Source organism: Paracoccidioides brasiliensis (assembly GCF_000150735.1).
Source record: "Paracoccidioides brasiliensis Pb18 unplaced genomic scaffold supercont2.16, whole genome shotgun sequence".
Taxonomy (NCBI): domain Eukaryota; kingdom Fungi; phylum Ascomycota; class Eurotiomycetes; order Onygenales; family Ajellomycetaceae; genus Paracoccidioides; species Paracoccidioides brasiliensis.
Window position 1 is genome coordinate 168,387 of NW_011371373.1, and position 68,486 is coordinate 236,872.

At 44.9% G+C, this 68,486-nt stretch overlaps 20 protein-coding genes across 20 annotated transcripts in view; 15 read left to right on the plus strand and 5 right to left on the minus strand.

Moving 5' to 3' along the window:
- Positions 1-323, minus strand: part of PADG_12432 (uncharacterized protein) — a gene marked incomplete at both ends in the record, with an annotated part of 499 nt that extends 176 nt beyond the window's left edge. The window contains one exon of the mRNA XM_010765367.1: positions 102-323. Within this exon, the coding sequence (XP_010763669.1) occupies positions 102-323 (222 nt within the window). The remainder of the gene's footprint in view (positions 1-101) is intronic.
- A 259-nt stretch (positions 324-582) lies between these two features.
- Positions 583-954, plus strand: PADG_12433 (uncharacterized protein; the record flags this gene model as incomplete). Its single annotated transcript, XM_010765368.1, has 1 exon — positions 583-954. The coding sequence occupies one exon, from the start codon at positions 583-585 to the stop codon at positions 952-954; it is 372 nt and encodes a 123-aa protein (XP_010763670.1).
- Positions 955-3,024: 2,070 nt separating this feature from the next.
- Positions 3,025-7,047, plus strand: PADG_08383 (DNA-directed RNA polymerase III core subunit RET1; the record flags this gene model as incomplete). The annotated part of the gene is made up of 5 exons (XM_010765308.1): positions 3,025-3,065; positions 3,136-3,346; positions 3,426-3,649; positions 3,733-4,137; positions 4,227-7,047. 5 exons carry the CDS (start codon positions 3,025-3,027, stop codon positions 7,045-7,047), a joined length of 3,702 nt encoding a protein of 1,233 aa, XP_010763610.1.
- A 689-nt stretch (positions 7,048-7,736) lies between these two features.
- Positions 7,737-9,753, minus strand: PADG_08384 (uncharacterized protein; the record flags this gene model as incomplete). Its single annotated transcript, XM_010765309.1, has 7 exons — positions 7,737-8,068; positions 8,121-8,292; positions 8,370-8,719; positions 8,795-8,892; positions 9,196-9,226; positions 9,291-9,558; positions 9,619-9,753. The coding sequence occupies 7 exons, from the start codon at positions 9,751-9,753 to the stop codon at positions 7,737-7,739; spliced, it is 1,386 nt and encodes a 461-aa protein (XP_010763611.1).
- Positions 9,754-13,524: 3,771 nt separating this feature from the next.
- Positions 13,525-13,944, plus strand: PADG_08385 (uncharacterized protein; the record flags this gene model as incomplete). Its single annotated transcript, XM_010765333.1, has 1 exon — positions 13,525-13,944. One exon carries the CDS (start codon positions 13,525-13,527, stop codon positions 13,942-13,944), a length of 420 nt encoding a protein of 139 aa, XP_010763635.1.
- Positions 13,945-15,181: 1,237 nt separating this feature from the next.
- PADG_08386 (uncharacterized protein) lies at positions 15,182-17,791 on the minus strand (the record flags this gene model as incomplete). Its single annotated transcript, XM_010765334.1, has 6 exons — positions 15,182-15,882; positions 15,937-16,046; positions 16,133-16,597; positions 16,670-16,945; positions 17,045-17,442; positions 17,576-17,791. The coding sequence occupies 6 exons, from the start codon at positions 17,789-17,791 to the stop codon at positions 15,182-15,184; spliced, it is 2,166 nt and encodes a 721-aa protein (XP_010763636.1).
- A 1,834-nt stretch (positions 17,792-19,625) lies between these two features.
- On the plus strand, positions 19,626-21,556 carry PADG_08387 (citrate synthase, mitochondrial; the record flags this gene model as incomplete). Its single annotated transcript, XM_010765335.1, has 8 exons — positions 19,626-19,745; positions 19,854-19,918; positions 19,982-20,066; positions 20,128-20,175; positions 20,243-20,303; positions 20,356-20,911; positions 20,983-21,253; positions 21,338-21,556. 8 exons carry the CDS (start codon positions 19,626-19,628, stop codon positions 21,554-21,556), a joined length of 1,425 nt encoding a protein of 474 aa, XP_010763637.1.
- Positions 21,557-22,540: 984 nt separating this feature from the next.
- PADG_08388 (Nrd1 complex RNA-binding subunit) lies at positions 22,541-25,879 on the plus strand (the record flags this gene model as incomplete). The annotated part of the gene is made up of 8 exons (XM_010765310.1): positions 22,541-22,660; positions 22,773-23,018; positions 23,353-23,455; positions 23,671-24,726; positions 24,802-24,835; positions 24,898-25,066; positions 25,154-25,358; positions 25,419-25,879. 8 exons carry the CDS (start codon positions 22,541-22,543, stop codon positions 25,877-25,879), a joined length of 2,394 nt encoding a protein of 797 aa, XP_010763612.1.
- Positions 25,880-30,537: 4,658 nt separating this feature from the next.
- PADG_12434 (uncharacterized protein) lies at positions 30,538-31,475 on the plus strand (the record flags this gene model as incomplete). Its single annotated transcript, XM_010765369.1, has 2 exons — positions 30,538-30,589; positions 31,291-31,475. The coding sequence occupies 2 exons, from the start codon at positions 30,538-30,540 to the stop codon at positions 31,473-31,475; spliced, it is 237 nt and encodes a 78-aa protein (XP_010763671.1).
- A 378-nt stretch (positions 31,476-31,853) lies between these two features.
- Positions 31,854-33,662, minus strand: PADG_08389 (uncharacterized protein; the record flags this gene model as incomplete). The annotated part of the gene is made up of 2 exons (XM_010765336.1): positions 31,854-32,730; positions 32,995-33,662. The coding sequence occupies 2 exons, from the start codon at positions 33,660-33,662 to the stop codon at positions 31,854-31,856; spliced, it is 1,545 nt and encodes a 514-aa protein (XP_010763638.1).
- Positions 33,663-34,994: 1,332 nt separating this feature from the next.
- On the plus strand, positions 34,995-36,510 carry PADG_08390 (uncharacterized protein; the record flags this gene model as incomplete). The annotated part of the gene is made up of 4 exons (XM_010765311.1): positions 34,995-35,327; positions 35,378-35,474; positions 35,865-36,049; positions 36,310-36,510. 4 exons carry the CDS (start codon positions 34,995-34,997, stop codon positions 36,508-36,510), a joined length of 816 nt encoding a protein of 271 aa, XP_010763613.1.
- Positions 36,511-41,174: 4,664 nt separating this feature from the next.
- On the plus strand, positions 41,175-44,137 carry PADG_08391 (plasma membrane ATPase; the record flags this gene model as incomplete). Its single annotated transcript, XM_010765337.1, has 3 exons — positions 41,175-41,588; positions 41,675-44,003; positions 44,091-44,137. The coding sequence occupies 3 exons, from the start codon at positions 41,175-41,177 to the stop codon at positions 44,135-44,137; spliced, it is 2,790 nt and encodes a 929-aa protein (XP_010763639.1).
- Positions 44,138-51,926: 7,789 nt separating this feature from the next.
- PADG_08392 (uncharacterized protein) lies at positions 51,927-53,129 on the plus strand (the record flags this gene model as incomplete). Its single annotated transcript, XM_010765338.1, has 2 exons — positions 51,927-52,253; positions 52,908-53,129. 2 exons carry the CDS (start codon positions 51,927-51,929, stop codon positions 53,127-53,129), a joined length of 549 nt encoding a protein of 182 aa, XP_010763640.1.
- Positions 53,130-54,076: 947 nt separating this feature from the next.
- Positions 54,077-55,419, plus strand: PADG_08393 (mitochondrial DNA replication protein YHM2; the record flags this gene model as incomplete). The annotated part of the gene is made up of 6 exons (XM_010765339.1): positions 54,077-54,158; positions 54,257-54,281; positions 54,339-54,357; positions 54,421-54,517; positions 54,600-55,272; positions 55,365-55,419. The coding sequence occupies 6 exons, from the start codon at positions 54,077-54,079 to the stop codon at positions 55,417-55,419; spliced, it is 951 nt and encodes a 316-aa protein (XP_010763641.1).
- Positions 55,420-57,799: 2,380 nt separating this feature from the next.
- On the minus strand, positions 57,800-59,451 carry PADG_08394 (ubiquinol--cytochrome-c reductase subunit 2; the record flags this gene model as incomplete). Its single annotated transcript, XM_010765340.1, has 4 exons — positions 57,800-57,895; positions 57,977-58,836; positions 58,921-59,095; positions 59,191-59,451. 4 exons carry the CDS (start codon positions 59,449-59,451, stop codon positions 57,800-57,802), a joined length of 1,392 nt encoding a protein of 463 aa, XP_010763642.1.
- Positions 59,452-60,005: 554 nt separating this feature from the next.
- On the plus strand, positions 60,006-62,179 carry PADG_08395 (DNA-directed RNA polymerase III subunit rpc3; the record flags this gene model as incomplete). The annotated part of the gene is made up of 3 exons (XM_010765312.1): positions 60,006-60,014; positions 60,224-61,120; positions 61,178-62,179. 3 exons carry the CDS (start codon positions 60,006-60,008, stop codon positions 62,177-62,179), a joined length of 1,908 nt encoding a protein of 635 aa, XP_010763614.1.
- Positions 62,180-63,520: 1,341 nt separating this feature from the next.
- Positions 63,521-63,944, plus strand: PADG_12435 (uncharacterized protein; the record flags this gene model as incomplete). Its single annotated transcript, XM_010765370.1, has 2 exons — positions 63,521-63,655; positions 63,690-63,944. The coding sequence occupies 2 exons, from the start codon at positions 63,521-63,523 to the stop codon at positions 63,942-63,944; spliced, it is 390 nt and encodes a 129-aa protein (XP_010763672.1).
- Positions 63,945-64,247: 303 nt separating this feature from the next.
- On the plus strand, positions 64,248-65,394 carry PADG_12436 (uncharacterized protein; the record flags this gene model as incomplete). The annotated part of the gene is made up of 4 exons (XM_010765371.1): positions 64,248-64,395; positions 64,418-64,510; positions 64,805-65,031; positions 65,257-65,394. 4 exons carry the CDS (start codon positions 64,248-64,250, stop codon positions 65,392-65,394), a joined length of 606 nt encoding a protein of 201 aa, XP_010763673.1.
- Positions 65,395-67,189: 1,795 nt separating this feature from the next.
- Positions 67,190-67,393, plus strand: PADG_08397 (uncharacterized protein; the record flags this gene model as incomplete). The annotated part of the gene is made up of 1 exon (XM_010765313.1): positions 67,190-67,393. One exon carries the CDS (start codon positions 67,190-67,192, stop codon positions 67,391-67,393), a length of 204 nt encoding a protein of 67 aa, XP_010763615.1.
- Positions 67,394-68,219: 826 nt separating this feature from the next.
- Positions 68,220-68,486, plus strand: part of PADG_08398 (uncharacterized protein) — a gene marked incomplete at both ends in the record, with an annotated part of 1,119 nt that continues 852 nt past the window's right edge. Inside the window, one exon of the mRNA XM_010765341.1 lies at positions 68,220-68,486. This exon is cut by the window's right edge and continues 852 nt beyond it. Within this exon, the coding sequence (XP_010763643.1) occupies positions 68,220-68,486 (267 nt within the window).

Genomic DNA, 68,486 nt, shown 5'->3' on the forward strand with positions numbered 1-68,486 from the left:
TCCAGATTTCCTTCCTCCCTGATCCAGCCCCGGATAAAGCCCCATGGCTTCTCGCATGATGCATTCTCGCACGCCCAACACGCTGCAATCCCCACACTTACCGAATCGGCACCTCTACCTACATCGACATATGCGTCTGCAACTACATCTGCATCCGCATCTGACAGCGGAACCTGCCTTGATTCCGATCCCAACCCCACAGTAAGCCACGCCAACCCAACCGCAAATCTCCTTTTCCCCTTCTCTGCCATCGAATTTACCTCTGCCGCTACAGACGGCGCACCCCACACAGCAACAGATGAAGCCAGCAGAGCCGCTGCCATCGCCCTTAATTGTCTTCTTTCTAGAACTCCACCGCCGAAACCGGCAGCATACAGCAGTTCGACAGTGCGCAGCCCTGATCTTTCTCGCTGACGAAGGACCAGCAAATTGCGCGGTTAAATGTGAATTGGATGACAGTTACAGGGAGGAAGGTGTTGAAGCCGAAACAGGTGTCGATGCCAGAGGCCCAAGGGCAGCTGAAATCGCAACCGTAACTGCAACTGCAATCGTTCCAGCCCAGCACTTCAACATCCATCCGCTATGACACGCTGTTTCAATACGGCGTTACTTTCCACGTACATTCTTGGCGAACCTGATGCTCTGCGCTCTCTGCACAGGGTGATATGCCACGTCCGGCTACATGCTAGGGAGGCATTGCTTCTGAAACTGCGGTTTCTATTGGAGCTTTGCCAGCAGCTGCATGAATGGCAGAGTGTATCATTGCATCAGACTGAGACGGATATGGAAAGGGGCACAAGGGAAGGGGTGGCGCTAGATGGGGTTGGTGAGGTTGATCAACGGCGGACTAGCTTCCTGGGTGGTTCTTCTGGCGAAGTGCGAGAGCAAGAGCAGGAGGGGCAGGGTTTGCAGGAGCCAGGGGATGAAGGTGTGCCAGATATTTTCCCCGGATGAGTTGTGGACTGTGTTGCACTGGTTGGGGCATTAACTCTGGCTACCGCGGGTGGGGATGGCGAGTGGATCCGTGTGTATATTTGAGCCAGAATATCGTTCTTTCAACATGGTTATTGCCCAGATAATGGAAATGATGATCAGGTCGATACGCGTTAGTTTGTTTGCTTTGGAAATAAAAATATGATATATCGTGATATGGTGTTTTGAGAGGCCGGGTATGGCATGACATGACATGCATGGGTGGGTATTGGTTAACAATTGGTCAAATGGGCTTTTGTTCGGTGGTGCGTTGTTTTGCTTTTTTCTGGTCGTTCGTGCTGCTCCGCCCAATGGACGTGGGCTGCGCTTGATGGAGGGACGATGGGTCACACTGTTTGTTTTGATTTTCCCTGGATCGTTTCAATTTATTCTGCTTCTTTGTTCGTCGATTTAATATCGGTGCTGTTGTACGGAGTACGAATATATTACTTTCTTTTATGTTCAATGCCCAGATTGTCTGTACTGTTTTTGTTCTTTTTTGTCTTATTTTGTATCTTTCATATTTCTGGGGATATTAACATGATTCGGAATATAAACCTGATGAAACTACCTCTCCACTTCAGGTTCCACGTCTCTCCCGGTCTCGGTGCCGAACCACTCGGGTCTCCCGCTCGCATGGTCTTCTCGCGCCGAGATCGAGGGGGATGCTGCAGGGCTCATACCCCGCCAGACACTGAATGCATGTATTTGCAGACACCATATTTGTCCGTCGATTGTAGACCGGTCTCGATTGGATCATCAACAGTAACAGCACATTAACTGGAACCCTGGCACTACCAGACATTCAGCATATGCAATCGTAAATCGCGCGCGGAGTGCGGAAGAGAAATTAAAAAATATTGCAAGGAGAAAATTTATGATGTCTCTCTCTTTATACATCATCTAACTGTAGATATGCAGAGCTGCATATATTACATATCCATATCGTGTATATTACTGAGCGCTGGTTCCAACCAACCAGGTTGAATTAATTGAGCAATTGAAGACGACAACCCCCTGGCTATCTACGCGTCTGTGATATCCAGCGCAGAAGTAAAATCCAGGATAGTGGGCTAGATCGGGATGGAACTAGACGTTGCTCTAAATAGATTTGAAAGGAGTTAAGGGAGGGACCCAAGTTGGTGAGTTTTGGCGTAAGCAGGATGATGTCAGTGCGGGGTTTTATTATATGTGTATTTGTTTCCCTTCTGCAGAATCTCATTACCCTCCATCCCTTGGACGAATGACATAGAAGAAATTAGACGAAGACATGGTCGTTCCTTCGGGGTTAGGCATGAAGGCATGCAGAAATCAGAAGGACTGACATTAATAATAATAATAATAATGATAATGGATCGTCCACATTGGTGTTTCAAGTGGAAGAAAATGAAGGCCCCAATGTTACAAAGAAAACTGGCTAGATGTTCGCTGTATGTGATAGATACATACATGCGTGATGCGTTGAACTATACGGATGTTCGTCGGGCACCAAAGTGACTTGAAGCTGGGGAAAGGAAGGGAGATTGTATTCGGTGACTGGGGTGACTGAATGACTGAAACTGGAAACAGACAGTGGAGAAGTGAAAGTTTGGTTGATCAGGATATATTTGTCTCTAGATAATTCAGTGCTTCTTCTACATGATTGAACGAATGAAGTAGGATACTCGTTGCGGCTGGACGTTTGGCTGAGATGAGTCAGGAGAAAATGACGTAGGCGGCTGAACCGAAGTATCACATGGTTTAAAAGATCGGCGCTCAAGGACGCTTGGACCACAATTATCAACTTCTTATATAATCATCCGGAGCCTCGGCACTGCCCGTCCCGAAAGCTAAATCTTCTTCCCTAAACGCTGCAGCTGAGGAGAGTCATCGTCGAAAAAAAAAAAAAAAAAAAAAATTATACTTTTACGAGCACGGCGAAAGGAGATGATATGTCTCTGCAGTTATAACAATATCAACAATGTCTCTTTACGATTTATGATCTTATTCCTCCCATCTGTGCATCGACTCTCTTCTTTCCGATTCCCAGACTTATTTCTACCCTCTGAGGGTATGCCACATCGGGTAGAACCAGCTCCAGTGGACCCTCCAAGGTATGTTGGGTATAGACCAAGTTCCGGAACAGCTTCGTTAATAACTTTCATCAACCCGTATATGTAACAGTTGTGTACAGGAATCGGAATCGAATTCTCTCACTCTCCCAGTTATGCCCGGAAGTCCCATAAGACGAAAACGTGCTGCGCATGCGACGCTGTCCAAGACACCTGCAACTGCCGCTACAGCTGCTCCTCCCACCGCCGTCAATGTGCAGATGACGACGGAATCGCACAAGCATGATCACTCACATGCCAACAAGGCGAAGGGAAGGGCTGATGTATGACATTCTACTACTATTACAGTTGGCTAAATGAAATAATATGTAGATTGACTAATCAAACATTGAATCCATACAGGACTTCGATACCCTGCTGAAGCCATTCTACTACACCAAATCTCTTACTGATCCGATAAACACGGCCAAGGATAAATGGAACTTATTACCTGCCTTTCTCAAGGTTAAAGGCTTAGTTAAGCAACATATTGATTCATATAATTACTTTGTCGAGGTCCAATTGAAGAAAATCGTGCAGGCCAGCGCAGAGATTCGTAGCGATGTCGATCCGAATTTCTATATCAGGTAGTTTCACACCTTTAAATATGTTATCACACCTGCGGTAGGTCATCCGCTAAAACTTCGCATTCTGTTTTTCGGGTTTTTAGATTCCACGACATCTACCTGGGCACGCCCCGACGAGCTGACGAAGAACAAGACTCCAACTTCAATGCAGCGTCCACAATCACCCCTAACGAATGCAGACTGCGCGATATGACCTATGCAAGCCCGATCCTGGTGGATTTCGAATATGTTCGTGGCAGGCAACGGGTCAAGCGGAATGGGACAGCCATTGGTCGAATGCCAGTTATGCTCCGCAGCTCCAAGTGCGTGTTGTCGAATAAGTCGGAGGCGGAGATGCAGCTTTTGCAAGAGTGCCCACTTGACCCCGGCGGGTATTTTATTGTCAATGGCACGGAGAAGGTTATTTTGGTTCAGGAGCAGTTGAGTAAGAATCGGGTTATTGTGGAGACGGACTTGAAGAAGGAAATTGTTCAGGCTTCGGTCACTAGGTGTGTGATGCCTCTCATTTCCTCCCTGTTTCTCTATTTACTCCCTCTTCCTTTTTCGTAGACTTGTTGCTCTAACAATTGACTCAAAGCTCTTCAAACGAACGAAAGTCGAAGAGTTACATCATTCTTAAGAAGGAGCGGATCTATGTGAGACATAACGTCCTCAACGAAGATGTTCCAATCGTCATTCTTCTGAAAGCGATGGGGATTCAATCTGACAAAGAGATGTTGCTTCTTGTTGCTGGCATCGACAGCACGTATCAGGAAGACTTTGCCATTAACTTCGAGGAGGCGGTGAAGCTGGGCATATATACCCAGCATCAGGCGCTGGAATATATCGGGAGCAGAATCAAGATCAACCGAAAACCAAATAATTTTGGCGTTATCCGTCGCAACTATGTCCAGGAAGCCATCGAAGCGATTTCTTCGGTTATTATCTCGCATGTTGTTGTGGAGAACCTCAACTTCCGTCCCAAGGCTCTGTACGTCGCGCACATGGCTCGACGTGTCTTGATGGCAAAGCATGATCCAAGTCTTGTAGACGATCGGGATTATGTGGGTAACAAACGGCTGGAACTGGCTGGCCAGCTTCTGTCATTGTTATTTGAGGATCTATTCAAGAAGTTCCAGTTCGACATAAAAATGAATATCGATAAAGTTCTGAAGAAACCCGTGCGGACGGAACAGTTTGACGCATATGGAGTCGTCGCCATACATGGCAATCACATCACCCAAGGGATGAACCGGGCTATCTCAACTGGTAATTGGAGTCTGAAGCGGTTCCGCATGGAACGCGCAGGTGTCACACACGTATTGAGTCGACTAAGTTACATCGCGGCGTTGGGTATGATGACCCGTATATCGAGTCAGTTTGAAAAGACTCGCAAAGTATCCGGGCCACGAGCTCTACAACCGTCGCAGTTTGGCATGCTATGTCCGTCCGATACACCTGAAGGCGAGGCTTGTGGTCTTGTCAAGAATTTAGCCCTCATGACTCATATCACTACTAACGATGAGGAGGAGCCTGTGAGGAAACTGATCTTCGCCCTCGGGGCTGAAGATGTCCAGACTGTCGGTGGGCGTGAGCTGCATGGCCAGGGAGCTTATATTGTATTCCTTAACGGATCCCCCATCGCGTTAACGCGGCGACCCAAATTTTTCCTACATTCCTTCCGACGGTTGCGTCGGACAGGACGGGTTTCGGAATTCATCAGCGTGTTCATCAATCACCACCAAAGAGCAGTGCACATCGCAACGGATGATGGACGCATATGCCGTCCGCTAATCATTGTCGAAGACGGGAAATCCAAAGTCCAAGCCCATCATCTTCGCGCACTAAGGAGTGGATCGATGGAATTCGATGACTTCTTGGCCCACGGGCTCGTAGAGTATCTGGATTGTAATGAAGAGAATGACTCAAATATTGCCGTCTATGAAGATGACATCGTTGACAGCACGACACATTTGGAAATCGAGCCTTTCACGATTCTCGGGGCTGTAGCCGGTCTCATTCCCTACCCCCATCACAACCAATCCCCACGAAATACATACCAATGCGCTATGGGTAAACAAGCCATCGGCGCAATTGCCAACAACCAATTCCTTCGCATCGACTCCCTCCTCTACACCATGGTTTACCCTCAGAAGCCGATGGTAAAAACCCGAACAATAGAGCTGATCAAATATGACAGACTCCCCGCTGGCCAGGCCGCCACTGTGGCTGTTATGAGTTATTCCGGCTATGACATTGAGGATGCCCTCGTACTGAACAAGGGCTCTATAGACCGTGGCTTTGGCCGCTGTCAAGTCTTCCGCAAATACTCCACGAACCTCAAAAGCTACTCAAACGGCACGAAGGACAAACTAAAGGGCCCCGATCGTGAAAATGGCCTTCCAGTCCGCAAACACGCACTTCTCGATAACGACGGCCTGGCCGCTGTTGGCGAAAAGGTAAACCATGGTGAAGTCTACATTAACAAAGTCACACCGGAAAACGCCTTGTCTTCCGGTATCACCGGCTCCGACGCCGGCAGGCCAATCACCTACATTCCCTCCCCGCAGACCTACAAACTCCCCGACCCAAGCTACATCGACAAAGTCATGATCTCCTCCACTGAGGCGGAGAACCAACTGATAAAAGTACAAACGCGCCAAACTCGCCGGCCGGAGGTTGGTGACAAATTCTCCTCACGTCACGGGCAAAAGGGCGTCGTCGGCATCATCGCCGAGCAAGCCGACATGCCCTTTAGCGACTTAGGCATCGTTCCAGACATCATCATGAACCCTCACGGTTTCCCTTCACGTATGACGGTGGGGAAAATGTTGGAACTCGTTGCGGGCAAAGCGGGCATTCTCTCTGGCCAGTTCAGTTATGGCACTGCCTTTGGCGGCAGCCCCGTTGAGGAAATGTCTGCTATCCTTGTCAAGCATGGCTTCTCGTATGGTGGGAAGGATTGCCTCACGTCGGGTATCACGGGTGAATCACTCCCCGCGTACGTCTTCATGGGGCCCATCTACTACCAGAAGCTGAAGCACATGGTGCAGGACAAGATGCATTCGCGCGCTAGGGGGCCGCGGGCGATCTTAACACGTCAGCCGACGGAGGGTCGTTCGCGTGACGGTGGTCTGCGGCTCGGGGAGATGGAGCGCGATTGTCTTATTGCTTATGGCACGAGTCAGTTGTTGTTGGAGCGGTTGATGATTTCGTCTGATCAGTATGAGGTGGATGTTTGTGAGAGTTGTGGGTTCATGGGGTATTCGGGGTGGTGTCAACGGTGTAAGTCTTCACGGGGGGTGGTGAAGATGATTATCCCTTACGCAGCGAAGTTGTTGGTTCAGGAGCTTTTTAGTATGAATGTCGTGGCTAGGTTGAAGCTTGCAGATGAGTTTCCCGAGGACCGGGGGAAGTAGGTGGAGGGTAGAAATGGAGGTGGAGATGGTATAATATGTTAACGAGGTGGTGGAAGGTGGTTGTGAGTTTGATATGATATGACGTGATATGACGGAGGCCCGTGGCATTCCTAGATTCTTGGATGTGGTTGGCTTTTGAGAACAGATGAATTATTCCATTGACATTTTGAGGTTATACTATTGCATAACCTGTTTTGTGAGTGGACTGGCTTCTAGATAACTCTATAGACCTGCTAGATGTTGATCTCCGTACAAGATCTATTTATGGCATTCTTTTTGTATACAGTCCAGCACACACGACCCCCCATCCATTTCATTCGTGTATATGCAACTTATCCATTGGTAATACCACAACTGATGGAACAAAGTGAGTAATGTTACGTTCTCTCCATTAGAATCAACAATCAAATGGTATCATATATTAACATGGGCGCTGAACCTCTCCGTCTCCGGCCCAGGTTGAAATGATGGAGCCACGTTAAAACAGCGACAATTGTTTTGTTATAATCAAATGACCAACCCGAAGTGGAATAATTACACCCAAACCTCTTTTAACTCCTTTTTTTCCTCGACGCAAGTCGAAGCCAAATACGCCATAAATAATTAAAAATCTCCTATTAAAGAATCAAAAACGAAAGCAAACAGAACCAAACAATAATAGTCACCACAAACCTTAAGGAAAGTCTCTATCACATGCGCCACTCCTCAACCGTAGACCCCGCACTAACCAACAAACTTGGCGTCCCTGCGCTGATCCCGCCATTGACGGTTGGAAATGCGTCAAGATTTTCAAAGCGCAAACATCTGATCCGATTCGCGTACTGGATGTGCGTCATCGGCACGTCCTTGCAGGCGGAATTGCCCGATTCTGTAACGCCCTGTGAATGATTTGGGATGGATGACGAAGTGGGTACTTGTTGAGGTGTCGGGATGGATGACAAGGAAGACGGGAAAAGGGGTGGTGGCATAACCAGTTTGCCCGTGCTGAGGGAGAAGAGTTGGATCCTGTTAGATTGGGAACCTAAGGCTGTGTAAGCGGAGCGCAGGTGTTTGGCATGGCGGGAACTTACCACCACATGCGAGAAGACCGAGTTCCGCACTTATATCTAGCTCGTCATGAGAGATAAGGTCATTTGCATAGTCAGGAAAGGAAAGATATGGCTTTGTCCAGGTGTGGGTTGGTTTATTGGGTTGAGGATATTCGGAGATGGTGTTCGGGGTAAAGCGGAGATCGTACATGTGGAGCTATTATAATAGAAAAAGATCGTTGGTGTTGAACTTGGGGTAGACATAATAAGGGAACTTGAACGATTACAACATACATTCTTCTGAGCTCCAGCAACCACGATTCTCCAGTCATCTACCTTCCGAATCTTATATACACCATGTGGATGTTGCAGTCTCGACGCCGTATCCCGGCTCCGCAGATCATAGAGCCGCACCAGGGAGTTTTTCAGCCCTGTCATGACCACTTGAGGCGCCAGCCATTCAACGGCCATGACATCAGCACACGGTGACATTTTGAAGGATCGTATGTTCCAGGATGATTCTATCCCCGTGACTAATAGCAACTCATTGGATTTACCAGCCGCGAAAATGCTCTCTGTGCTGCTAGGGCAAGCAGCAGAGCACCACACAATGGAACCGGGATAGCAAAATGTGGTTGCGGCATCTGAAGCGGAAATGTTGTTAGCATTTAATAAGAGGGTCTATGTAGAAGGTTTTATAACATCAACAGCCATCTTACCGACTACGTATTGGGTGACGGGTTGCGGATCTGAGGGATTGAAGAGCCTAGACATTGAGATATGCACGGTTTCTCCGGTTTGGCCATTTGATGACACGCTGTAGATATAATCTTAGCCCAGTTCAGCCGTGAGAGTATATCTGAAAGTAAGGTAAGTACTCACAGGAGCCAGCCTGTTGGGCCTACGGAGAGTGAAGTGACCTGTAAACCTCATTAAAATTATGATATGAACGAGTGTGGCTCATACATACCCAATCGTATCCGACCATAGCACGGTTACACCATCGCTGGTGCAATTTGTACTGCCAAGGTCGACTCTTGTTTTTGGGAAGATAAGATCTAGCATTAAACTCGTCAACAGAGAGATAACCAGTCGAAGCGGAGGAACTATCTAAACTTACAGAAGATTAAAACACGACGCTGTATTAATAGCTGCGTTCCAAAAGAATCATCAGCATCAACCATTTTAGCGTCCCTTAAAGAGATGCCCACCTACCAACCAAGAGATTCCCACTCCAAGGGTCTCTGGCAAACCTAGACACTGGGTATTTGACATCGGAGCTAGCCAAATCTACTAGGCAGTTCCTAGAAAATAGCCTGGCACACGTCGCTTCACGTTGCTCAAAAACTAGACTCCTTGAGGTGAGTAAAGTTCCAGACTCTTGCTGCAACAATGTGCCGCTGATGGTATGACGCAAAATATTTGATCTTTTAATTTTTTCTGTTGATAAACGCTGATTGTGCTCTTCCCATCGTTTTCGTTTCTATTTCAAGGTCAGCCATGCACTGTAGAGCCAACATAAACAAGGAAGTTTGAAACTCACCAAAGACGTTTCTTTCCTGTTTTTGATGTCATCCTTCGTGTACTTATATCCTAATGGAGCAGTATGATTTGCTTGAACTTTGAAATACTTTTTCTTTTCAGGATCTGGTACGTTTTCATCAGCGGAATTGGCCATTTCCACAAGGCATCAAAGAAAGCGCAGAAGATCGAAGCACGCAAGAACGAAAACGAAGTAGCCAATATCGCAGGCTTTTACTCCCCCTTTCCGGTATGGCTAGAATATGATAAAACAAATGTTTCATTGTACAGATTGCCTGTCCTGCTTGGGTTCAAAAGCTTCCTTCCCTCAGGGGCAAAGGGTGTCTGCAGGTGTATCAAGGCCGAACTCCACCTTTAGGAATACCACATCATAAACAGTGATATGGACACCACATGGACAGATATTAAAAAGTAAACATGGCATTCCATTACAGAACAATCCATTGCATTGCATTGCATTCTTGACAACCTGGAATACATAGAAGAACGTATTCAGACGCACCATAGTAGTAACCCGGGATCTCGCGCGGGAGAGATTCCATGGCGGGTTTGACTTCTTCACTTCACCAGCAAACCCCCAGCTGAACTGCATATGGGCAAGCAAGGGGATTTAGCCCCTGCTCAAAGGCCCCCTCGACGTCCCGCACCAACGCCTTTTTAGAGCTGGCTTGGATGCTTTGCGTCTCTTCTCCTGTTGATCAAAATGAATTCCGCAAATTATGCATAGAGTTGCAAATTATCCCCAAAAAATAAATAAGGGCTTCATTCAGCTTTCAGGTAAATCTCCGAAGTGGACTCAGCTCTTCTCTGCATGACTGAATGAATCTGCTGCAATCGTCATGTCGTTCCCATGAAATCGCCGCAGAATTAGAAAACGGAGTTTGATGAAGACGATTATGTCAGCGTCGCAATACACGTGATTTTATTCATGTGACCTTTAACCTTTCATTGAAATGAGAGGCCTCAATGTGTCCACAAAAATACTCATTCTAGGACAAACACCACTCTGAGCTTTGAAGCATCGCGACAATCTGTGTGGTATAGTACATATGTTTTACCCCCTTGTTACCCCCAAGAGCCCAGCGTTCCTTTGTGTACCCCAAAGTAAGGAACAATCCCCCGGACGTGGACAGCCAGAATCAATATGGTGACAATATAGAAATAATCTAGTGTGCGCATTCGATTACATGCATGGGAAATATGGCCTCAGCCGTTTATTTGATAAAGGCCAACTCCCACTGCCAATCCAATGTGGTCACTAAAATCAGGTCAATCCGTATATTATCTATCCGCGTCGGACAGGAACATACGGTCAGCCCCACACCAGGGAAACGGGTGGTTGATAGGAACATCCAAAAGCATTTGACATGAGAAATACATCAATAATATTGGGTGAGGGTGAGCGCTAGCCTGACTCTTAAAATGATTAAATGAGAAATGAAACATTTGATAGCAGTTGCGCGCTCCTGTTGAAGACCTGTTGCAATGCACCAAACTTTCAGATATTCCCCCCATGCAGGGATGCGAATATATTGTACATACATCAATCACTGCCGATGTAGAGTTTTTAGGTTCATCTGAGACAGCTTGAAGGCAACATCAGAGCCCGAGTTAATCATCTGGCCGCTCAAGTTGACGAGATCACTTCCAGCTAGAGGGCGGTACGTCCAACATCATCTCCATGTGTGTTTCCATGTATCCTCCCGTATGGGAACCCATCAAGTACTTGACCGTCACCCTTCGTAGGTCCACCTGCGGCAGCCATGCATTTTCAGAGCGAAGACCAGGCTGCAGTCCGTAACTTGCCGGATAATATTCGACTAGAACTTGAGAACAGTTGAAGAAGCAACAACATTATCTCTCTTCCGACATCGTCCAAAGCTTACGTTAATCTGGCTATGATCCGATGGTTAGAATAAGCTCAAAAGCCATAACCTGACAGGCAAGAATTCCCACTGGTCAATTCAGGCATGCCCAGACGGAACAAGCCGCATCAGTGCATTCCAAGAGAGGCAGTTTATGTCCTCTCCAGTTCTTGTTCTCGGATAAATCGCATTTTCGTCGGACCCTCTTCACATGAAAAAATATACCCACATATGTGCGGAAGATCGAACAACAGAGAGATGGATGGCAAGGTTGTCTTGGGCAGTCACAAATTCAGATACGGGTCTTTTCTCCTGCTCTGGTAACCATAAGATCATCCCTCTGCATCGGCATTTCCGCCAGTCGTTACGATGGACAACAAATTGTTAGCTTGGCAAATGATACTCTTGCACCAGAAAAAGAGAATGAAGGCTCCCATCATAGAAAAACGCTCGGTCTTGACAATCTGCTTCAGCAGCCGATATAACTTCACCACATGACAGAACTCTGAGGCAGTTCTCAGCCAACTAGACAAGCTCAACAAAAAGCTTGTGAATGAAATGCTTGGTCTCTGCAGATTTAACATTGTAGAGTCAATGCTGCTTCCTCTTTCTCAATCATCCATCATTATGGCAAGATAATAGAGAAACAAGAGCTCACAGGCTCTTCTGCTGGGTTTCGTGTAAATCCACCTATTCCAGAAATCGAAATCACAGATACGATAAATTAACTTTGGTCAAGGAGGCTAAGCATCATGCGGCTCCTTGAAACGCTGCCTATCATAATCTTATAAACCCAGACTACATTCGATAGGCTTTCCGCCTTCGCGAGCCACCGACATGAGCAACAAGGCCTTCAAGGGCTAGCTTGAGAGAAATAAAACGCTGCTTTCTTTTGGACGTCTCTACAAACCCCACTGTTCAGAAATTAGTGGCGACTTTCAAACTGGGATCTGGCTCTGCAACTTCGTATCGCCTCCAGACCCTTGGGAACTTAACTCTATCTTAGATGAATGATTTTACACCGCTTTGTTCCCCCAGAGGTCAGTTTCTTTTGACGTTGCTCTATAGGTGGTAATTAGGGATTTTCACCCTCGTATTCTCCACCAGTTGGCAGGTTCCGACTGTTCGCAAAGCCTCAGAGATAGATTTCTCCATGTGGCGCTAGTTTGGCCGTTTCTTCGTGCCAACGGAGCCTCAGAATCCCCTGTCTCTCATATCCCCAAAATAATCAGCCCTCCAACAAAAATGAGAAGGCAAGGGGTATCCCGAGTTCCCGGAGTTATATGCCCAGTCCTGGTTAAATCCTCGTGCTCGCTACCAATATTCTCTGTCGTACAAATAAAGGGGCAGGCATTTGAGGGCACTGAGCGCTCCAATCAACAAGAATCATCCCTGGGTCAACCAAAGACATTGAAGCATCGACCAGCATGCCCAGGCCTCTTAATCATAAGAAGCAAAGCTTATCATCTTGGCAGCAAGGCGCGGTTTCAACCCTTGTCCGACCGCGGCTCCGCCAGAAATTTTGTTGTCACTAGAATATTGCATCGTGAAGGAAGAGATCCCCAAATGCAGCTAAAATTAGCACAACTAACAACACGATTCTCAATCAGCAGGACAAATAAAAAATCGATTTCTTGGCTGAAATTAACCTTTTTCCTCTGTTGTTTCGCAAGCCGGCGGACACTCGCTCAAGGATTATACAGTATGGATTGTATGGAGGAGCACAACAAACCGCCATTCACCCAAACGACGCCAATGTGCTAGCGGAATCCCGTGTTGCCAGCTGTGAAAAAAGCAAATAATCAGAAAAGAAAAACAAAATCAATTTGGATACGAAAGTCCAGGAATCGGGGCTGAAGAAGACATAAAAACCCCTACTTCCTCCTGCTTTCCATATTTTTCTCCCCTATCCCAAATTAACGCTTAAACACCTTGAAGAAGTTCAAAATTCTAATCTTCCACTACCCCCCTCCTACCCTTCTCATCCAGCAATAGGGAATTATCCAAATCTCCCTTCCGTTACCACTCAAAGAAACATAACAATGTCTCCCGCCATGAAGAGCTGGTCCGTTCTCACCTCACTCCTCATCCTCCTCTTCGGCCTCATGGCCTCAGCAACCCTTCAAAACAACGAGCCTCTCCAAGCATTCACGACCCCCGAGCTGCGCGCCGAGCGTCTCGCCGTCCGTGATCCCAAGGGTGGCAAGGGTGGTGGAGGCGGCAGCAGCAGTCACAGCAGCAGTGACAACGGCCTCACAAGCTGCCCGAACGGCGGTTCCACCTGCAGCGAGTGCTTTGGCACTGGATACATTTCGTGCATCAGCCCACGCAATGTCTGCTACAACCCCTCCACCCAAACACGAAGTCAGGTGTGCGTGTCCTCGTCGACATCAGATGCGTCGCAGCTTGTCGCTGGTCCGTTGGCGCTTGGCGCTCTTGGGTTGGCTATTGCTATGCTGTGAGCCGGACTCTGTTGTTCCGTCTTCGGTCCTTTTGAGCGCGATGGACATTTGTTTGTGTAGATGCGCGTTTTCCGCGACTTGACTTCAAACAAACACAACGAAGGTGAATCAAGGGAGGGAGTTGTGAACGGCTTGCCTGGTCCATTCGACATTTGAACTGTCCGGGCAAAATGTCTCAATATGATATGCAGCAATTGAGCTATTGCAGCATGTTCGATTCACTCAATTCCTCTCACTACGTCCAGTTTTAATACAAACTTTCGTTCTCTTTCCGACAACAACATCTACTCCATTCATTTCACAAACAAGCCCTACATCGATGCCTCCCAATGGGACCCAGCTTCTTATCTTCTGTTTTCTTCGAATAGTCTCGATTTAGCCTAATGTCAGTTTTCCACTTTTGCCGGATTCCCCCTATGTACCAGTGATGATTTACTTTTTTGGTTAACAAATATCGTATTATTTGTATATGTCCTGTTCTTCCTCTTTTCCAGCTTCTTGGTTTAGTTTATCTACTCGCGCTTCACTTTTTGAAAATCTGTGTTTTCTTCTCTATGATAGAAAGAATGAAGGAAGGTGATGGAATAGCTTGATGGATAGTTAATGCGCTGCTAATTATGGAGTATATTTGCTCTGTATCTGCAAGTAATATGTTATATATTGTGCATGGCTGCATGCATACACTTGCTCCACTCCTCTGAGTCTCTGCAGGGTGAGTAGGTTACAATCTACCTTCTACCTTTTTTACAATCCATGACTTGAGCATTTTCTACATGAATCCAAAATCCACGGAGATATCCCCAAATAACAACAAAAACACAACCATGAAAACGCGGAAACGCGGAGCATATCTGATGTATTTATTTACAGTTAACTATCCCTCCATGCAAATGCCCGGAAACGTAACCTTGACCATGCATATGCACGTGCGGATGCGGATGGGAACCCCCTATGCCATGTATTTAATGCAGATATATAGGAACTAATGGATGCGTTTATCTAACAAAGAAATTCAAAAGCGCATCTATTATCAATCAATAGAAATGGTTAAGAAAAAGAAAAGAAAAGAAAAGAAAAAAAAAAAAAAAAACAGACCAGCGATGGTGACTGAACCATGTAAATTCTAGGCATCTCACATCTCGCATCCCAATCTCAACATCTCCTTTTCATATTCTCTCCTCCCATCCTGCCAACTAATCCCTTCAATCCTCTCTCCCTCCTTTTAATTTAACCCTCCCTACCCTAACGACCTCTTCAACTGATTCTCCTTCCGCCCATACGGCTCCTTCGCCTCCTCCCTCGCCATATCATTAATCCACCTACCATTGGGCTTAACAACCTTCCCCTTCGACATCTCACTCGCCAAATAAAGCCATGACAACGCATTGCCCACCGTACTAACTTCATCACTAACACTATCTGCCGCCCACCCGCTCAGCCGATAATACAACTCGTCATTCGTCCACAGCTCAAACAAATGCCGCGACACGGCATCCGTATCCCCCACCTCGACCAGGAAGCCGTTCTTGCCATCTTGAACTTGCAGCGGGATGCCGCCGGCTAGGGTTGCAATGACTGGTTTGCCTTTGTGCAGGGCTTCGGAGACTTTTACTTCGAAACCTTCGCGGGTGGAGAGTTGGAGGGCTATGCGAGCTTTGGAGAGGAGGGCGTTGAGGATCTGATCTTGAGGAGGGATGTGCATGATGCAGATGGACGATTTGAGGTGCGGGAGTTTCCCATCTATGTACTCAATGACGGCGTCGTAGATGATGCTGCCGTCCGGGTCATCGACGGAGCCGTGACCGCAGATTAGCAATTTGGGTGGCTTGTCTTCTGGTCGGGCTTCGGAAAGTAAGGCGCGGAATTTCTCGTAGGAGACGAGGACGTCGAAGATGCCCTTTGATGGGTCGAAGCGGGCGATTTGGACGATGTATTCATCTGATGTCCTAGTTTAGCTTATTGGCTGGTAATTTCTTTGCGGGGATGACATACCGTCCGGATAGTCAATGGTGGTCATGCCGATCTCGCGACATCTCGCATTGAAAAGACGTCCATAATATCCAATATCGAAATCGTCCATAGGCTTGTTCAATCCATCAAGCCTGTATTAGAAAACGATAAGCAAAGACCATTCAACCATAATAAGGGGCAGGCAAAGGGAGAGAAAGCAGGAGAAGTGAAGACTCACCAATCCGTTGTTGCTGGCAAATACCCCACAATCTCCGGGGGCACCATACTCGGCACAAAGCTCTTGACAGGATGGCTGATAAATAAATCCGCATACTTGATACTGTCCCAAAAGTAATTCCATGCCTCAGCCTGTGGGGACGTAGGGTCCTCAATCAGGTCACTGCGGATCTGTATGTGGCTACGGTAGATGACAGGCCGCATGGGCGTGAGTTCTTTGATCAACGGGATTAGGCCGGGCATCTGCGGGTCATCGATGACGATGACGTCCGCCCCGCCCTCGCTGGGAGGACTCAGAGGTCCACCCTTGACGAGCCAGTAGCGCTTTGCGTTACCGACTATCCAGTCTGTGAGGGCGGCTTTGTTTTCTTCCGTGAGGCGTTCGTCCGGCTTAGAGACGCCTTGCATGATGTTGTGGTTCGTTTTTGTGATTCGGAAGACCGCCGGTCGAGGGCGGGGAACGTACCTAAATGCACACCAGCGTGAGAAATCATATCATGATGGTTAAATGTAGAATGGAGGATGTAAGTAAACTCACCATTTGATATTCGCTCCCAATGCCTCTGCAAACCTAACGAGTGCATGCCTCATCAACGCCACACCTCCGCCCTGCGGTGTGCTGCTGAAAAATGCTACTCTAATCTTACGATCCTTCAAGTCATTCGCATATTTCATGACAGAATTCCATGTTCGACCGCCAACAGTCGTCTCGTAATCCGACAGCGTAGCCAGAACGGCATGAAAACCACAATCGACCTCGACGCATCCCCGATACCCCACTTGCAGCAGTGGTGCCTTATTAGGACCGAAGAAGCTACGGTTTCTGTTAGCTCATGGTGGGGCCCGGAAATGCTATGCTCTCGAGAGGGGGAGTAGAAAAGAGCAGAAAAGAATAGAAAAGTACCATACGTACGTAATACATTTCCTGGCCACAGACTCCGCCTGCTCATCCAACGTCTTCGAATTCCAAAACTCCCGATTAATCCAGCCAACACTATGCACGCCCTTGCCATGCAGGACCAGGGGCACGATATCCAGCTCATGCCATAGCCGCGGACACAAGTGCGGGCAACGCTCCGCCAGATCTTTCGGCAGCGCAATGCCTAGAAACTTCTCGAGGTGTTCGTGCTCATACCGGCACAGCTCGAGGATGACAAAGTCGGTGATGACGTCTGCGGTCGGATGGAAGGATTCATCGACGGGAAAGTGGTGTTCGGAGAAATCGAGGAAGTAGGTTGTGTCGCGGATTGCGAGGGAGATTACGACTTCATTTTTGTCGGTGGAAGATACGGAGATGCCGCCGTAGATTGTCTGAATTTCGGTATGGGAGGTTAGCTGGGATAAAGAATAGCGAAGAAAGCTGGGGTACCAAAAAAAAAAAAAAAAACAGCACAACACCTATGTACTGTACTGCACATGGCCATCAAACAACCTATCCACATACCTCCGACGGCGGCCCGACCCACGAGTTCCTCGCAACGCGATCCTGTAGATCCCGCTTCTGATACAGGGACCTCCTCCGCTGAAACCGCCTGTCATGGAACTCGGTCATGATCATGTCGACGTACGGTTTCAAATGCGCGCCGGTGCGAGGACGCCCTGGCCGAGCAGGACGATCTGGCAGCAACTCAGCCTCCGGGGTGTGCTTTTCCAGGGACATGGCGGGGGTGCGGTTGGCGGGAGGCCCATGTAAAATCAAGGCAGAGAGGCAAGAGGAAAGAAAGAGATGGAGAGCGGAATACGATCAGAAGAACAAGCAAGGGATGGGTTTATGGGAGGGAAGTGGCAAGAGGGGCAGAGGGGCGGGCGCTTGTGTGTATAAGGTGTAGTTATATGTATAGGGCGGGGGCAATGCTATATATGACAAGTCTATAGCTAATTAATTCTAATATGCAAGGGAGTTTAACTGTCTTCCCGGTTGCATCCCGAGTAGTTGTAGGTGCTGAGTATCCAGGTAGTATCGAGTCTTATGCGGGAGATGACCGGATGAGAATGGACCCACTAGTTATCCACTGAAATTCAACTAACTGGATTTCAACCAGAAATACAACCCACTAATTAAACTAAATTAAACTCTGATGGGATCAGGGGCAGGGTGTTCTTTACGCTGGCTCAAGAGTGTGTGGAGCTCGTGAGCATAGCATAGGGACAAGGGATTGAAAGACTCGTGTGTTTTTGCTTCTCTCGCACATTCACAGACAATATATCCCTGGTATTCCTCCTTTGTTAAAGGGATATTAATTATTCTGTATTCATAGGCCTCGATAATGTGATCAAGGCTCTGTATTAAGCCTTGAAAAGAACTTTTTAAGACTTGTCTCGTAAATTCTTAGCTTATTTATGACAGACAGACAGAGCTTGCTAGAGAATTGTAAAATTCAGAATAACTGAGGTTGCTAAAATTATTGTATCTCTAAGAGAGTAGAGATTCAAGAGTTATCTAACTACCGAATGATTTAATTAAATTTAAATAAATATTTTATAACTTTTAAATATACTAAAGTACTTGAGGAATTTATAAATTTACCATGTTCATATTTTAAATATTAACTATATCAGGTATGTTCTAGTAGTTAGAAAGAGCCTACAGTTAAATTCATCATAAGATTTAAAAGCAGTGATTGAGAAGTTACAAGTGAAAACATTATTTCTTTCTATAGGGCTTTCGGCCTGCCACATTTGTCTCAAATAGCTGTAACCATCACTTGCTCATATCTCTTGAGAATTGAATGATGCTGGCTTTCAAGTTGATGCAATTTGAAGAAATTGGCTTTTTTGAGAACACGTTATGTTGCTTTGCATTGCACAGATCTACTATCAGACAACAGCCCCTAGCATAATAATAATAATAATAATATGATGTCAACAAGAAGAAGAATATGCAGCCGGGGTGAGGCGAGATAGCCGAGAATCTTCAAGGGAAAGGCGTAACTAGTTAACTAACTGAGCCTTGACATTCCAATCATCTAACCCGGGAAATCAGAAACGAATGTCTAGCAGATGAATGGCTGCTCGGAAGACTTTTAACGGATCTTTCTTTTATAATTCAACAACACGATGTGTCTTTATCTCCCCAATAAATAAATATATATATATATATATATAAATAATAAAAAGAAAAGTTAGGAAACAGCAACAATTTTATGACCCACCAAACCTTACTGATGGGCATAATATGGTATTGTAACGGATGTTCAGCGCGGCAGAAACAACCCGGTTGTTTTTGGCTCACAAGCTGTATCTGGAATACACTAGTTAACGTCCAACTTCGGTATTTTTTTAAGGCAAAATATGCTTATTTTTCTTCTTCTTCTTCTTCTTCTTCTTCTTCTTCTTCACTTCAACCTTTCAACTTTTCTTCCCTTGCTTTCTTAAACTCGCTCCCTCCTCTATCTTCTCCTTTGCTTTCTATTTTCTTTCTACTCTCTTTCTCTTCTCTCAATCCATAGATAGTTATTCTTGTTTTGACTTTTTTCCGGTTTCTTCCCCAAATCATGGTTATCTCTCTCAGATTGGGGAGTCTTGTTCTCCGCTCCTCCTCCTTATCCACCAAACACACTGTCCGGTCCGCTGCGTTGGGCGGCCTGCGGTGCTACTCCTCTTCTAAAACTAAGGTCATTAGTTCTCCCTTGACTTAATTTACTTCTTCCAGTTTCCTCATCCGTGTTGGAATTTATGCGCTGACCTGACCTGACCTGACCTGGTTTGGTTTTGGTTTTTAGTCCCTCAAGGATACATTTGCGGAGAAAATTCCAGCTGAGGCTGAGAAGGTAAAGAAGCTTCGAAAGTATGAATGGTTCAATTATTAGCTGGGTTGGTCCTATAATTCGATCTGACTTGCTGTCGACAGGGACTATGGGAGCAAGGTCATAGGCGAAGTTACCCTCGGCCAAGTCTATGGGGGTGCTCGTGGAATCAAATCGCTTGTTTGGGAGGTATAGATCTATCCGGGGATTTAAGGGATTGTCACATCGAAAATACTGACGAAGTCCAAAGGGATCTGTCCTCGACTCTGAGGAGGGAATTCGCTTCCGGGGCATGACTGTATGTTTACCCCCGCTAAATCCTTCAATATCATTTATCAGAATCCACGAGCTGATACCTCCGCTAGATCCCTGAGTGCCAGAAACTTCTCCCCAAAGCCCCGGGGGGAGAGGAGCCTCTGCCAGAAGGTACTGCATACATGACACCAGGTGCGATGACTCTGCGCTAATGGTCCGATAGGTCTTTTCTGGCTGCTCTTGACCGGTGAGGTCCCAAGTGAGGAGCAAGTCCGCGCACTCTCCGCTGAATGGGCGGCCCGATCCGACGTGCCCAAGTTCGTTGAGGAGCTGATCGACCGCTGTCCCTCCACTCTGCACCCCATGGCGCAATTCTCCCTGGCCGTCACCGCCCTTGAACACGAGTCTGCGTTCGCCAAAGCGTACGCCAAGGGCATCAATAAGAAGGACTACTGGCAGTACACCTTCGAAGACTCCATGGACCTGATTGCCAAGCTGCCCACCATTGCCGCCAAGATCTACCGCAACGTCTTCAAGGATGGCAAGGTCGCTCCAATCCAGAAGGACAAGGATTACGGTTTCAACTTGGCCAACCAGCTCGGATATGGAGAGAACAAGGACTTTGTTGAGCTGATACGCCTGTACCTGACCATCCACTCTGACCATGAGGGTGGAAATGTCAGTGCCCACACCACCCACTTGGTTGGAAGCGCTTTGAGTTCTCCTATGCTCTCTCTCGCCGCTGGTCTTAATGGTCTCGCTGGTCCCCTTCACGGATTGTAAGTTAGATACACAGTAATAACCCGTCAATCAAGGGAACAACCTTTCCTAATACAATTTACTCCCATAGGGCCAACCAGGAAGTTCTCGTGTGGCTTCAGAAGATGAAAAAGACCATTGGCAACAATGTCAGCGACAAGGCTGTCACCGACTACCTCTGGTCCACCCTGAACGCTGGCCAGGTTATCCCAGGCTATGGCCACGCCGTTCTCCGCAAGACTGACCCCCGTTACACATGCCAGCGTGAATTTGCCCTCCGCAAATTGCCCGATGACCCGATGTTCAAGCTGGTTAGCCAAGTTTACAAGATTGCGCCTGGCGTCCTGACTGAGCACGGCAAGGTATGAAACCGCCACCCCTCCCAACTCTTTTTGACATTTTTCTTTTTTACAACTGCAAAACTAACTAAATTGCGCGATTTAAAGACGGCCAACCCACACCCTAACGTGGACAGCCACTCCGGAGTTCTCCTTCAATATTACGGTTTGACAGAATCCAGCTATTATACCGTGTTGTTCGGTGTCTCTCGGGCCCTCGGAGTTCTCTCACAGCTAATTATCGACCGTGCACTGGGAATGCCCATCGAACGACCCAAGAGCTTTAGCACTGAGGACTATGCCAAACTTGTTGGTGTTCAACTGTAAAAAAAAAATAAAAATAAAAAAAAAAAAATAGACCTGTAATAATATCTCATGAATAGCATTTGTTTGTTCTTGTTTCCGTGTGGCCCTATTTCGGAGAAAATCCTTTTTTGTTGAGGGGGGTATTTAAAATTTTTGTTTAATTATACATGTACTATACAAACAAAGTATACTATTATAAGAATATCATCAAGATACGAATCATGTGGAAATTTCCATCCAGTTTTCCAAGGAGGGTTGTAAATCTTCAAGGATTCATCCGAAATTCAGTGATTACTCATCAAAAATCTAGCATTTCACGTGGAGTTCCCAACACGGCTAGCGCTGGTCGCCAGAAACGGAATTTTTCCTTGCGGCTCCGGTTCCCCTCAAACTTCAATTTCTTAATTTTCAACCTTCATCCAACAACCCTCTACTCTTCTCATCCATCCCTCATCCATCACCACCTTTCTTGCTCTTCATCCATCTTTCGGTCATCTCTTTTTTTATATCACAGCGTCCTCGTACCGCCTATTTCGCTGTTGTACTCGTATTCACTGCTTCACGTTGATCGCCTCTGGCCCCTCTACTCACATTGCCTGTCGTAGGTTTAGGGTTTTCTGGGTCTTTGTAGTGACTTCTCGTTCGCACCCCCCGACCATAACATCAGGACTCCCTTCATACAAGTTCGATTCTCCGTATCATCTTCTCTCATCACTTAGATACTACTTTCTACGCTTTGCCTGGATCACCGCCTTTACCTTATACTCGTCACGTCGCTCTCGCGTACAGTAGATAAAAAGAGAAGTTGGCTTGGACGACTTTAAACAACCCATTTATCTCGAACATTATACACCTGTCCAAAAAAAAAGAAAAGAAAAGAAAAGGAAAGAAATCACAAACAATCACTTTCCTACCCCACTCTTTGCGACCTGGAACAAGTTTGTGGTCATTTATCCATTTTTTGGACTGGTAGCAACTGTTAAAGAAACCCAACCCCTTCCAGCCATGTCGTCTGCTGTAGCAGAGTTAGATGGCTATCTGCAGTCCATGCTAGCGCTTAAGGCCCCCGGAGCATCAGGTTCCAAGGTCCAAAGTATCAACGCTCTATGTGCGGCCAATGTACAGGTATGGCCCAAACTCTAGTCTCCAAAACATTTTTAAAAAAATAAAAAATAAAAAATCAACCCTTCCCAACGCCAAAGCTATATTCTAACATCATATGTTTTCAACTATACAGTCCGAATCTGTCCTCGTTCAAAAAATATATACCCACTTCAAAAGAGCCCCCGCAACACACAAGCTGGGTGTACTCTATGTCGTAGACTCTGTAACTCGACACTGGCTAGAATCAGCCCGGAAAGCCGGTCAAAGTGTTGGTAGCGGTGCTCCAGATGGAACATTTGCGGCTGGTGTTAACAGAATGACTGAATTGCTTCCCGTCCTGATGACTGATATCATAAACAATGCTCCTGAGGATCACAAGGTACGCGTACTCTTAGACACAATGCAAATGCAGACGAAGGATATCAGCAGCCGCAAGTTGCAATTACATTATAAAGAAGTCGTGCACAACGGCATTATACCATCAGTTTCGGATGGCCGTGCGTCGACCTTAGAGAAGAAACATTCTCCCCTCCACGTATATTCCCATTCGTTTAGCACGAAACTGCCGTTTTATATTCTACGTCTCTTTTACACTTGGTCACATAGACTGTCTCATTCTTTCACTTCCGGCCTTTGATTATCTCTGATTTTGCATCTTGCCATGCCGTGACTGAATAATTCCCACTTACGTATGAACTGTTTTCTCTTTTTAGGACAAAATCAAGAAATTGGTGGACATTTGGGAACGTGGATACACCTTCCCGGCGGATATGATCTCTTCCTTCAAGGAAAAGCTAACTGCACCAGTATCTCAAAGTAAGCTATATTTTCCCCTGGATTTTATAAACCGAACGATCTCTTCTTCTCTCGCCATTTTTCCCATTTCCCCATGTTTTAAAAGAACACCATGGGAACAAAACGGGAAAAGAAGCCGAAATCAAGCCAAATGTATAGGCAAATAACGAGCCAGAAGAGGCATCTGTAGGGTATGTGTGAACCCAGATTTTCTGATGTATGAAATTATCTTTTAGACCTACAATCAACTACCCCCGAAGGATCACCGGCCCCCAATTTTATCCCCATAGGCGGATCGCAGCAAGCCGCCCCCTCATCATCTGCCACAGTGCCAGATACCTCTAGCATTTTGAAGGCCTTGGCGGATATGGCAAAAAGCAATACAGCTGCTCCAGCATCAACCTCAGGTGTACCAGCGCAAACTAGTTCCCATAGTATATATAATACGCAGACTTCAGTTCCACAACCCGTGCCCGCGTCCGTAGACCAGGCTGCGCAACAACCTAACGGGCGGGCTGTAAATCCCTATGCTGTGGGCAACCTTGCAAATCAATTCGCGGGCTTGAGTAATATGGCTCAGAATCCAAATATGTTTCCAAATCAAACACAAACTCCAGCTAATGCTGGGAATCCTCTGGCAGCGGCAGCGGCTGCGGCTGCGGCTGCACAAAACCCGCTTGCCGCGCTGATGCCTCAAGCTGGGGCTCTGCCTCCAGATACACTGCAGCAATTAAGTCTGCTTCAACTAATGGCTGCACAGGGTATTCCGCAAGAGCAGTGGGCAACTGCTTTGCAAATTCTAAGTCTCTCCAACTCCGCAAATACTGGCATGGCCAACGTGAACCCTGCCGCAGCCCTAGCAGCCTTTTCCCAGCAGCCCGCCGCTAGTCAGAATAACGCCTGGGGCTCCCAACCCCAGGACCCGTCATCACGTGATCGTGACCGAGACCACCGGGGTAGAGACCATAGTGATCGAGACGACTATGTACGGTCCCCGCAAGGAGGATATCGGCGCCGCTCCAGATCGCCTGGATGGGATAGGCGTCGTGACGTTTCCCCCCCGCGGCGTCGCGACAGCCCCGTGTACGGGGAATATCACGGAGATTCTCCGGGGAGGAATCGGGACCCCCGCGACGCCCGTGGACGACGGGCACCTGGTGAGTATCGTCAGCGCAGCCCGCCTGGGAGACGCCGGAGAAGCCCGACTCCGCCTCGTAAGGAGACTGCTCTTCCTCCTCCCGGACCAAAATTTTTGGAATGGGACTATTCGATTGGCCAGGGGAATATTAGAGGTATATCTCACTGCCTTCTTTTTTGCTTTAACTTAGCGTCTGTGAATATCATACTGATGATTGCTTTTTATACAGTTCTCAGCAGGACCCTTTTTGTCGGTGGCGTAACGTAAGTTTGCTCTTTTTATTATTACGACCCAGAGAAACTTGATACTGACAAGGAATGAATAGGTCGTCTGAATCCCACTTAAGATCTCTTTTTGGTCGCTACGGCATCGTCCAAACATGTATAGTTAACATTGACAAGCGTCACGCTTTCGTGAAGATGATCAACAGACGTGACGCCGTTACAGCTCGCGAAGGGATGGAGCAGTACAAATCCGGCGACATGCAATTACGAGTAAGTTTTAGCCTGCCACCAGTCAACCTCTAGTACCTGTACTTCCTTTCCCATGAAGAGTAATTTATTCTAACTTTCAGCCACCAGACACGATGGGGTGTCGGATTCGGCCCACGAGACTGCAGTGACTACCAAACCGGCATCAGCGTCATCCCCATCGAACGCCTCACAGACGCAGACCGCAAATGGATGCTCAGCGCAGAGTACGGCGGGACGGGCGGAAAGCCCATTGAGAGTTTTATGGTTGTGGAAGAGCCCGATATTGAGATCGGGGCTGGCGTGTCTTCGAAGGGTACATAGATCACCCCAAGTTGAATACGAACAACAAAACCAAAACTAACACACCCAACAGCTATAAGCCGACGCATGGCCACCGACCAAGGTGGGAAACGCGGTCCCCAATCGACACGTACTAACGTGGAACCAGAACGCTTCCGCCGTCCCAACCGCGGCCCAATGGATGACGGCCACGGCCATGGTCCCGCTCACGGTGGATACGGCGGTCACGGCAGTCACGGACACAACCAGGGCCACGGCCATGCAGGGCAAGGCAGCAATGGCAGTGGCCACGGTAATGGCAGCGGCGATCGGAACGGTGATCGCAGCGAGTGCGACGGCTCCTCAAGCGCCAATAACGCAAACGCAATCGGCGTTCCTCCCCCCGTGCCTGGTTTTGGCTTTTCGTTTCCCGGTATGCCTATGTTCCCACCTGGGTTTATGCTTCCAGGTGCTACTGGCGCGGGTGCACAGGGGCAACAGGGACAGAGACAGGGACAGGCTGCTGAGTCGTCGTCGACCCCTGGACAGAGTTAGTAGGTCGGCAGGGAAAGATGCAAGTTGGGATGTAGCAGGTAGAGGTGAGGAGCGGTTGTTGTGTGCAGTGTTGATATTTGATATAATCTTTCTTATCCTTAGTGTTGTTATCCTGGGTTCTGCTTTCTCCCCCCTCTCCTTTCCTCTCTTGTTTCTTGTTTCACTTCCTCCTGGTCCAGCACCCCATACATACTGTGTGGTGTACTGCGGCTTGGTTGGTCTAAAATGTTGTTTAGCTTTGTCTCATTTCATTTCTTTCCTCCAATTTCCCAACTCCAACTCATTGGCAGGGACACGGTACTGCAGCCGTTTTCAATGATGTATTCCCCCCTCTTTTCTTCATGTTTCCTTCTACTTCGAAGGCTCTTCTCTCTCTAAATCAATTGTAATCATCTTCTTCCCATGACTTGGCTCTCTTGATTTCGCTTCATTTCTTATTTCCTCATTCACTTTGTTCATGCTCTGCTTCTCACTTTTTTGCCCATATTATTTTAATATATTTTTCTTTTTTTTAAAAAAAATTTTTGCTCCTTTCTCTCCATTCAATATTGCGTGTATGAGTGAGTTGAGCGGCGCGTTCCCCAATCTGATTACGATTTCAAGTTCAATTCCGTTCCTAGCTGAGCACAGAACACAGACAGATTACAGAATCATAAATCTGTTCCTTTTCTATGTTTGATAAACTTTCTCGGATTCTTATCATACGCTCTCCTTTGTCTAAGCCTCTGCGCTCCGTTCCGACTCCTGAATATCATTACCTCCTTCGGTTCCAGAAGGGACATGTTAATGAAACAGCATAATGATAGGAAGGCTTATGCATTTGGTATTGCTGATTGCATCAGTCTTTGTTTTATCCGATGCCACAATTCCAGCTGAATCTCTCCTCTTGACATTTTACCATAGAACTTCATCCCAACCCATCACCACCACCACTTGGACATTCATCCCTTCATAAACAGACCACAAAAATAAAACTTAGATACGCCAAACCAAGTAATAATATCTTTGCATAATTTTTTTTTTATTTTTTCTAAATTAAACAAAGAAAAAGTTCAAGACATATGTGTGCAAAGAACAACCCCCTCCCCCCTTGTGAGTTCGGTCCTGTATCATTCGTTAAATAATTAACAACATCCCCACCAACATTTGACAAAAAATAAAATAAAAAAGCCGAGAAAACCCCATATAATCCAATACCAAATCAAGAAATTTGAACTATTGGAATTAAATTTGAAAAAGAGGGGACAGTTGTGCGGCATCTTGGAAGCTGCTGCTGGCCACCGTAATAATTGCCGCTGCGCCGAACAAGGACAAAAGAAAGTCCATAGGTAACTAAACATGTAGTTCTTATCCTCACTAATATTAGTTAGTCATTTTTCATTTCCGACAAAAATTCAAGGAAAAATTAACATTTGTAGGGCTGAGGCTGTTACAAATCTCTCTTCCAATCATTCTATTGTTCGGCATTTGAAGATCTGCAGTGGCGAAAGCTGGGTGGAAAGTATGTAGGTAAAAGATTGTATTGATTTTTATGTTTCTTGGTTTTAGACAATAGACAAGCCAGTTGTTGGAAAATGTCATTGGAACCACTTGATTTTATTTGTCTGAGAAAAACAAGTCGAATGCTTCAGCCATAACTAACTGCCTCAGCTAAAGGGTGAATAAATATAGTATATGAGATCAGAGGACAAGTGTTCAAGCCGCCCAGCTAACACACTCGGGAATTCGGGGGTATTGGACCGTAAGAGATGTTGTGTATGCATGGCTTGATAATATCTACGACTTATCCATCCTCTCTCAGTTCCAGCGAAAAGGAGGGTGAAATGTAGGAATGAAAAGAGATATCAAGGCCAAAGTTTGAACAGCGTTACATCATCGACCTCTTGTGGGTCTATTGAATATCAGCTTTTACATCATTCCATAAAATGTGGCACACATAACATTTACTTGCAACTATCTAATAACCGCAGTATGAATATTGACTTTATGCAGTATCAACGGGCAAGATATATATATACACAGTAACACACAATACCACAAGACAACAACAACAACAACACCCTGCACCCAAAATGCGATTAAGAACGATTAAATTTGAAAAGAAAGGAATCGCAATTCTACATCTGTTATATACAGCCGCTTCAGAAGCCTAGGACAAACTGTACCTGACCTCTATTCCAAGAGCTGATGGAAAATACCATCCTGCACAAAAAAAGAAAAGAAAAAAAAAAAAAGAAAAAAAGAAAAAAAAAAATCAAGCTTTCCCAAGCTTTTTTTGAACGGCGCCAGCGGCGCATGCATGTGTCCTGCTGCTTCGTCACGCTCACAATCAAATTATCGTCAGTGCGCACTCTCTGCATTCATTCAAAGATAGTTAGTTAGCAAACCCAGAAGGATCCCCTCGTTCAACATCGGAGAGACAACTGCAGCCGATAGCATTGGTATGAGCGTGGATTGGAAGTGATCCGAGAGCCCAGGCGGTCAGTTGAACAGCAGAAGCGAGGACAGCACTGAGATATATAAAAACGGGAAATAACGAAAAAGCAAAAAAGAGGAAGAAAAAAGAATAGAAAGCAACAAAAACCGTCGTCATCAAATCAAGATTTTTTTTTTTTTTTTTTTTTTTTTTTTTTTTTTTTTTACCTGTGCGCTCGCATGGCGAGGTGGGGAGGGAGTGTTGATTTGGGTGGTGAACACAAAAAGAAGGGGGGGGAAGGCTCCAAGCTCTGATATTGCCTCTTGTTGATGGGATGCTGCGTGTTCTGCGTGGGGGGAGTTGGATACGATCGCAATCCAGGAAGATAGCGATCATCAAACACTCGGAGTTCAAAGAAGAGGTTAACTAACTGCCTTACACATCTGAGCGGAAACCCAACTCCAATACCCGAGGCCAAAGCCGAGCGGACTCTCTCCGTGTCCATTGCTGGTTGCTTAGGGGTCATTGCGGCTATATTCCAATGAGCAGAAATTAGTTACCGGTCAATCGATTCAAGAGCAATGGCATCTCTGTATTGATTTGAATTTTTGGAAAATGTTTGCTGCCGGATTGCTGTGAAATTGTCCTTTGGGAGGTATGAATGATAGTAGTTAACGCACGGGAGACAACCTCGTTTTCCGCAGGATGTTCGAAGTAACGGGGGGATTAATTCAATTCTGACATTTCCCCACACACTGTTGGCCTTTTTTATTTTCCTTTTTATTTTCCTTTTTTTTTTTTTTTTTTTTTTTTTGTTTTTTGCTTGCACTGCCGTCATCATCACCACCCAAGAAAAGCTCAGTGTACGGAGTAAGTCACAGCAAAACCACAACAAAATAAAAATAATAATAATAATAATAATAATAATAATAATAATAATTTTTTTTTGACAGTTTTATCCCTCAAAAATGGCCCACCTTGGCTCACAACTTCACCGCCAATTGTAATAAAAAAAAAACTTTACCCCCTCTCAGTCAATTATATCCCGCCTTATTATTTCCCTCGGGCATCCTGGGAAAAAAAAAAAAAAATTTCACCCCCTGGACAGGAACCCGGGTTGTTCGCAGCGAATTTAAGCAGCCTTGGGAAGGTTAGCAGAATGGACACCCCAATTCCTTCTTCCCAAGTCACCCTAATAATAATCGTGGATCAATTCGGCACGTTCAAGCCAATTGAATCCTGATAGAAATGTGGAAAGACTTTTTTCTTTTTACTTTTTCTTCTTTCTCTTTTCTCCATGCCATTCATGGCCTCTTTCGTTCTGCGCCCGTGAATCGTGGGGTAAAACAGAACAGCCCGAAACAACGCCCATGACGGAGGCGGCGGTTGGATCGTGATGCATGCGATCGCTGATGTTTGGTTAGTAATGTGTATGGTATTTGGCAGGTAGCGTCGTATGGGTTGGGGTTGGGGTTGGGGTTGGGGTTGGGGGGGGGGGGAGGAGAGAAGAGAGAGAGAGGGGGGTGGGGTTGGTACTGATGACGGGGCTTGGATAGAAGAGGAAAAAGAGCTCTCTCTATGAACGCTGTTTCAGGAAGAACATTGACGGGAACTCAAAAGATCTCGAACGAGCTGATGTTTGAGATGTTCTGATTATGTTCTCAGAAGAAACGTAGGTCTGAAACAAGAAAGCTGAAGCAAGCAACGAATCCTTTTTTGTTTTTCTCTCTTTCTCTTCTCTCCACTACTTCGTGCAACTCTCACACCTCTCGGCCTGATCTGTATCTACTGCAGTAATTACCCCCCCCCCCCCCCCCGGCCGAACCCTCCCAAGCCTAAAGCAAAAAAGTCGCCATGATCAGCCACCAGTTTCACGCTTCTAGCTGCATCTGGAAATCGGTTCTGAGCAGGGAACATGGGGAGGAAAACTCACCTAAAAAGCTGCAACGGGGATTTAAAAAAAAAAAAAAAAAAAAAAGCCGTTTCAAATGATGCATTGGCCATTGGGGGCACTTTTTGTCGTTCAAGCTATGCTGAACCCGCAGGAGTCAACTCCGTAGCATCCCCCCTAATTAAATTGGCGTCGCGAGACCCGGGGGGGGGGGTGGTCCGCTAGCTGGGAGCTATGGCGTGCTGTCAGATCGTTGTAGACATAGCTCCGCGGGAGGAACTGTGCATTGACGATGTGTATGGAGTATGTTCTGTTTGTCTCTCTGTCTGTCTGCCTTGAGTTGTCGGTTGAATGGAGAGGAGTAATTCCAACTCAATTGCAGCTGGTGCTGGTGCTGGTGCTGGTGCTTGGTAACATCTTTATTATTATTTATTTCACTCACCCCCCGCTATCCGTTGTCGGTATAAGAGAAGCCTTTGGTTTTGACATTTCGAGCGCCATCGCAATACCGTGCCGTAATACCCCGTACCCCGTACCCCGTACTCCGTACCAGGTACCAGATACAGTAATACAATACAAATACCATAAATACCGAGCAATAGGAAAAAAGCTTTATGGGCGTATTATCGAAAAAGCGGCAATTTAAAAAAGAGAGGGAATTCAAGAATCAAATACAACTCTGCCAAGCGGGTTGTCCCCTGGACGCCGCTGTTTTGAGGCAAATATTATCCCACGCCAACCCACCAACATGCCGCAGAGCCGACTGCCACGTCCCCTCCGTCTCAATGCGCACGCACTCGGATACCACCGTTGCGCAGGTGGTATTTATTTCTCTTTATTTTTATTTTATTTTTGCAGAAAATTCCTCCCACAACATATGTTACAAATCTTTTTTTTTAAAAAAAAAAAAAAAAAAAAAATTAATTAATTAATATAAATAAATAAATGAAATATAATATAATATAAAAAAAGGGTTCCAGCCCCCATCGATATCGAAGAGCATAGCATAGCATAGCATAGCATAGCATAGGTCACGCGAACAAGATATCCACTCGGAAGTTTATACAGTACCTGCATAACCGTGTGTACACCTCTGTTGCACAGGGCTCATCTGCGTCAAACCGGGCGATTCGATTCACTCTGAGGCTCATGGCTCATGGTTAGTGGCTCGCGGTTCATCGAGTTTCGAGGCGGGAGGCGGGCAAGGGAGTGGGCGCGGATGGGACGATTGGGCTGGCTCCAGGTCACGGCTTGCTGTGAATCAGATATTTGCGGGGTCTAGCTCCTAGATATGGAATGGGAGGGGAGGGGAGGGGAGGGGAGGGGGGTTCTGTCTTTCATGCATGTGTTGTTAATTGAAGGGTTTTTCTGGTTCATAGGATTGTGTGCGTCTGGGGTTTGGGAAACGGAACCGGACCCTTCTATTATACCGTGTGTACGTATGTTGATTCTATAGTAAATGCAGATATAGCTCATTGTCGTATGTATGTATGTATGTTATGTATATGCTGTGCTGTACAATAGTTCGAACCTCCGGGGATGAGTCGGGAAAAAGTGCATAAATCTATATTCGAGAAGACAACAAACAAACCTTTTCCTCCCTTCCTCTCTTCCCACCACCCCCATCATCATCATCATCATCATCATCATCATCATCATCATCATCATCACACCGTTCTAATCAACTTAAACGGCACCCCGTCCCACAAACCCCCTCCATCCCCACTCTCATCAACACCCCGCGCCAGATACGAATCCCACCTCTCATCCATCCCCACCTCCCTCCCGTCCCGAATCAACTCCGCCCTCTCAACCTCCTCCCAAAGAAACAAATTAGGCCTCCACATAGCCGTCATCATCACTCCATCGCGCACCAAGTCATGCCCCTGCTCCTGCCCCTGCCCTCCCCCCGTCTCATGCGGCCACTCCCACGCATCGCTCCACATCTGCCCCTCCAAACCCTCCTGCCAATCAACCCGCACCTCAAAGACATGTAGCCGCGGCAGCTGCAACTTCAGCTGGCACAGGGGGCGGAGCATGTATCTCTCCGTGGCGCGGGACATGCATTTTTCACTAAAGGCCGAGGGCCGTTTGAGGGATATCTTGAGCTCGCAGAGGGAGGTTAGGAGGGGCAAGACTTCGGAGCATGCTACTTCCCAGCCGGTGGGGGGGCGGGGGCTGTAGAGGGTGAAGTCCCCGAAGGCGGATCTGCTGTAAGACCAGGTATCGAGGGTGGGGGTGTAGAATCTGGGGATTGATTTCGGGGTGGGTGTGGGGATGTCGTTACTTCTATCGTTGATGTTGTCTGCTGCGAGTTTATGTGGGGTGGGCGGGTGCGCGCCCGGTCGGCGAATTCGGCGAAAGAAGGGGAGGTTATTTAGATAACAGTATGAGTCGAGGTAGTCGAGGTGCGGCCCGCTGATTTCGAGCTTTGTGATGCGTTTTAGGTGGTGGTCTGGGATGGAGATGGAGAAGCCCAGTAGGGTGAGCAGGTCCATTTGGAAGGTCATGTTTTTGTATAACACCGTGACTGCTTCTGTGTAGCTAGTTGGATGTTAGTTGGGACGTTAGGAGAGACAGACAGATAAGTATTCTAGGTTTAACCCCCCCCCCCCTTTTCCCTCCCCCTTTCCCCCCCCCTTTCCCCCCCCCCTTTCCCCCCACCAGAAGAGGCCTGACCTGGGTATGTATGTACGGTGTTGTATAGCACTTTTAGAGCATACTCTACATATGGAGATGCATATGGAGAGGAAAATAAAGTGATATAACAATGTATGAACCGGGAAGCAAAAGATGTAATATACGTACACTTGCCGACAAACGCATAGCAAGTCCAGCGCCCCGCTAATTCCTTTCTTTGCGCTCGGGAGGAACTTCACTGGTGCCACAGACAGCTCACGGATTACGCAGCCAGCCCTGGTCGTCGGACGATAAACATGAGCAGGCGGACACTGATAATCATGTCTATTACCATTATAGCAAACAAAGCCTTCCCGTATACCCTCCGAGCAAGCCACGCTAGCCACCTTCCCCGGAATGGTGACCACGTGTGCGCGCTGCGTCGATAGCGCATATTGATATATCATGAGCCGAATTTCCAGCGGTAACTGAGTAAGGAATCGAGATTCTTCCTGCCGCGAAGAGGAGGAAGATGAAGAAAGGACCCGGATGGCTCTTGTCCCTGGCAGGTTGGATAATAGCCTGCCAAAGCCAGTCCTCTCTTGCTTGATGTCGGGACCAGATTGGCTGGACTGGCCCTTCTCCAGCATGGAAGGGGTAATGGAAAGCCTTCTCCTCCTGGAATTTGTAGTGAGCCCCAGAACGGGGATCATGAGCTCCTTTCTCTCCCTCTCGCTTGCTGCCTTTTTCCTGGCCGATGAGATCAGGAAGCAGACATAGAACGGGGAGACGAGGCACATTATGAGAGCACAGCCGATACGGTCCAGGAACGCCAGAAGCTGCTGCTTGCAAGCCATGGCGATGAACTCTCTGCAGTTGTCAAAGGCCTTTATGGGGGATCATCCGTTGATGATCAACATATTCATATAGAGTAACTAGTACCTAGATCAAGATAGATATGTTAGAGATTACTGAGACTTCTTGAGCACTCAGAGTCGGGACTCGGGAACGGACGATGGGGTTGAGCCAGTGCCTAACATCTGACAGGGCTCTGGCGCTTGGCTCACGGCACAACCAGTCAACCAGTGCTAATGCCCTATCCAGCCAGGCGTTGAGGGCTAGTACAATTAAAAGAAGGATAACTAGTGGCGTGGTTATTGCCCAGCTCCAACCCTACAAGAAACGCGCGTGGGCTCCAGTATTTAAGAGAGCGAGCGATGGGGCCACCAAATCAAGATGCGAAGACACTGAACAGCGCTCGGAGTTGAAAAAGATTCCTCCAGAGAAATGAAAGAGAATCTTGCTTTACTTTTTGATAACTAAGGCAACTCGCGTGCTTTCAAACCTTGAACATCTATTTAACTCCAAGCCAGAGCCAGAGCCTGTAGTTTGCTACCAGAGGGATGGTTCGTTCAAAAGATGTCGAACCTAGGGTAACTAGTTAACTCACCGGCTGGCAACCTTGAGAGCGACCTCTGGAAGTGGCCGATGCATACCCTCGTACTCGGTCAGATAAGGCACCTCCTTCGTCTCGGCCATACAATTAGTTATTTATCAACCAAGCCAAGCACAGCACAGCACAAGCAGAGCAGAAAAAACCTTCCGCTGAAACCCAGGAACCAGACCCCGATAAACTCTGACGCTATCCATGGTTTAAAAGGTATTACAGTTGGGTTGCCCTGAAGGCAAAAGAGTGATAAGAAAATAAAATAAAATAAAACACCAAAGGACCAACGGACGCAAAATATCAAACTCTGCAGATGGCATTCACAAGCTCTGGCCCCAATGAAGCGGTCTGAGACTCCTGAAGAGGGGGGCGGGGTAATAGAAGACGGAGGGATTGAGACATCCCCATCCCTTCCCCCCCCCCCCCCCCCTTCTTTCTCCCGGGAGCCAACCCTGGGTGTGCGCTGGGTGAACACATCGCGGGCTGCACGGGCCCAACCAAGGACGAACACGGACGAACACCGGGGCCGGCTGGAACAATGTCACCAACACCCCTTCTAGCCACTCTTGCCCGCTTTTCTGCTCGACATCATTGGGACTGCAGGGGATGCTCAGCGCGAGGCGATTGCCCGACCGCGAGTCCCGACAGGCCAGAGAGAGGGGGGATGAGGGGGGGTTCGCCGTAGCTAATAGAAGACTGGTGCAACAAATGGGCTGCTGGTTAGTCATGGCGCTCCCCAGCCATGCCCGCTGAGTCAGCTGAGCCTGGGAAGAGGAGTCCGGGAGCAGGGTGCAGTAAGGAGCTTTCGCTTTCGCCTGCGCCCAAAGGCCCCCCGGCCCTCACGCACTCTCCGCCGATCCCCATGCCAAGCCCCGCAGCCAGCGGGGAAAAATGTTGGAGAGTTCGCTCGCCGCAAAGCACGCCACAACGCCCTCGCCAAGCCAATATTCCTCTTCTTGGCGCGGGTCCTCTCTGGCCCGGCAGTCGATGGGATCTAGCCCGCCCTGGAGGCCCCAGGGGGGATCGTCAGGCTGTGCCCGTCGTCGTCGTCGTCGTCGTCGTCGTCGTCGTTCGTGTATGTATGTATGGCTCTCTATATGGATCTATGTGTCTATGTGTATGTAGGTTCTGTCGATCAAGGACTGCGCGGCTGCGACTGTCTATGTAGGTCTGCTGGTTGATCTGCTGCGGCTGTGCTGTGTGCGACGCGGAGCGGGATTTGGTAAAGTGTTAAAAGTTTTCTCTGTGCTTGTGCTTGCACTTGTATTGTTATTTACTGATGTGTCTTGGTAAAACCATACGTGTTTTCCTATGTTTTCGTATGGTGGAATCCGTGGAGGAGAGCGCCCTGGATGTGTGTAGGGGGAAGGAAGGGCTAGAAAAGGGGCAGAGGCAGGGAGTTATGGCCATCGCATTTCAAGAATCTATGTATGGATGTATGGATGAATTCATGCCCACTTCTCGAGATCTCAATTGAGGGTATATATATATACATATACATACATACATACATACATACATACATACATATATATATATATATATAGAGTAAAACGAAAATAAAATAGAAAATAAAAAGTGAAAACCCCTCCTCGGTAATATAGTTACATAGCACGTTCCAAGCCCTCCCGCCAAGCCCCGTCGAACAAATGCGGATCATTCCGGGGTCCATATCTCTCTACCTACCCGCCAAGCATGGACACATCACTCCCCATACCACACTGCTTCGGGGCAAAGAAGGCGCGCAAGAGAGAGCTGGACTTGCGCATATGTGCAACAATAGCTGATATAGGGGATGTAAATGCAGAGGCAGCAGCGCCGATCAAGAGCAGGGAAGGAGGGGGGGGGGGGGGGGGGAAAGAGGGGTGATATCGTGCACGACGGGGGTATGTGAGTTGGAACGGGGTTTGCAATAATAATAAATAGTGCGATCTGTGTGAGGATTGCTCTGCATGGATAGGTATAGGTATATATATAGTTCATTAACAAACGGTGCTTTGAGTGGTTAACTAGTTAAGTAGCTATCGTCTACCATTGTACTCACCATTCCTACATAGCCACCCTCCACGCCAACAATTGGTAATCGATCATACAATCGCCCTTCTCCGCCCCACACCTGCCTCCCTCCCTCCACTCCTCAACGTCCATCTCCACAGCAAACCCATCTCCATCAGAACTTACCACGCGCCCACGGCCCTCCCTATGCACATGGTGTCTGTAAGTTCTTGAAGAATGCCCGAAGCAAAACTGCAGGGTAACGTCCCCATTGGTGTAAATATCTCATTCGAGACATGATAGTTAGGGGTAAGTGAGCCAGCTATCAAGAGAAGGGCCATTCGGCTTGTTGAACGACGAATGACATTGACAAACCATATCAGGTTCTGGCTGATACCTGCAGCAGGCAGAAAGAAAGGAAGAGAGAAAAAAAAAAAAAGAAAAAAAAAAGAAAAAAAAAGAAAAGAAAAAAAAAGATTTGAGCCGTTGGACATTTGACAGTATTTACCGCATTCTCACTCTCATTCTCATGCTCGTCATCCTCCCCCGTCGTTCTCATGGGAAAGCAAGATACAATTTCAAAACCTCCTCAGACAAACCAACAATGCAGAAAGATTCCAAAACAGCTCCTCCAATCCATCCTCAGACAAACCCGCCACCTCGTACTCCGCAGTCTTGTCTGTTACCAGGGTGGTAGTTAAGTTATGAAGCTGAGTGAGTGTGAAACTCGGCCCCGGCCCCTCGATGACGTCGCAACAGCCAAAACGGCCCCCGCCCCCGGCCCCGCCCCTCCCCTTCCTCGAACCCCAAAAACCACCGGCCAATCCGGTATAATCTGACCTCCCTCCCGTCCTTGCTCGACCTCAGAATAATAAAATAAGCGCCGCTGCTCATTCCATATCCATCCAGGCTTGAACAGGTATTAATTACCTCCACAATTTTTCAAGTGTTTCAAACTTCCCTGACGAAAGGCGATGACTGGAGATTGAAAAAAAGAAAGATAAAAAAGGATAAAGAAGTCAAGGCATGATGTTTGAGGACACAGATGTCTGATGTTTTGTTGTCACGTGTTTATTGTGCTGACGCAACCCTAAACCCCGTGGGCGTAATGGTTCGGGTGAATGACGTTCGGGGCATTGGAATCATTCAAGAATGGAACAATTAAAGTTAAACCACTGAAAAGGTTCAAAGGATGAAATATTTTTAGGTACAAGGAGTGGAGATATAAAAACGCAAAGTACATACATACTATTACAACAGTATGACAAGGCGCGAAAGGGTTAAATAAAAGCGGTGAAAAATAGTAGTTAAATATCAAGAGAGGAGAGATACTTTAACTACAGTTAGTTCTTCAATCTTCAACAAGGTGACTATTAGCCATGCAGGCATACGCACCCTCACCCACGCAATTACTATACACTCGTACATCGTACACACATACACACATACACACATACACACATACACACATACATACATACATACATACATACATACATACAGAGTTATATATATATCTGCGAAGACAGCGGCAGTCGTCAGCGAGGCGAAATCGAGCGATGACGAAAGCATAGAAGAGAGCTGCCTCATCATCCCCCCAAGGATCCCGCAAACCACGCATCGTGGCTCGTGGCGATAGATGATTTGATGTCCTAAGGCTGCTACATATCATGCATGACAAGACCGAGCCAACCTGTCATTGCCCCATGGCCACGGGCATCTATCTCAAGAAACCCCCGGGCGGGTAGTTTGATGTTGTGGAAGTATGTCAATTTTTATTTTAACAACCCCCCCCCCCCCCCGGGGCGAGGTAGGGTCCAATCATGTCGATGGGCTTAGTTCACATGGTGCTGAGTGGGTACGATGATATCACAAAAATATTTCGTCGATGAGGGGATTGTGGGGTGGCTGTTAAGCGGGCTGTTCAAGGCGGCCCGGCCATTGGATTTATCTCCACAGCCTCCGCTCTAGTTGCTTTGTTGACTCAATCGACTTTGAGGGCACTGGGACTCTGAAGGGCAGTTTGTATATATATATAACTATATAATTAAATGTGTATAAATATGTATCGAAGTAGCTGTAGACGAAAGACGAATGATAAACTGATATTAAATTACTAGGGATACAAGATATGCATGCATGCGTACTAACTGCATTTGCCCGATCCCGCCCAGATCCGAGTGCCGCTTGAACCCACATGTAAATGCAATTTACCAGGGAAATGGAGTTATTTTTGCTTTTTTGGCCATCGGTCATCAACATTGAACATCATTAAAAGATTGATGATCTATATGCATGCATGCATGTATGTATGTATGTAAAGTATGTAACTATGTAGTTAGTGTTTTATATGGACCAGACATGAGAACATCCCTCATGACATCCTACCTAGTTCCACACTCGATAAAACCTCAAGAAGAAATAACTGCTTCCAAATCCGCGGGTAAGCAAAGGGGCAGCTGGATAAAAGCGCAAAGACTGTGCACCGCCTTGGAAGTTGAAGAAGGGCCCGGACAGGGAATGAGGAGAGAGCCGCGGTATTTAAACCAAAAGGGCAGTAAATTCCTGTTCCTGATACTCCTGTCTGGTTATGAGACCCAGATCTCTTATCGATTGTCAAGAAGATAAAGTAATTAAATATAAAAATGAAATATCGAAACATTTAAAATATTACAGAGAAGTCATAGCTGATAAGCTAATGTGTAAAAAAAAAGAGAGAACATCATTCTTTTAATGGATGTTAGTAAAGTTTTCTGACAGAAATTGCAATGTCTGATCTGCAAATCTGTTGACCTTTGAATCATCACATCAATATAACTTGAATCTGTAGCAACCCCCCAGTGTAAGCGTATTTAGAAATCAATTGTCTGTCTAATGGATTAATTGCCAACTGTATAAATCTCTTTGTTGAGGGCCCTGGTGAGTAGTTGAAGTTGGAGAGTTGGGGATTGGTTATGGAGTTATTGAGTGGATTGATTTTGGAATCACGTTACATTCTATGACTTCTCATCATCATCATCATCATCATCATCATCACCATTATCATCATCATCATTCTACGGTGCTGCGCCGCTCACGCTACAAAGTTCAACATGGAGGCGGTTTAACAAGGGAAGAAAGAAGCTCCTGAGCCTGTTGCGCGGTTCTGTCATCCAGTCTACAGTGTTTCAACCAACGGGCTTCCAGTCATGCTCGGGAGTCCCATAAATGATGCAGTAACTGCAATATGCCTGGTTATAGTTAAGAGAACCAGATGTTCTCATCCCAGGTAAATTTTAACAAATTTAATGTAATGTAATAAGTGGTTGCTGAGCATAGATGATTTGAAGAAGTCTACTTAACTACGTAGTTGAGAGATATAATTTTGGATTGGGTTTAGGTGCTGATACATTCATTATTAGTTGCTATAACAATACATCGCCCCAGAAAGAAACAAACTCAGGGTAGTTAATAAAATCCCCATCTGTCATGTCAACGGCAAAAGGCAACCAGAAAAAGTCGCTTGAGATTAAGCTTGAACCACAGTGTGCCAACACTTCCCGCCGTCTATCTTCCAATGAAAGGATAGAAGAAGGAAAAAAGAAAAGAAAAGAACTGGAAAAGAATAATAGTGAAAATGAGATTAAAAATGAAACTAAAAAAAAAAAAAAAAAATTAAAAAATAAAACAAAACAAAATAGGGATGGCGGTCTCTCCGTGCGGGTGGCATGGATTGCATTATCTCATGAAACCTGCTAACAAAAGCATAAAGTTAGTAACTATATGTTTCTGATAACCCTCATACACTCTCTATTATATGCCCGACTACCCACCCTTCAACCTGTAAGAAAATCAGACAGAGGAACAGAAAACAGAGAGGGTGGTACGTGGTTCAAGCGATAAGAGAAGGAAATCGTTGGTACAACCACAGCGGGAGACACGGGTGGAGTGTGGGTAGTTTACCTGTTACCTAGGTTCTCTTGTTTGTATCTGGGAAAAAGGCTGTCCACGGGTACCCGGGGCCAAGGCTTGCACGCTACGCATATTGGCTGGGCTTGTCTGAGTTTGCGAGTTTGCCGGGCAGAACCAAAGTTACGGGCGGTATGCTATTACAGTATGGTCATGTTAGGTTTTTTTTCTTTTTTAACCTTTTTTTTTTGTGCGCGTGGGATGGGGTGCTGTCTTTCCCTTGGTAATGTTTCCATTGTCGCCTCCTTTCTCTCTCTCCTTTCCCAGTCTTTCTCTGTTCTTTTTTGCAGTGTGATATATTTTTTGGTGGTATGGTACGTACGGTACAATAAGAACAGAACAGAACAGAACAGAACAGAACAAGAACAGTACAAGTACACTATTGACACATACCAACCACCCACTCTCTTCCACTCTTCCACTCTCCAACTCTCTCCACTCTGCCTTCCCCTTCCCGGAATCCACTCCACATCCACTGCTCATCTTCTTTTTTTCTTCTTCTGCATCTTCTCTTCCTATTCCTCATCATATATCAACCGCCTCCCTCCACTTCCGCTTCCTTCTTCTCTTCTTCTCGAACATCATCCTTCTCACGTCTTGCGTTGCCCTGTAGTTGCTGGTGCTCTTGTGTAGCCCTCACTCTCCTCCCCCTCCCTCCTCCTCTCTTCCTCCCCTCTTCTCTCTCTTCTCCCTCTTCTCCCTCCAACCCTCCCTTCAATCTGCTTTCCCCTCAATCCCCTTGTTCCCGCGCCATTGCGCTGGCTTTTAAACGGCCATTCCAGTGCGATCATCCTCTAGAAGAAGAGGATACCCAGCTTCCCCAACAACCCCCGGCTGGAAACTGCTACTACTGCTACTGATACAACAACAACAACAGAGGAATTGACCTAGCTCGTGAAGTTCCCACATTGTGCTCGTCTTCTTGGGTTATTGCCTTCCACCATCATCACCCTTGTCATACCATAATACTTCGTCAACCATGTCAGATTCCATCACATCTGGCCCGCGCGGCCAACACATACCACCAAACCATCTGGGAACCAGCGTCCCTTCGGGCGCTTTCCCCGGAAAACCCACGGAAAGTGTCCCCGAGGAGAAAAAGCAGGTGTTCCACGAAGATGAGGATGAGGATGAGGACATGGATGCCCTCATTGAAGAGCTCGAATCCGAGGATGGCCATCTGGACATCGAGGATGATGAGATCGGTGAGACCGGCAGTGCCCGCCCGGTCCCAGAGGAGCTGCTCCAAACCGATACGCGCCGGGGTCTGATGGATCAGGAGGTCCTGTCACGCCGCAAGAAGTACGGTCTCAATCAGATGAAGGAGGAGAAGGAAAATCTGATATTGAAGTTTTTGAGTTATTTCGTTGGACCGATTCAATTTGTTATGGAGGTGAGTTTTGCACTTTTGGGATTTCCTATATGATGGATGGATCCATAATTGGCAATGTCAAATGCTAATTAATGTTTACAATGCAGGCTGCTGCTATTCTCGCTGCTGGTCTTGAGGACTGGGTCGATTTCGGTGTTATTTGCGGTCTGCTATTGCTCAATGCCGCTGTCGGTTTCATCCAGGAATTCCAGGCCGGTTCTATCGTTGACGAATTGAAGAAAACTCTAGCCCTCAAAGCTGTTGTTCTTCGCAATGGCCGTCTCACAGAAGTCGAAGCTCCCGAAGTCGTGCCTGGTGATATCCTTCAGGTCGAGGAGGGTACTATCATCCCAGCGGATGGCCGCATTGTTACCGAAGACGCTTTCCTCCAGGTCGATCAGTCTGCTATTACCGGTGAATCTCTTGCTGTTGACAAGCACAAGGGCGATACCTGCTACGCTTCTTCCGCTGTCAAGCGTGGTGAGGCCTTCATGGTCATCACTTCCACCGGTGACAACACTTTCGTCGGTCGTGCTGCTGCTCTCGTCAACGCTGCCTCTGCCGGAACTGGTCATTTCACTGAAGTGCTCAATGGTATCGGAACCGTTCTCCTCATCTTGGTCATTCTCACTCTGTTGGTTGTCTGGGTTTCCTCTTTCTATCGCTCCAACGGCATTGTCACCATTCTCGAGTTCACTCTGGCTATCACGATCATCGGTGTCCCCGTCGGTCTCCCAGCTGTCGTCACCACCACAATGGCTGTCGGTGCCGCCTACCTTGCCAAGAAGAAGGCTATTGTCCAGAAGCTGTCCGCCATTGAGTCTCTTGCTGGTGTCGAAATCCTCTGCTCTGACAAGACCGGTACCTTGACCAAGAACAAGCTCTCTCTCGCTGAACCCTACTGCGTTGCCGGTGTTGACCCCGATGACCTTATGTTGACTGCTTGCTTGGCCGCTTCCCGCAAGAAGAAGGGTATTGATGCCATTGACAAGGCTTTCCTCAAGTCCCTCAAATACTACCCCCGCGCCAAGTCCGTTCTCACCCAGTACAAGGTCCTCGAATTCCACCCTTTCGACCCAGTCTCCAAGAAAGTCAGCGCAGTCGTCATCTCTCCTCAAGGTGAACGCATTACTTGCGTTAAAGGGGCTCCTCTTTTCGTGCTCAAGACCGTCGAGGAAGACCACGCCATCCCTGAAGACGTTGACAATGCCTACAAGAACAAAGTCGCTGAATTCGCTACCCGTGGTTTCCGTTCCCTTGGTGTTGCCCGCAAGCGCGGTGAAGGCTCCTGGGAAATTCTCGGAATCATGCCCTGCTCGGATCCTCCCCGTCACGATACCGCAAAGACTATCAATGAAGCCAAAACTCTCGGTCTCTCCATCAAGATGTTGACTGGGGACGCTGTCGGTATCGCCCGTGAAACTTCCCGTCAACTCGGCCTAGGTACCAACGTGTACAACGCAGAGCGTCTCGGTCTCGGTGGCGGAGGAACCATGCCTGGGTCTGAAGTGTACGATTTTGTCGAAGCCGCCGATGGATTCGCTGAAGTCTTCCCCCAGCACAAATACAACGTCGTCGAAATTCTGCAACAGCGTGGATACCTCGTCGCTATGACTGGTGACGGTGTTAACGACGCTCCGTCCCTCAAGAAGGCTGATACCGGAATTGCTGTCGAAGGTGCATCTGACGCCGCCAGGTCCGCCGCCGATATTGTCTTCCTTGCTCCCGGCTTATCTGCCATCATCGACGCGCTGAAAACCTCCCGCCAGATTTTCCATCGTATGTACGCCTACGTTGTGTACCGTATCGCTCTCTCCCTCCATCTCGAAATCTTCCTGGGTCTCTGGATTGCCATTCTGAACACCTCTCTCAATCTCCAGCTGGTGGTCTTCATCGCTATTTTCGCTGACATCGCCACCCTCGCCATCGCCTACGACAACGCTCCCTTCTCCAAGACACCCGTCAAGTGGAACCTGCCAAAGCTGTGGGGTATGTCCGTTCTGCTCGGTATCATCCTCGCCGTCGGAACCTGGATTACCCTCTCGACCATGTTGGTCGGAACTCAGAACGGAGGTATCGTGCAGAACTTCGGTGTCCGCGACGAAGTGCTCTTCCTCCAGATCTCCCTGACAGAGAACTGGCTCATCTTCATCACCCGCGCCAACGGGCCATTCTGGTCCTCCATCCCATCCTGGCAATTATCCGGTGCCATCTTACTCGTCGATGTCGTGGCTACCTTCTTCACCTTGTTCGGTTGGTTCGTGGGCGGACAGACCTCCATCGTCGCCGTGGTGAGAGTATGGATCTTCTCTTTCGGATGTTTCTGTGTGCTGGGAGGCATTTACTATTTGCTTCAGGGAAGTGCTGGGTTTGATAACATGATGCATGGCAAGAGTCCGAAGAAGAACCAGAAGCAGAGAAGCTTGGAGGATTTTGGTATGTTTCTTCTCCATTCCCTCGTTCCCCTTGTACGTCTTTTGCAATCAAGGCCCTTTTAATAACCATCCCTTTCTCATCTTACAGTCGTTTCCCTCCAACGTGTCTCCACCCAACACGAGAAGAGCACATAAAAGCCTTCTCTTTACTACTACCGCCTCAAGACGAGAGGAACATTTGGATTTTCCCTTTTTTTTTTTTTTTTTCTTTTCATACATTACATATAGGTGGGCGAGAATTAAAGCTTAATGCAACAATAACAACAACTACTACTACAATGCTGCTACCACAGAGACCGTGGAGTTGGATACAGATAAAAATAAAGATACACTACTAATCCAGTTTGAGTTGCAGGCAGGGGAAATGGAAGAAGCAAGAAAAAGAAAAGAAACTATCTTTTTGTTTCATGTATATTCTGTTTAAGTTGGAGAGATAGGGTTTGTTTGTGTATAAAGATGGACTTACCCAACCACCTCTACCCCCCCCCTTTACAACTCCCCCGTTTTAAAACCCCAACCCCTGTGATTAAAAAAAGCTATATGCCAACTACACATCTCTCTCTCGCCACTGCTTCTCCCCCACTCTCTCACATTACCGTTCTTTTGCTTTACTTCCTCTCTTACCCCTTAAAACAAGCCATCGCCTCCAACAAAAGAAAAAAAATACGGGCTGTTATTTTGCCAACATAACTAATTATCTTTTGTTGGAGGGGCCAATAGGAATTGGAAGTGAAAGTGAATGGAAATTGAAATGGAAATTGAATAAGGGATGAATATGAGAAGTGAAGGGCGTACGTGTATATATGAATTGAGAGTGATGAGATGAAGGCTCTGGGGTTAGAGGCGCCACGGTTTTTTCCTTAATTGTTCTATTAAATCTTGTTTTTTCTTATTAATGTTTATACTTTTTTAATTTTTATTTCTTTTTCTTTGCTTCAGTATGTTGCTTTTTCCATAGGTAATTCAGAGATAGTTGAAGCTGAAGATAGATCAAAGTAAGAAAGAAAAATAAAGAAAAATAAAATAAAATAAAACAGAGTAGAGACAGACAGAGAAAATTAGATATTATATTTGAAAGTATTGTAAAAAAAGAGGTTCACAGGTTTTCTTCCTAGATTCTTCGCGGGATAATATAAGAAAAGTTTTAGAAGCATTTATCTCAGAAAATCATAAATATATATTTGAATAATCAAATTGAGCAATTTCATTCTAATGATATGTTCATAATAATAGATTTATCAGAATCAATTTCTATCGTTAAGATTATTGCTAGACTTAGAAAATCAAATCCTCTTATTAGAGCAAAGACTGTCACTCATCTCATCAAGATTGAAAACTCATTTCTGAGATTAAAGATTAAGTCTATTGTTGAAGCAACTGGTCAGAATTGAGAGCTTGTATATAATCTTGTTATTTTCATCAGAGCTTGCAGCTCTGTGAAAATAAAAGTATGCATTTCTTCAATTAATTATGAGATAGATAATTGAGATTTGTCCTTACAGACTTACTGAGCTATAGTCATCAGTTTAAGTCATCTTTGCTCAACAGTCTCCGTCATAGTTATGCTCTATAAAAAGCGAAGTCCAGGAAAAAGTGTGTAAGACTACATGGCAAAAAGACCTAATCGCCAGTAGTCTATACTGGACAAAAGAATGAGCACATGTTGGGCATGACCGCCTGGGTAGCCGCCCACCTCACGTGATGTACGCGTATATTAGTTAGAGCGAGTCCTCCCAACCAATGGAAGACCAACCATCCCACAGTACAATCCTGCTGAGGTCACCTGATCCCTAACACAAAGTAGGTCAATTGAGTCACATGTCACTTGTTGAATATTTTCTGCTTCTTTCTTAAGGCACTCATTGGCCGCTTGTCATTTTAGGCAGCAATTATTGACGCCATGTTTTAGCACTGAACAACCAATGACGCCTGATGATATGACGGCGCTTCTCGAAACCTTTCACTAAAGCCGGGCAATGATGGTCAAGAAAAGCGCTATACACTGATATTTCAACATTACTCGTGATCTCTCAAGTCAATCATATTTATACATGTTTTTATCTGTTTCTTTTCAGGTTTGTTCATATAGAAATGTGGATCACAAGTATATCAGAATGTTAATATTAATAGTTTGTTTACTATAAATCTCAAGTAAAAAAAAATTGATTATATTTTATATTAAAACTTGTATGTGATATTTAATAATTAAAATATAAAATATACTTTTTATTTTAACATAATCATATAAAATCAATTATATTATATGATATGAGCTAATTTTCAATATCTTGCCATCTTAGCTTAAAAATTTAAATTTTATATTTATTAACTATAACAATTTATTATCAACTACTAATTAGATAATGTAATATTTTTAAATTAATAATAAATTAAGTTCATTATCAAACTATTGATTTGATAATTTTAAAGTATCATAAAAGTGAAAATTAAGCATAAAATTTTATTGATAATAGAAATTTATAGAGAGTATTTATAAGTTTTATTTTAATTAAAATTATTATATAGAACTGTATTTCATATAATATAGTTTTGTTTTATTAAATAGTAAGTTGATAATAATTAAAATTTTTAATAAAAATAGCAATTTACTGATTGTATATTTTATATTATGAAAATTAAAAAGTTTTAAAATTTAACTATATTATAAGAATTTTAATCTTTTGAAATATCAGATAATAAATAATAATTGATAGTTTTATTAATAAAATTTTTTCATATATATATATATATATTAGAATATACAATTATAGTATTAAAGTTAACTTAGATAACTTTTTTGTAGTTAGTTTTTAACTACTTATCAAAAACAATGAAAATATTTTTATATAAGAATTATTATACTTTATTAAAAATCAATAATAACTTTCTGCATATATTCTTTTATGTAAGTAATTACTCAGGCTACGCCTTCGCGTTATCGAGACGCTATCGAAATGGCGCCATCGAAGCAGCACCCCTGCCCCTAACCGTATAACCCCTATCCGTGTATCCGCACATCCTCCTATCCGTATAGCCCCTATTACAAAGGCGCTAATCCTCATACTAAATCTTCGCTCCCTATAAAAAGGAGCTTAATCCCCTACGTAATCTATCTTCCTCCTTCCTCCTTTAACGATTCCTTTTCTGTTTCTATACGCGCTAGTTGTTAGCTGTTTTCAGTGGCTAGCCCGTCACAGTATTGTAGTTTATTATTAAAGATTTTGACAGGTGCTTAATCAGATGAAAGACTTGCATCATGTAGATGCGAACTATAATTGACTGGGTCAATAGCTAGTATAAAGCCATAGAAATTGAGTACAGCATCATAATCACATATTTTGAACCATTTCAGACTGCAATAGGCTCTGATCTCACAGTGGGAGTGGTCCAAATCTCAAACGCAATTGTGGTGTACCCGACATCCCCATTATTGTGATCGGTAAAAAATGACACAGGTTAGGGGATGCGCACACGCTAAATGCAGGCTCAGGTTTGTAGTTTGTGTGGGATGGTTTGGTCTTCATTGTGGGAGAACTGGTCAGCTAACTGATATACACGAACATCACGTGAGGTGGTGCGGCTACCGGGCGGTCATGCCCAACAGTTTTGTTAGGCATGGACAGCCGCCCGTGATATAGGCGTGTATTAGTTAGCTTCCCTAATAGGAATCAACCATATGGAATCCACATGGCTCAGACTTGTAGTTACTGTTGGGCACGTGATTCTGGTAACTTGGAAGCTAGCGAGCAAGTCTATAGTTTATTTATACACACGGGACGCGGGAATCAACGTCAGGGGCGGGCGGATCGGGGCTACGGCTAGATGTGTCAGGACCCACACACTGAATTTGAATTTGAATTACGGAAAGCTTGTTCGATTAGTGTTCAATTAGTTACCTCAATGCTGTAACTAAAGTAACTAAAGCTTGACTATATGAAACGTATGATATAGCCGATATAGGAGGATGTCCTATACGGATTAGATGGGAGATGATGTACGGAATAGGAAGGTAGTGAAGCTAAAATAGTAACTAATCCTCTGGGAGGCAGAATAGTGATCATTATTCTGTTGAGCTTCTCTATCAGTGAATGGAGGATTTCACCCCTCTTTTGTAGAGGTTTGAGAGGACTGATATCCTTATGCTGATACCACTCATTCTATATACAAATCTAGCCCAAAAGAGCAACAACAGGCATAATAGGAAAGCTATTCCTCAAAAAAAGAACTAATGAAAAAAGGCAGCTTTTTAAGATTACAAGCAAATTTTAAAGGTTGAACCAATGATACAGTCCGCCATATGGCGCTAGATATCAGCCGCGTGCTGATGTCTCGCCCTCTCACCCGTCTTACACTATATAAGTTTCCCTCCGCAGTATCTTCTTCAAACTCCCAGGGCAAACACTCACTCCAAAAGTCATCTTGGAACTCTGCCATTTTCAAAACGAGCGGTAAGGTCCAGTAGCATGTGCGCTACTTTTTGTATTATCAAACCCCAGTTTGGATTCTCCTAATTTGAAGAATGGTTTTGAGCAATAAAGGACAACGTTGTCCCATCGTCTTGCGGTAGTTTGGAGCCGGGCGTCTGGTATCTTCCTTTCAAGACAACGCTATTGCATCTGCAGCAGACTGTAACTAAAACAGAGCCCTGTCCTTTGCATTTTTCCGGCATGAGCTGCACAGGAGTGAGTATGTCCACTTATCTGGATCATCTGTCCTGGGCTGGTAGATTCTTTTCTGGGCGCCACAGTGGAGGCAGAATCGACGATCACTCCCAGCATGCTATTTCCAACGCTGCCCTTTTTTTGTTTATCAGCGAATGTATCTCGGGGACGGAGTTTAAGACAACGTGCTGTGTTGGACAATGCATGTAAATATCATGAGGTGAAACTGGAACTTCGATAATTATCATACTTTATAGTACGGACTGCTCTATGTGCATATAACATGGTTAACGGGATGTTTAGTTCATTCTCCCAGCTCAACCTCGCTCAAGTTCAAAATCCTGCCAAGCTCTGCTAATAATATCCTAAATAGTTAAAGAACACAGAACAATCGCTCTTAGGGTCCATTCCGTCGCGGTAGAATGTTACCGTCGTCGTTGCATACACAGTTGCATCTCTATACATTATCCAAGCGTTAACATCTAATTACTCTCCTAAGGCGGTATTTTGTAGTTACCACGGCGGCTCTATCCGTTCTCTCACTTTACGGCAACAAGCCAGATCAAACCTTGATTATAATCCATCATCCCTTTGACCATGGTCCCAGCAAGGCTACCTTCGCTTACGGATACCATACAACTTAACTTAGTACCAAATTCTGCACTTTGTTCCCATATCACACATAGCTGAGCTATCGGACCACGATTGCAATATCATCGCAGAACATCCTTTTAACATATACACAGTTGCCCTAATAAATAGCTACATATTCAACTATTACATAGTCTTAATTTATTAATATTTTAAATACTTACGTGTGTTGGTGAAGTACGTTAATTATTAGTCAGTAAATATTAGTTCCTTAACTAATAATAAATTATTAGTAAGTTAATTAATAGAACTATTAGTAATAGTTTTTATTTTTATATTTTTATAAAAGAAATATCTTTTACTTGAAAATCTAAAAAATTAACTAATTTTAAATTATATTAAAATTAATATATATTTAATAATAATATTTATTTGAATATTTATTAATTTATAACTTTTATTATTAAATATTATAATAATTATTTATTATATTTTTATAATTAATATAAATAAATAAATAAATAAATAAATAAATAATAATAATTTAAATAAAATATTTTATTTTTACTATTTTAAATATTTTATTATTTTATAATATATTTTTATAATTATATATTTTAATTATTATTATTCATAAAATTTATAAAATAATTAATTTTTAATTTAATAAAATATATATTATATATATTTTAAATAAATAATAATAAGATTAATAATTTTTACTTATATAATAATTTATTTTTATATTAAATTATTAATATTATTTTATTTTAAAAATAATTATTAAAAATAAAATTTAGTATTTATAAAATTAAACTCTTTTTATAAAATTTATTAATAATTATATAATTAGAAAAATTAAAATATAATTTAAAATAATATTTAAAATAAATAAAGTAATAGAAAAATTTTAATTAATAAGAAGAAAATTAATTATTTTTTTTATATATTATTTATTGAAAAAATTATGTTTATTAATTTATAAATAGTATATATTATATAATTTTTTTAAAAAAAATATTTTTTATTATTTACTTTAAGAATATTATATATTATTTAATATTATAATTAATTATATAAAATAAATAAAAATATATAAAAATAAAGTTCTTTAAATATATATATTAATAAAATATTATTTAACTGAATAATATATTTAGATATTTATTAAATTATAATATATTTATTATATATATATTTTTGTATTAATTATAAATATATATAATAAATAATTATAATTTTTATTTTAATATAAATAAGTAAAATTTATTATTTATATATATATAATTTATAATATATAATTTTTAACTTAAATAAAATTATTTTTAATAATAATAATATAAATTAGATTTATTGTTAATTTATAATAATTTAAATAAAAAAATAATAAAAAATAAAAATAAAAAATAAAAATTATTAAAGTTAAAATTATTAATAATAAAATTAATATTTTATAAAATAATCAAAATAATAAAGAAAGTTTAAAACAATATAATAATAATATTATATTTTATAATATATTATTTTTTAAATATAAAAATTTTAAATTAAAGTATTTTTTTAATTTAATAATTAATTTTTAATAGTTAGTTCAATTTTATAAAATTAATTAAAAAATAATAATATAATAAATAAAAATTTAAATTTTTATAAATTTAATATAAAATATTATTTAAAATCTTATTTAAAAATTAAATATATTATTTAATTTAAATAATATTTAATTTAAATAATATTTAATTTTTTTTATTTACTATCATTTAAACTAGTTGTGAGATTATATTACATATAAATTATTACTATTTTTATATTGAAAATTATATTAATACTAGTTTAAAAATTTAATACTTTATTATATATCTTTTTATAGAAATTTTTATATTGTTTTCTTTATTATTTAAATTAAAATTATTAAATTAAAATTTTTTTATTCTTTAAATTTTATTTTTAAATTAAATTTCTTTATATTTTTAAATTTAAAAATGTATTTAATTTCATATTTATAAACTTATCACAATCGCTGACCACTTATAGATAAGATATAAAAATATTCAAATTGTAAGTGAAGTTATTGGACAGCATTTAAATATAGATAACATGAAAAAACATCATTATTTAAAAAGTTAATAATCTTTAAATATCCATTTCAAAACGGTTAACAGTAAATACGTAATATGTTTGGTTTCAGATTCAGACAAAGATTTTACTTCAAGCTTCATTGTCATTTAGGTTTATTGTTCTTGTACTTTTGGTAACCTTTTGACTATATAAAGTCCTCTGGAACCCCAGATGTTCAGAAATGGGATCATGCATTCCAAGGATAAAAATATATCACAGTATATTCTCTGACACATATAGAAAAGCTTCAGAAGCAACAGCGCAACCATGCAGCTCTCTTTTCTCTATTCAATTGGTGCCTTTCTCAGCGTCGCTGGCGCGGCATGCACGCCCAAACAATCGGTGAGTCTGGATATTTGGGCTTATTCCGCTGATGCTTTTATCCCTTCTTCCTCATGTTCTTCCTGCCTAGCTTTCCCTGCTTCTTTCCAATTTTACCCTTATCCACTAGCGACAAAAATGATGACATGGATATTGATTGATCTTGTGGTGAATTCACCGTGGGCTTCAGAATCAAACAGAACGGTCTCAGCATCCGTAACTTTACCAGCGACATGAAAAGCGACGAGGAGGGCTTCCATCATGTCGGCCACGATGGCATTCTGCGCTCTTTTAATAGAAATGGGAAGGTCATTGACTACTACCGCCTGGACGAGAAACAGCTATTAGCCATTGGAAATGAAATACCCCAACAAATCGACTATCTGGAACATTTGTCCGCAAATGCGAATAGCTCAAAGGTTTATGAGGACGCGATCTGGTCCCCGACGCCAACCATTCCTACACCATCGCTGAAGCACAAGACGAAACGTGGGTTGATTATGAAGAGAGAACCCCCCCCACCAACTCCTAGACCAGACCGGTGCCAAAACTATGGATGTGTAAGTAATCTAGAATGCACGGTGGTAAATTGTCGTTTGTGCATTCATTTTCCCGCAGGCAGCGAACTTGGTATTTGTGCTCCCTAGACGGCCGATCTGGGCATCCTATACCCACAAGTCCAGACATTTTGGGGTTTGGTGGGGGGAGGGGGGAGGGGGGAGGGGGAGAAAGGGGAAAGGGTTGTGTTGGAAGATTGATATTTGTTTGTTGTCATGGACATTGTTGCTGCTTCAAAATAGCGTTTCCTCTGCACCTACGTTCAGCGATACTCTGCTTTGGCTATTCAACCTCTGCATGTTTCCTCTTTAGTGATGGAAGCTCCGTGAGGCTTTTTTACCTTGAGCTTGAAGGATCAGTCTCTTATATTGCAGAAGTCGCTTTGTGGACTCTCAACTCTTCGACTCCCGACTCGCGACTCTGTTCCATAGATATCTATCAATGTAGTTAAAGGTCCCACAAATTTCAGTTTATCGATCTATATAATTCATGTGACTAAACTAGTCCATATCAGGAAGGGATCTTGGTGTTAAACCACGGAATCTTCGGTTGGGGGCGTAACGTGACAGAGCGATGCAAGATTAACTAATTACGTAAACTAGTTTAACTAGTTACCAGTGTATGATGAATGAATATCGCGTACGTATCTTATTTAGGCATCCGGGGGGCCGGGGGGCGGGGCGGTGGCTAGCCTATCTTGGTCCCCAAGAGCAAACCCTCACCCTATTGAAACCATCCAGAACTCCGGGTTTCTTAACAAGACGGACAGCAAATCTGGATTTAACCACAGCCAACCGGCCAAGACCGTAGTCGCCCCAAAAGATGCAAAGACAAGGGAGATTAAACTCTCATCCCACGCCTCCACCAAGAAACCCTAATATCACGTGATGTAGCTATTCTCATCCTTGATAGTTGTTGGTCGAGGCTAGCTAACTATATAGGGTTCATCACGGGCAAAACCAGTGCCAACAATAGTTTCAGGTCTATTTCTGTTAGGGATCAAGGTTGACCCATATGATTGCACTCGTCCTGTTGTTCCGTATCATAGACTCCGGAGTACCGGCGACCCTTTTTTACCAGCGCAGTTTGTAGTTCTTACAATTTCATCCTTGAAATAGCCCTAATTAGGCTTAGCGCTTTAAGTTCCGGGTTGTTTAGGTCCCAACAAGCCGTGGCTTACATAACACTGGCCGATTCTGTGATCGGGTTGAAGGCTTCAACTTCACTCAACTCCATTCAGCCCATTATTTCCAGAAACCAGAAGAAATGAAGAGGTAGAAGGACATAGAGACTCCATTATCCCTTATTTGCTTGGTGAGTGCATGCAATGTCTTGTTGCCGCATGCAAATTATAGCTAGGTAGCTCGGCTGGATGGGGCTACGGCTAACCTTCGGACCTCGAACCCAGGTTCAACCCTCAGTTTCTGTACCGGAAAATCACTTGAACACAACATCTGATCTTGCTTTGCTCTGTTCTGCGCCCTCTTGCTTCCCAGGCCCGCTAATATCATCAACCTGGTACTACATTCCCCTTAATCTACTCCTGATACAGACCTTCGGATCCTCGGTATGCATTGTTACCCAATCTTCCACTCTCCTCTCCATATTTACCCCAGAGCTCCACCCCATTGGCCATATCCTCCCGATATCAGCTAATCCACAAACCGTAAAATAGTAAGATGGAAAAGGCAATAATAATAACTGACTAATTGTTTTTGATATCGTCAGCTCCTTCCTCTCTTTCTCCCGACGAAGACGTCCCCTATTCCCTTGGTCAGGGCCCCTTTCAGCGACCCCAGCGTCTCATTGAGCGTTCTCTGCAACCATGGCCACTACCCAAGTCCCCCCCGCGGTGGGCTCATCGAAACCACTCGAGAAAAAACCGGTCAAGTTTAGCAATCTGCTGCGTGAGTGACTTCCCTTGACATAATAGGAAAATTGAAAGATAGTCGCAATGCGAGTGGAGGAAATGTGGTTTTTCTAACTTTTTCATGCATCTATATAGTTGGCGCGGGTTTGAATATGTTTGAGTAAGTTCTCCTCAGATTGCACCGTGGCAGTTTTTCTTGTTGCTAATGAACTTTTAGGGTCACGACGCTGGGACAGGTAATTTCCTCCGATGTATCTTAATGCTCTACGAAGCAGAAACCCAGTTCTAACTTATTCCAGCCGCTGGAAGTGATCAAGACGACCATGGCCGCTAACAGAAACGATTCGTTCGCTGGCGCCATGCGTCGGATTTGGGGTCGTGGCGGAGTACTTGGGTGTTAGTAGTCTCTCGACTGTGCTTCTTCTATTATTAAACCCCTTTCCACAATTCACGAGCTCGACTAACTCCATATAAACAGACTACCAAGGTCTCATTCCCTGGGCCTGGATTGAGGCGTCTACTAAAGGTGCTGTGCTCCTCTTCGTCGCGTCGGAAGCGGAATACTACGCCAAAACCTTCGGTTCCAACGACTTCGTCGCTGGCATTAGTGGAGGTATGGCTGGTGGCATCGCCCAGGCCTATGCAACCATGGGTTTCTGCACGTGCATGAAAACCGTCGAAATCACCAAGCATAAGCTGGCTGCCTCGGGCATGAAACCGCCCGGCACCTTCGCGACGTTTATGGACATTTATCGCAAAGAGGGAATTCGAGGGATTAATAAGGGTGTTAATGCCGTTGCGATTCGGCAGACGACGAATTGGGGGTCTCGGTTTGGACTGTCTCGATTGGCGGAGACGGCCATTCGTCGTGTTACGGGTAAGGAGGAGAGTGAGAAGCTTAGTGGGGCGGAGAAGGTGCTTGCTTCGGGTCTTGGTGGTGGGTTGTCGGCGTGGAATCAGCCGATCGAGGTTATCCGGGTTGAGATGCAGAGTAAGACTGTTGATCCGAACAGGCCTAAGAATTTGACGGTGGGCAAGACGTTGAAGTATATCTATGAAACCAATGGGCTGAAGGGTTTGTATCGTGGCGTTACTCCCCGTATTGGCCTGGGGATCTGGCAGACCATTTGCATGGTTGCGTTGGGTGATATGTATGTTTTAACCCCCTTTGTCACTTCTACCTTCCTCTTGTTTGTCCACTTCTCTGGGGATATATGTGCTAACCGTCATTTCTTCCACCCAGGGCTAAGGAAACTGTCGAGAAATTGACGGGCGACAAGATCACCGCCAAACACTAGGCACTTCATGGAAATCATGACTGCCATTAAGAGTTGAGAGAAGGGGTTAGAAAGACAAAAGTAGTTTTTAGGCGACTCCATCTTGCATTCTTATCTTAAGATTTGTCAGACATTTCGTATTGGAACGTTTGGACATAGACTAATCTGCTCGCTTCTACGGTTACCCGTACGCATAGTCTTTTCCATTTGCCCGTCCTTTGGGCGCTGCGGCGAATACCCCTAGGACTTATCTTGTTCTGTAATACGCAATTTGGTGCGTGCCTGCATGACGCTTGAGTTATATATAGTTCCTTTTTCATCCTAAAGATAGAAACGGATTATTATTTTAATAGTTGAATCCGACATTCATTGACAATTGTAACCATGGAAGCCTCCCTTTAGTATGCCCTTTCAAAATGCTCTTCTGCTGAATGCTTGTTTTCAACATACGAGCATAGGGTGGGTGTGGAGTTTTCAAGTCACGCGCCGACCTTTTAGTAGTTGAGTGTGGCCACCAACGAATCCGGGCTTCCGTAAGTCGTTTCTTTGGTTAGTCTGCTTTTACAATTCTGCTGTATACTCCTGTCATTCGTACTTGGACCCATTCAACTGGTTGGTTGCCATGTTGAAGTTCAATCAGAACTCTTTGACGGTGTATTGTCAAATTTGTTCCCCTAGTCCTTGGAATCTTTGCTGTTTCAGACCTCCGTGATAGTTAGTTACATTCTGCGGGGTGGCCCCACCCTCTGTTGATATTTTACTGGAAAGAAGAAAACTCATACACATCATCATTTCACTGTCACAAAACATCAATATTCCAGCAAGATCCGCTCTATGATTTAATCATTTTCTGAAAAAAAGTGCTTGTCGATTATATCCCCTTTTCCGCCAACTGTATTTTAATGTCATCAAATGACCCCATTTTCTCATTCTCTCCTCTTTTATTTTGATCCCCGACCCTCCCTTTTTTAGACCCAGTTAATGCCCGGTGGATGTGCTGCTTCTCAACACCTTTGATATAGTCATTTCTCCCAATCCGGTTGTGTAATGGGCGTATTAGATTGCTTTCCTTTTGAAATGACAGGCTTCTGGGGGTGGAGCTTTTCAAGTTCATCACAGCGTGTGAATGCCATGGTGGTGGCGTGAGGTAGGTTTATCACGATGTATTCGATCATGCATCATTGATATCTTATTTGCGACGCCATGCGAGCCTGGTATTTTAGGCGTTCCATTTGTTAGGGTCCATCACCATCGTTTTCAGGTTAGGGTTCATGGTCCCAGAGCGCCTTGGGATGGAACCTCCCTGTTCCCGCTGACATCGCCAAAACGAACCTGTAGCCTTAAGGGTGAAAGGGACGCCTGCGAACCAAACTATTGTAAATTGAAGGATGGCTCGATTTTTTTTTTTTTTTTTTTTTTTTTGATTTTAAGTGGAAAAAATGGTATGGATATCAGGTAAAATGAAATAAAGATTGTGAGGAATCGAGTCTCATAAAAATCGACGCGCTTTGAATAAAACTTCTTCCGAGGTTGAAGGATGCTGAAAAAGATCTTTACTTCCAAATGAAGAAAAATTTCATGGAGTAAGTTATATAGGGTTAACTCCTCTTTCGCCATTTCATCGTGCCAAGAGTCTCGCGAAGCAGCGGATGGAGATTTTCCACCGACTTCGCAGCCGCCCCTAAGTAGGAGACATTGCAAGGATTGCATTTGCGAGGAAATGGCCTTTGTTGTGCTGGTATAAAAAAAAAAAACCGACGCATGGTCAATGAACCACAGATCGCAGCGTATTTGATCGAACGAGAAACAAGCAAATGACATGTTTCATCAAACTGCATGTACTATAACCTGCTTGTCTGATACAATACACGTTTTTTTATTTCTCTCCACGACATGGCATCCTTATGTTGAATTTAAAGTATGTACAGTGTAACTTACTCTTGCGTTCTCCGAACCCTGAAATACAACGTTGGTTAATGACTTAAGAAAGGCAAAAGAGTCCATGTCTATCTTTTTAGCATGTGTTTATTTTCTCCCTCATATTCCCACACTTTTCCCACAAGCTACCATAGATGACGTATGTACCTTTAATCTAACAGGGGGTTTGGTTGTCTGCAATACAATTACAAAAGAATTCTGGGAGGGAGATGTGAAGTTGGAATTTTACAAACAAGGAAAAGGAATGCAGATAACAAAAGAAAAGAAAAATGTAATTGAGGCTAGGAGGCTCATCCAAAATTTTGCCTCATGCCTTCTAATTTTATATTTTCCTATATTAGCAATGAGACCATTGGAGTTTCAAGAATTGTTGAAGAGGGAAGAAAGGGGGTGTGGTTAGATTTGCGGTTCTCTAATATAACAGGGAGGAATAGTGTCAACGGTAACGCCAATGGCACCGTATTTAAACGGTCAAGCCGATTTCTGCGGCGAAGGGGAGGGCGTGCAGATCGCCAACAGCGGAGACGGACGCCTTGCCGGAAAGGAGGGATTTGGCGGCCTGTTTGGCGTGTATCAGCACGATATCTAAAATAGAACAGAAACTGGAAATATGGCATTTGGGTTGGGGGTTATTACGTACCGCCTTAACCTGTTGTTCAGTGACTTTCTCGATACCCTGGCCAATATCAGAAATCTGGAGTGGCTTGCCACCATGGACTAGTCTGGATCCGGTGAACTCAAGGAAGGATGTGGCATGATCTGCAGCCTCCAATGAGCGAAATTTGGCGAGGGCAGAAGCCTTCTTGATATCCTCACTGCTGACATTGCCTGCCGCAACCTTCTCAATCGTCTCGACAATGCTCTTGCTGGCAGCCGCAACACTCTGCGCCTTGCCCGAGACGGTGATATGGAGAAGGCCGGCATCAGAGTAAGTGGCATTGTTGGTTGACACTGTTACGTCAGAGAATGCCTCAGTGGCCTTGGCAAGGAGAGAGGTTCCACGAGACCATTTGATGGTGGACTGGCCTCCGAGGAGGGCAGCAAGGATCGCAAATTCTGGTTTGTAGTTGGCGCTGCCGATGGTACTGGAACCGGAGAAGGCGATTGCGATGGCATTGCCAACCTGGCTTGCAATTCTTTCCTCGCCTCCAAAGTACTTGGATGGCTCACTAGCCTTCGGGCTGAATGGTCCGGAGCTTGAGGTAGTAGGAATATCACGGCAGAGTTGGCCAACCCACTTGGACAAAGCTGTAGTACTGGGGCCGCTTGAGACGATTGCAATGGATGGTTTCGAGTATGCTCCCTGAGCGAACGCTGCGATTCCTTCTGTTTCAACATACTTTCTGAAAGGTGATGAGGCACAAGGGATCAAATTCTCTCCAAGACCGCGGTGGAAAGCAACGTTGTGTGTGGAATCCAGCGCCTGGGCAGTTGGGTTTGCTACAAGGCCCTTCTGGGAGTACTTAACGAGATCCAAGACAAGCTCATCAAGTTCATGTTCTGATAAGAAGAAAATTTATAGTCAGAATATATAGTTTGGCAAACGGACTTTCGGGTCCTGTTTTGCTGAGGAGCATTACTGACGGGAGTATTTGGTTCCTGATATTACCTCCACAAGGAGCTCTGCATAATAAGGGAGGTCACTGTTGAGGAATTTGGCGGTAAGGACGAGGTTTTCTCTCGAGTGAGATGCGGACAACTCCCCACCAAGCAACTCTGACTCGCGGGTGATCCGCAGCGCTGAGCGCTTGATAGTAGACTACCCAATTGCAGAATATCATCAGTCTCCAATCACGTGCATGTGGATGGCCAATTGAGCCCATAAACAAAGCAAATCGTCCACAATTGACTCACTTTAAAAGCAAACTTCTCCAAAAGATCAGAGTAACCCGGGAAGGGCTGGTACCGCGAACCAGCCTTTGCAACGAGGGATAGAGTGGTGGTACGTCCAGCAACCTCTCTATTAGCAAATTTCACACCAGCAGCCTCGCCAACCTCATATTCGAAGCCCTTATTAGCGGCCGCTGCCATTCCGCGGCGGGTGCTTGGCTGGGCAATACATTGTTTTCGGAGACACCGTGGCGCATTCCGGCCGAAAGCAGACCGGAAAAGCATGATCGCACGTACTAGAGGAGTAGTCAATTGAAAGCAATTAGAGGTGGAGGCAAGGATGCAACGGCGTCTCAGGGTGGTTCTGCAGCCGTCGTAGAGATCTCGACGTATATCAAGATGTCACCGTACGTCGATTTCGGGGAAAATGTAGAATTGGCGTTCCGAAGCCCTTCCCGAAACGGAACTTGGGCGAGTCCGCATTTCTGGGCGGTGTGATTGGCAGGATTGACGAATGCTTGGCATCCCGGCTGCCGTGTTTGTCCGGGATCATGTGACACTGGTGTTGTCGCGAACAGATGAGTCAGCAGCCCAACGGGCAATAAGCAGATATTTTTCAAGGCGGGCCAGCTGATGATGAACAAGTGTAAGAGAGGAGACACCCATATTCAGATTGTCTACTGCACAACACAGCAAGAGTAAGCAGGGACTATTTGATACACGCTAAGGTATCTCATATTGTCTCTTGTCTACACACTCATGAATGCCCAACGGTGACATTGGGGTTCTCTTCTAGAGGAGCCCGCTCTTTCTCTCTAGAAGAATAACGGAGGAACATCATGTCTCAAGTGAGCTCTTATCCCACTATTTCAAATCCCATTGGTGTGCCTTGCTTTGCTGATATATGCTTGTATGCTGATGTGAGGGTCCTAGTATGCGGCAGAGCTATGCAAACTGCTAATCACAGACAATTTCGGGGAGCTCTATTCTGTAAGGCTTTCTCTACTCACCAACATAAGGCGGAACTCTGACCTTTTGGTTTCTTTTAATAATCTAGTTAATATTTTCCTACCTGCTCTACCACGGCCGCCAACCTTTGTACAGAATAGTCCAGCATACTCATCTATCCCCTCTCCAAGTTAGACATGGTCTGGCTGTTCTAATCCAACAGCATCTAATATATCATTGTACTTCCCTGGATGACGGTATTACATACTATGAAGCTAGCTGGAGGACTGCATACAATCTCGTACGGTCGGGAAAGGTCATACAATTGGTCGAAGAAAGACTGGGGGAGTATGCTGCCAAAGTGATGTCCATCATCATCTATCATGGTCATGTGAAGATTAGCTATTTAGAGACGCTACCAGAGCTACAACCTCAAGCTCAGCGGAAAGAAGAAGATGATACAGGCGGAAATGGACCCAATGAAACACATGAGGGCGAAGATGACGCTGTAAATCCAGAGGGAGTAGAGCTGAAAATAGAAGATGGCGAACAAGTTGAGGTAGGAGGGCCGGAGAACGGCATTAATGGCAATCACGACGAGCATGAACTCTCTCAACTTCACCCCACTTTGCGATCGCTTGCTACCTATGGATATATTATGAAGGTACGGGACGCCCATTTCCAAAGTCCGTCAGATCTTGTCGAGGATGCCGAAAGGGCCATTGGCGCACGGTCGGATGTACGTGGTTTGAAGGGGAAAAGGCTCCAGGAAGCGATTGAGACCGGAGTGGAGGTATACATTCAAGAGAAAACAGATGGAACGATATCTCAAGGGTCAGTTAAAGGGGGTTTACCCAGGGGCACTAAACGACGCGCCGGAAGGTCGACAACACACTCTTCAAACAAAAGAGTGAAGAGTGAACATACGGCAGAAGATGAGGCCGATGGGCGCTATGATGACATCAGCGATGACGACTACGTGGATGACAATGCTACACCGATGGATGTGAGTGATCTTTTTCCAGTGACATGTGCTATGCCATGTGGTGCTGACTTACTATAGTGTAATATGATTGTTCGTGTCAATTTTCAGAAATTCGAGGTCGCATTACGAAACAGACGTTTTGTTAGATTGGCTGCACATCATACCTCCGCGGTGACCTCTCAAGTCTACGAAGCGCTACTTGATCGCATTGAGCTTAAAACTCCTGTATGCCGAAAGCAGCTAGAGCGTGCTTCGGAGGGGGAGGAAGGCGAGCAATATTCCGTCGCTATCCCGCTACATACCATCCTAGATGACCTTGACCCCGGCCTGGAGCTCTCGGGTTCCATGGCTAAAACAGATCCAAAGAGCCCACTTTCAAATAGACACATAGGCCTCAATGGAGACTACGACGATGACGACGGGGGAGGTTCCCGAAAGAGTAACAAAAACCGAATATATGAACTCGAGCAACACCTGTCTCTCCTGGCCCAGGAACCACATATTTTCTCCACACGCAGTATGCAATCGGGCATGATAACCTGGGCTGTCGAATTCAGACATCTCGCCTGCCGACTCCGCCATCTAGAACTCGAGCGCATTATCGAATCGCGCTTCGGCACCATTGCAGTGCGTGTCGTCCGCGTACTCGCTGCAAAGGGAAAACTGGATGAGAAACGCCTTCAGGAAATCAGCCTGATGGCGTCTAAGGAACTACGCCAGGTGCTTGCGCGTATGGAAGCGGCTGGCTTCGTTGACCTGCAGGAAGTACCGCGCGACACACAGCGCCAGCCGTCTCGGACTATGTATCTTTGGTTCTTCGATCCGGACCGCGTGGGCACTATGGTCCTCGAGGATACGTATAAGTCCATGTCGCGCTGCCTGCAGCGCATGGCTGTTGAGAGGAATAAGTTGAAGTTCTTTTTGGAAAAAACAGAGCGCACAGATGTTAAGGGGAATGAAGAGAAGTATTTGTCTGCTGCGGAGCTCAAGATGTTGAAGGAGTGGCGCGATAAGGAGGCTCTGCTACTTGGGGAGGTTGGGAGGTTAGATGACATAGTTGCTGTTTTGAGAGATTATTGAATTCGCTCTTTTCTTTCTTTTTCGATTTTTCGATTTTTCGTTTGGTGAGCCCCTTTCAAATTTCTCGTCACATTTTAGACATTACAACTCCCATCTTCCACAATCTGTTTATGATTTTTATTTTGTTTGCCTTGGGACACAAACGACAGAGTAATGCTGCGGTTGGCCAATGAATATCTAAATTTTTCTGCATTCATCTGCAGACATCCACACCATCCACACGGCCGATTTCCTGCTTTCACAAGCTACCCAACCTTGGGAAGTTCGAGCTTCCATGCTTATTGACACTCTGATGCTAATTGGAGTAACCTATGATCAGATACTTGTTTTGCAGATGATTGACCTGCAAAAATGATGTTGAGTTGGGATTCCTTCGTGAATGACTTACAAGTCTATATGACAGCGATTAGGTTAAGTTTAAACCTCCCGTGAATTCCACAAGACTAATTGCAACATCTCCCCGTCCCATAACCCTACCTGACTATAGAATTGGGAGAAGGAGAAGACGCTCACTAGCCATCTTTCAAGACTTGTCTAATGGAAACAGCTCCTTTCAGATGTCTGAGCCCCCACACTCTTACAGCTTTCCTAGTGTCAAGGCTTCGTTAATATCACCAATCAAATACATTATTGTGTGTGTGTGGGGTGTCGGGACGCCAAATCTGGATTTGGAAATCGAATATGGATGGATGTTTTCGCATGAGTGTCCTCTAGTTGACAATGTCATGGCCAGAGTGTAACTATTATATATAAGCAGTGCCTCACTGCAACCTTGGAACTCCTAGGTCAAGCCAACTGAGAGCGATGTCAGTTTATCTGTCCAGCTTTAGTTTAGAACTCTTCCTCCACGGGGCGACCGCCTAAACTGCACATCCTAATAGAACCCACATTCCTAGGTCTTTACTCGTTTGAGCATTTATGCTTCTGGGTGGGCTTCCTCGCGACATCTTGGTTTGGAGCGATTAACCTTGCAGCGATGACAGCTGGGCAATGCTGGCTAAATTGAATGGTCGGAAGAAAAATAATCCCATATGGGTCTCAACGTCTTTGGTAATAACAGCCAGGTGATTTTTCATTCCTATTCTGTTGTCCATGTCTTGTCTCAATTAGAGAACCTCGTTTGGCCCCAGAGATGATTTCCTTTGGGGAAACATGACGGATGGTTCCTCGCCGCCCTTGGCACCATCCCCCAATATATAAACAGCTGGATTTCCGCTTTGCCTCATGAATTTACAGCTGTCACGGTAATGCTTGATCAATAATCGCAACTGGACACACAATGTCGTTCTCGCCTCCCCCCACAAAGGCGTCTATGGCCTCTCATCAGCGACTGTCACAGCCATGAAAATGCTCTCCAGCCTTCCTGGCGTCAAACTTGGCCTGATGGTTGGTATCGGCGGCGTCATTCCGAGTCAAAAAAATGACATTCGGCTCGGGGATATTGTTGTTGGGACCCTCAATAGCGAAAACCATAGTGTTAGGCAATACGATTTCTTATAAGCATGTACAGGACCAGGAGAACTTTGACAACTGTAACGAAGGAAATGAGGAGATACTTCTAGAACGGCCCGACGAAGAGCCATGCATTCACTACGGCGGCATTGTTTCTGGGAACTCTGTAATAAGAAATACAGTAATGCGCGATTTGCTGGCGCAGAGCTGTCTTTGCTTTGAAATGAAAACTGCTGGGTTGATGAATTATTCTCCTTGTCTTGTCATCTGGGGAATCTGGGACTTGTGCGATATGCACAAAAATGACCGTTAGCAAAAATATGCTGCCGCCGCAGCGGCGGCATATGCCAAAGGGCTACTGGGTATTATAGATGCGGGCATTAGTGAGGTTAAGAAGGAGAAGAGGGCGCGCGAGATATTAGATTACCATGAGCAAATAATTCTTTCTTCTTGCTTGAAGTTTCAGATTTTATTGTTCAGTTCTGTCTCGGGCGCTATATCACAAACCGGATGTCATTAGGGATAATACATCTACCTACATGTCGGGTATTTTCATAGAGTTGTTTTAACCAAATATTAGTTGTCAGTAGAGCTATTTTTCTTTTACTAATTCAGAATGGCGCTGGCAACCAAAACAAACGTATTTGAAATACATACCAAAACCTTGGTCAAGGATAGAATGCATGAGAAGCTCCTCAAATGGCTGTTTCCCCTCAACTCATCCTGGCGCCCTGAGTGCCAAAAGAAGCGGGTTGACGGTACCAGTATGTAACTAGTTACTTGAAGATCTTAAATATCTCGACCGGTCGTCCGAGACAGCGACCTGCCGAACACTATCTACTATGGAGATCCAGGAGCAGGGAAACGATTCTCTCGTAGGTAAAAAGCCGACATTTTCTCTCAGTAAACAGGCTATAACTACAAATTGACTCACCCGAATAGATCTTTTGTCATCAATCGGCTGCCGGGAACAACCTGCCTTGACAACAGGCGTTCCGTACTTATACTGCGATTACAGGGAATAAAAGACGTAGACGCCGGAAAACATCCTTGGTGCTCTGCTGAAATAGTTGCTTTAATGTCTTCCTGAAGTACCCGAAGATGTTTTGACAGAATGGCAAGCTTGATCGATTGCAAAGGTTGCTAACTACGGGAACAACTAACTTATGGTAGGATATAGATCTAGGAAAACTGGAATGAGAAGCTCACCATGGGAACGTTCAGCCAGACTTCTCGTAACTAGCGCTCATTTTACAGCGATATATATTTGTCTAGATGCGATTGATGAACTGAAAGACATGCGAAGGCTTTTTGGAATGCTTGCTAAAAAAAGCTCTCCCATGCCCTTGAGACAGTCCGCATTTATTTTGGAGAGGCACCTACCATTCCACTTGCCGCCCGTGAGAGTGACATTCGGCTGTTTATAGAACATGAAATTGGCGGGCCTAATGATTATGAGTCTGATGCTATGGATGAAAAAACTCAAATGCAATATCTTTAAGAGTTATTGACTCTGCTGAGGGAATACGGGTTCATATTTACGTCCATTGGCCGTCATTACATTTCATTGCTAATATCGAATTAGATTTCTATTGCCTGCTTTAAAAATGCGGACAATCCTACAGGAACAAACTGTCCTCGATCGTGAAGAAGCACTGAAACCGTTGCCATCAAACCTTGATGACGCATTTGCAGGAACAATGGAAAGGATTGAGAGGCAAACAGATTCACAGTTTAAACTGGAAGCAGAGGCAATTGACTGAGTCCATTTGGAAGGGTGAACTCTCACATTAGTGAACTCTTGTGCAGACACTTGATTAGGCACAGACAAAATCGTTCAACGCGGGTGGCTTTTTCGAAAAATCACACTGCTGAATTGCTGTCATGGCTTGATTGTAGTTGACCAGGAGACATCTATTGCCTGCTTGGTCCATTTCTCCTTGAAAGAGTATCTCCAACCATTAGGCCCTCTACTTGGGCAACCTAAACAGCATTGGGCAGCCACATAGTCCGTACCTGATTTTGTTTTCTACAGTTCAAGTCTGTGACGACTGCGGAAGCACCAGAGATGTACAGTGTGGTTTGAGAGAAAACGAAGGATAATAAAATTCTAACTGGTCTTTCACTATTGGACTATGCCTCCACCAAATGGGGGCCACCACGTTCGAAGGAGCGAAGATTTGCTAGACGCGCCTTGGAGCTTGCTAAATCTTATTTGTATTTGAATGGTGGTCGCTTGCAGCATGATTCTTTGAGCATGCGTCTTCTGTGCAGAGCGATGTGCGAACTTTGGCACAACAAGAGTCTATGTGATAGCTTATCGCCTTTACATATTATGACCTTCCTTGGGATTTCACAACTTATGTTCTAACCTATTTTGGCCGTTCATGACATCGATTCCAGCGACTCTGGTCATCAGACGCCGCTACCATGGGCAGCCGCAAGGGGACATGACATCGTTGTAAAGATGCTGATCGAGAGGGGTGCTTCAGTGAACTCAAGAAATTGGAAAGGGCAAACAACATTATTACTGGCAGAACGGAACGGACATGTGGGAGTAGCAAATTTTCTCTGATTGCGAAGGGAGCCGTTGTGGATTCAAATAGCAAAATGGTTACAACACCACTTAGGATCGCCTGACTATCAGGCCATGAGCCTGTGGTGCGGCTGTTTCTAGAGAAGGGTGCTCTGTCCAACGGGGAGAACTGGTTTTCGCTCTAGACAGCTGTCTCGGAGGGGGCATCAGGGATACTGAGGCACTTCGTTGAAAGAGGTGTACCATTGGATTGGGTGAACGAAAGAGGCTATCCGTTGCTACAATTCGCTGCGAACGGCGGACATGAGGGCATTGTCAGGCTCTCAATAGAATGTTCTTGCAGTGGACCCAGAGAATGGGAATAATCGGACACCATTTTCATGGGCTGCGATGTCTGGGTGCTTTCCGCTGTGAAGCTACTGCTGAGAATGGAGCTGAGGTGGACTCAAGAGATGTGGTCGGAAGAACACCACTGAAGTTGTGAAGTTACTGATTGATAAGGGTACTTCAGTGAAAGCAGTGGATTTGTGTGGCCGAACACCACTATCGCACGCTGAAGAGGAGGGACATACGGCGGTTGCAGACCTGTTGGTCAAGAACGGAGGTATTCGTGCAAATCTGAAAATGGAAATGGTCGAACACTACTAGCATATGAGCACAAGGGGTTGGTGCGTTTGTTAATCGAGAAAAGGAGTTTTGCATTGAAGAACCAGGATAGAAGCACTGGTCGAATGACATTATTATTTGCTGAAGAGATGGGACAGAATGAAGTGAGTTGGTTGGAAACTGCTATGAGTTGATTCATTTAACTCGGTCAATCCCCCTTCGAATAGTGTATTCTCTGTGAGGTTATAGTTAGATAGTTTCTTGCTATTGCTTCAACAGAATGGCTATGCTATTAAAGCAATAATCAATGTCGGACTCCTTGCATTAGAAATTCCAGGTGACAAGTCATCAGAGAATTCAGCACTCAATCGCGATGATGATATTGAATTTTTTCAATAGAAATAAGTCAGGGAAACATGGCATCCAGGAACTGGGACTGGACATTCTCCATAGCTTTCTCAAAGGAAAGCGAAACTTCGCAACGAAATGAGATTTGGGGCTCGCAGTTGTCGAAACGACAAAATCTTCCTTTTTCAAGGCCGTCAAGTTTGGAAATGCAGCCTCATCAGCCAGGCGATATCCAAATTTCATGGCATGCTCACTTTCTAGAGGCTTGTTGATAATTGACTGAACAACGCAATATCAGTTCTAACTGTGATTAAATGCTCACAGTTCCAATATTTATGACACAACTTACATTTAGCTGGCATAGAAGCGCAATATTAGGGGAACAGGTTGATAAGCGAAAACTCCTTAAGACAGCTGGGAATGCATAACTACTGGTCATGATTAGTTAGCAGGAGCTAGTTAAACAATCATACAAAGTGACTCTATGATAAGAAACTAACGAGGGAATCGAAGGAATACGGAGTGCATCAGATCGATACAAATACCTAGCTAGCTAAGTAGTTATAGCTACGCGTGTGTATGTCGAAGAGTTGAAAGTTCCATTGGTGTTCAGGGGAATCAAGGATTATGTAATCGCGGTTCAGAAAATTATCTCAACCCCCCTCAACCCTTTCATCTTCCTCCTGAGATCCTCTTTTTCATCCCAGATCAACATGGCAAACCCTACCCATTGTAGCCTTTTGAGGCTCCTCAAAGCTCATTCCATTCTGGCTCCTGCCAGACCCCACAAAGATGTGACCCTTTTCTATGTTAGCCCCAACGGCGGGGTTCTGTCCAGTTAATCCAACCCTGTTTGCTCTGGCGCATAGGCACAGTTACAACTTACTTGCCCATGCGATTTCCCCCCTCAAAGGCTGTCTTCGATCCTTTTTATTCTCAGATATTCAGTAGGAAACTTGAGATTGGGTTTCTTCCTACGTTGTAGAACAAAAAATAAAAACAAAAGTAGATAAAGTAACATCTCCTGTCTCCTAAAACTTCTCAAGGATTTACTCATGATGACTAACAGCACCTTTGCAGATAGATATAATCGCTAGAATGCCGCTTGATACCCTTGCCACGGAGTTACTTCTCCACATATTTCACTCCTGCAATTCTCTTGCCGATGTCTTGAATCTTTCCCTCACCTGCCGCCGTCTCCAAGGTGTATTCTCTTCCTCGCAAAAGCTCGCCATTCTCGCCAACGCAGCTGAGACCGAATATGGACCTCTGGAGGACATAATACAGTTGGTCACTCAGAATGCCAGCCAACCAGCTCATATACGCCGTGAGGCACCGATTTCCATGTCCTTGATCCAACAGATC